The sequence below is a fragment of the Pseudophryne corroboree genome (genome assembly GCF_028390025.1).
Source record: "Pseudophryne corroboree isolate aPseCor3 chromosome 3 unlocalized genomic scaffold, aPseCor3.hap2 SUPER_3_unloc_22, whole genome shotgun sequence".
NCBI lineage: Eukaryota > Metazoa > Chordata > Amphibia > Anura > Myobatrachidae > Pseudophryne > Pseudophryne corroboree.
In genome coordinates this window covers 795,588-867,676 of record NW_026967511.1, presented here as the reverse complement: position 1 = coordinate 867,676, position 72,089 = coordinate 795,588, and the positions used below count along the sequence as shown (strand labels likewise).

Here is a 72,089-nt window from a genome sequence, read left to right as displayed (position 1 = left end):
ACCCAGGGTCAATAAAATGGTTTCCTTATCCTGCGTATCAATATCAGCAGATAAGGTATCTGTCAAGGCTGCAACAGCGCTACAAACCCAAGCCGACGCTATCGCCGGTCTGAGTAATGTACCAGTATGTTTGTAAATTGACTTCAAGGTAGTTTCCTGTCTGCGATCAGCAGGATCCTTGAGTGTTGCGGTTTCTTGAGACGGCAGCGCTACCTTCTTGGCTAAGCGTATCAATGCTTTGTCCACCCTTGAGGAGGATTCCCACCGTATCCTGTCCTTAGCCAGGAAAGGATACGCCATAAGAATCCTTTTGGGAATCTGCAGTTTTTTGTCTGGAGTTTCCCAAGCCCTTTCAAACAACTCGTTTAGCTCATGTGAAAGGGGAAAAGTAACCTCAGCCTTCTTTTCTTTAAACATGTGGACCCTCATGTCAGGTACAGAGGGGTCGTCTGTTATATGCAACACGTCTTTTATAGCAATAATCATAGAATGAATACTTTTTGCCAACCTTGGCTGCAACTTCGCATTATCGTAGTCGACACTGGAGTCAGAATCCGTGTCGGTATCAGTGTCTACTACTTGGGATAGTGGGCGCTTTTGAGACCCAGACGGTCCCTGTAACATAGTGAAAGTCAGGGCTAGACTCTCTGTACATTACCTGGACTCCGCTTTGTCCAGCCTTTTGTGTAATAAATTCACATTTGCATTTAAAACATTCCACATATCCAGCCAATCAGGTGTTGGCGTTGCCGACGGAGACACCACACTCATTTGATCCACCTCCTCCCTAGAAGAGCCTCCCGCATCAGACATGCCGACACACGCGTACAGACACCCCACACACTCGGATATATCTATGTGGAGACAGTTCCCCAACAAGGCCCTTTGGAGAGACAGAGAGAGAGTATGCCAGCACACACCCAGCGCCAATGACCCTGGAAAAAAAATCCCAGATATATAGAGCGCTTTATATGATATATCAACTGCGCCAAATTATGTGCCCCCCCCCTTCTTTAAAACCCTCTGTCACCGTGTTCAGCAGGGGAGAGTACGGGGAGCAGCTTCTCAGCGGTGTGCTGTGGAGAAAATGGCGCTGGTTAGTGCTGAGGGATCAAGCTCCGCCCCCTCAGCGGCGGGCTTCGGTCCCACTCGATTTCTTTAAAAACTGGCAGGGGTTTTCTATATACAGCCATCAGAGCCTATATATAATGTCTGGCCAGTCCTAGAGGTTTAAAATTGCTGCCCAGGGCGCCCCCCCTGCACCCATCAGTGCCTGCCTTGTGTATTGTGTGTGGGAGCAATGGCGCGCAGCGTTACCTCAGCAAAGATCTGAAGTCTTCTGCCGCCTCTGAAGTCTTCTATCTTCTTATACTCACCCGGCTTCTATCTTCCGGCTCTGTGAGGACGGCGGCGCGGCTCTGGGACGAACGGCGAGGAGAGACCTGCGTTCCGACTCCCTCTGGAGCTAATGGTGTCCAGTAGCCTAAGAAGCAGAGCCTAGCATTTAAGTAGGTCTGCTTCTCTCCCCTCAGTCCCACGATGCAGGGAGCCTGTTGCCAGCAGAGCTCCCTGAAAATAAAAAACCTAACAAAAGTCTTTTTTTCAGAGAAACTCAGGAGAGCTCCCTGTAATGCACCCAGTCTCCTCTGGGCACAGGATCCAACTGAGGTCTGGAGGAGCGGCATAGAGGGAGGAGCCAGTGCACACCCATTCTAAAGTTTCTTTATAGTGCCCATGTCTCCTGTGGAGCCCGTCTATTCCCCATGGTCCTTACGGAGTCCCCAGCATCCTCTAGGATGTAAGAGAAATATAGCGTAACTTGAGAAGATGGGTTAGAGCAGGTATCAACCAACGCATTTCGTTCTATCAGGCTTCATCAAGGGGTATTGTAGTGGTGGGACAGACCACATATATATATATATATATATATATATATACATATATACATATCCTAATTAGGAAGTGAGTGATTACATCACTTCCTGTACTTAGTTGATTAAAAATGAGCAGTCAGCATAAATAGGAAAAACAGTGTTCTATACAAATGGGGGCTGATGAGGAGGAGGAGGACCGCTGAGTAAATAATGTAAAATTAGTCATTACATTTTATATTACTAATCTTACATTATTTACTCAGCGTCCCTCCTCCTCCTCATCAGCCCCCATTTGTATAGAACACTGTTTTCTCCGTTTATTCTGACTCATTTTTAATCGACTGTCCCACCACTACAATACCCCTTGATGAAGTCTGATAGACGAAACGCGTTGGGTGATACCTGCTCTAACCCACCTTCTCAAGTTAAGCTACATGTATTCCTCTATACATTTGTTATGTCACATCTGTTTTGTAGTTTTTATGTATATATGATTTTATGTATACATGAAGTCCTAGGCGTATTTTAACTATGTGAAATTTATTTTAGTGCTATATATTTGTGAATTCAATTTTGAAACTATTTCTATACACTATGTACTGACTCCTCCTACTTTGTTATGACACCAATGGTCGCTTAGAAGTACCTAATCCCCCCTGAATGTGTGTGTGTGTGTGTGTGTGTGTGTATATATATATATGTATATATATATCCACTGCTCAAAAAAATAAAGGGAACACTTAAACAACACAATGTAACTCCAAGTCAATCACACTTCTGTGAAATCAAACTGTCCACTTAGGAAGCAGCACTGACTGACAATCAATTTCACTTGCTGTTGTGCAAATGGAATAGACAACAGGTGGGAATTATAGGCAATTAGCAAGACACCCCCAATAAAGGAGTTGTTCTGCAGGTGGTGACCACAGACCACTTCTCAGCTCCTATGCTTTCTGGCTGATGTTTTGGTAACTTTTGAAAGCTGGCGGTGCTTTCACTCTAGTGGTAGCATGAGACGGAGTCTACAACCCACACAAGTGGCTCAGGTAGTGCAGCTCATCCAGGATGGCACATCAATGCGAGCTGTGGCAAGAAGGTTTGCTGTGTCTGTCAGCGTAGTGTCCAGAGCATGGAGGCGCTACCAGGAGACAGGCCAGTACATCAGGAAACGTGGAGGAGGCCGTAGGAGGGCAACAACCCAGCAGCAGGACCGCTACCTCCGCCTTTGTGCAAGGAGGAACAGGAGGAGCACTGCCAGAGCCCTGCAAAATGACCGCCAGCAAGCCACAAATGTGCATGTGTCTACTCAAACGATCAGAAACAGACTCCATGAGGGTGGTATGAGGTCCCGATGTCCACAGGTGGGGGTTGTGCTTACAGCCCAACACCATGAAGGATGTTTGGCATTTGCCAGAGAACACCAAGATTGGCAAATTCGCCACTGGCGCCCTGTGCTCTTCACAGATGAAAGCAGGTTCTCACTGGGCACATGTGACAGACGTGACAGAGTCTGGAGATGCCAAAGAATACGTTCTGCTGCCTGCAACATCCTCCAGCATGACCGGTTTGGCAGTGGGTCAGTAATGGTGTGGGGTGGCATTTCTTTGGGGGGCCGCACAGCCCTCCATGTGCTCGCCAGAGGTAGCCTGACTGCCATTAGGTACTGAGATGAGATCCTCAGACCCCTTGTGAGACCATATGCTGATGCTGTTGGCCCTGGGTTCCTCCTAATGCAAGACAATGCTAGACCTCATGTGGCTGGAGTGTGTTAGTAGTTCCTGCAAGACGAAGGCATTGATGCTATAGACTGGCCCGCCCGTTCCCCAGACCTGAATCCAATTGAGCACATCTGGGACATCATGTCTCGCTCCATCCACCAACACCACGTTGCACCACAGACTCTCCAGAAGTTGGCAGATGCTTTAGTCCAGGTCTGGGAGGAGATCCCTCAGGAGACCATCCGCCACCTCATCAGGAGCATGCCCAGGCATTGTAGGGAGGCCATACAGGAACATGGAGGCAACACACACTACTGAGCCTCATTTTGACTTGTTTTAAGGACATTACATCAAAGTTGGATCAGCCTGTAGTGTGTTTTTCCACTTTTGAGTGTGACTCCAAATCCAGACCTCCATGGGTTAATAAATTTGATTTCCATTGATTATTTTTGTGTGATTTTGTTGTCAGCACATCCAACTATGTAATGAACAAAGTATTTAATAAAAATATTTCATTCATTCAGATCTAGGATGTGTTATTTTAGTGTTCCCTATATTTTTTTGAGCAGTGTGTGTGTGTGTGTGTATATATATATATATATATATAAACTCACTTTTGCAAAAGAAAAAAAGACCAGCACTCACGTTTTGATGATGAAAAGAAAAAAGGGGTTTATTCCTTACAGAAGAAACATCTGGACGAAACCACGGAGAGTTGAAATGGCCGTTGGGCTGTAGTACTAGGATCATGTCCAGATGTTTCTTCTGTAAGGAATAAACCCTTTTTTCTTTTCATCATCAAAACGTGAGTGCTGGTCTTTTTTTCTTTTCTTTTGCAAAATTGAGTGTCTGTATCAATTTCCAGGACCCTGCAACACCATGTCAATTTTATTTGATTTTTACTGAGTGCTGTTATTTTGCTATGTTATATATATATATATATATATATATATATATATATATATATATATGTGTGTGTGTATGTATATATATATATATATATATATATATATACATACATACAGTTGTTCTCATAAGTTTACATACCCTAGCAGAATTTGTGATTTTTCTGGCCATTTGTCAGAGAATATGAATGATAACTCACAAACTTTTCTTTCACTCATGGTTAGTGGTTGGGTGAAGCCATTTATTGTCAAACAACTGTTTACTCTTTTTAAATCATAATGACAACAGACTACCCAAATGACCCTGATCAAAAGTTTACATACCCCAGTTCTTAATACCGTGTATTGCCCCCTTTAACATCAATGACAGCTTGAAGTCTTTTGTGGTAGTTGTGGATGAGGCTCTTTATTTTCTCAGATGGTAAAGCTGCCCATTCTTCTTGGCAAAAAGCCTCCAGTTCCTGTAAATTCTTGGGCTGTCTTGCATGAACTGCACGTTTGAGATCTCCCCAGAGTGGCTCAATGATATTGAGGTCAGGAGACTGAGATGGCCACTCCAGAACCTTCACTTTATTCTGCTGTAGCCAATGACAGGTCGACTTGGCTTTGAGTTTTGGATCATTGTCATGTTGGAACGTCCAAGTACGTTCCATGCGCAGCTTCCGGGCTGATGAGTGCAAATTTTCCTCCAGTATTTTCTGATAACATGCTGCATTCATCTTGCCATCAATTTTGACCAAGTTTCCAGTGCTTTTGTAGCTCACACATCCCCAAAACATCAGCGATCCACCTCCGTGTTTCACAATAGGAATGGTGTACCTTTCATCATAGGCCTTGTTGACGCCTCTCCAAATGTAACGTTTATGGTTGTGGCCAAAAAGTTAAATTTTGGTCTCATCACTCCAAATGACTTTGTTCCAGAAGTTTTGAGGCTTGTCTCTGTGCTGTTTGGAGTATTGTAAGCGGGATGCTTTGTGGCATTTGCGTAGTAATGGCTTTCTTCTGGCGACTCGACTATGCAGCTCTTTTTTCTTCAAATGCCTCCTTATTGTGCATCTTGTAAAACCACACCACTTTTTTTCAGAGAGTCCTGTATTTCAGCTGAAGTTATTTGTGGATTTTTCTTTGCATCCCAAACAATTTTCCTGGCAGTTGTGGCTGAAATTTTTGTTGGTCTACCTGACCGTGATTTGGTTTCCACACAAATCCCTAATTTTCCACTTCTTAATTAGAGTTTGAACACTGCTGATTGGCATTCTCAATTGCTTGGAAATCTTTTTATATCCCTTTCCTGTTTTATACAGTTAAATTACCTTTTCCTGCAGATCCTTTGACAATTCTTTTGCTTTCCCCATGACTCATAATCCAGGCACGTCAGTGCAGCACTGGATGAAAGATGCAAGGGTCTTTCAGGAGTCCAGAAACTCACTGACCTTTTATACACGCACACTGATTACAAGCAAACTGATCACAGGTGAGGATGGTTACCTTTAGTAGCCATTCAAACCCGTTTGTGTCAACTTGTGTGCATGTTATCAGGCCAAAATCACCAGGGTATGTAAACTTTTGATCAGGGTCATTTGGGTAGTTTCTGTCGTCATTATGATTTAAAAAGAGTAAACACAGTTGTTTGACAATAAATGGCTTCACCCAACCACTAACCATGAGTGAAAGAAAAGTTTGTGAGTTATCATTCATATTCTCTGACAAATGGCCAGAAAATCACAAATTCTGCTAGGGTATGTAAACTTATGAGCACAACTGTGTGTGTGTATGTATATATATATATATATATATATATATATATTGTGACAAAAATACTGGAATAGTGTTTGAGGGCAGGTATGTTTGTCCCTGGTTCTCGTCTTACCTGTATTAGGTAAATGTTTTTGTTTTGTCAGAAGTTAAGAACCTTTTCAGTTATTTGGAAAAGCTGGATAAGGGCCCTGAAAGAAAGATAGGGCAAGTTCCAGACATTGGGCCCAGTTCGGGTCTTTGACCTCACAGAGGGCTAATCAGGGTTTCAGCTGTGTAAGTGGGTTATAGGGCTGCTAGCCTGATTAGTGTGGGCAGACTGCCTGGGAAGACTGCAGGATCTCTGTGAGAGAAATACGCTTCCTTATACATGTGAGCCATACAGTGTTGACTGGAAAACTCTGTGTTTTTTTGTTTAGAGACAGTTAGGAACGTCTTGTGTTTAGTTAGTGCCGGACAGGCAAGGTATTTTCTTTTGATGTTTGTTTTGTTTTCTGCCTAATAAAACTGGTCGTGGCCAGTTGCACCACACACTGGACTGGTATGATTCCTCAGCTGCTGCTTGCTAACATTTACCCCACGAAACGGCACCTTGTTCCCTTACAGTGTTACAATATATATATATATATCCAAAAGATCCTGGGTGCTTGTGCTACTTATCAAATCAACCGTTGTCACAAAAACTTGCAATATACACACCACTCCTGTAATAGTTTCAAACGGATGCTTTTTTATGGATTACAAATGGATAGCAACACAGGACAGTAACACACAGGGGGCACAGCAACACAGGACAGTAACACACAGGGGGCACAGCAACACAGCACAGTAATACACAGGGGGCACAGCAAAACAGGACACTAACACACAGGGGGCACAGCAACACAGAACAGTAACACACAGGGGGCATACCAACACAGGACAGTAATACACAGGGGGCACAGCAACACAGGACAGTAACACACAGGGGGCACAGCAACACAGGACAGTAACACACAGGGGGCACAGCAACACAAGACCGTAACACACAAGGGGGCACAGCAACACAGGACAGTAACATACAGGGGGCACAGCAACACAGGACAGTAACACACGGGGCACAGCAACACAGAACAGTAACACACAGGCGGCACATCAACACAGGACAGTAACACACAGGGGGCACAGCAACACAGGACAGTATCACACAGGGGGCACAGCAACACAGGACAGTAATACGCAGAGGGCACAGCAACACAGAACAGTAACACACAGGGGGCACAGCAACACAGGACAGTAACACACAAGGGGGCACAGCAACACAGGACAGTAACATACAGGGGGCACAGCAACACAGGACAGTAACACACAGGGGGCACAGCAACACAGAACAGTAACACACAGGCGGCACATCAACACAGGACAGTAACACACAGGGGGCACAGCAACACAGGATAATAACACACGGGGCACAGCAACACAGGACAGTAACACACAAGGGGGCACAGCAACACAGGACAGTAACATACAGGGGGCACAGCAACACATAACAGTAATACACAGGGGGCACAGCAATACAGGACAGTAACACACAGGAGACACATCAACACAGGACAGTAACACACAGGAGACACATCAACACAGGACAGTAATACACGGGGGCACAGCAACACAGGACAGTATCACACAGGGGGCACAGCAACACAGGACAGTAATACACAGAGGGCACAGCAACACAGAACAGTAACACACAGGGGGCACAGCAACACAGGACAGTAACACACAAGGGGGCACAGCAACACAGGACAGTAACATACAGGGGGCACAGCAACACAGGACAGTAACACACAGGGGGCACAGCAACACAGAACAGTAACACACAGGCGGCACATCAACACAGGACAGTAACACACAGGGGGCACAGCAACACAGGATAATAACACACGGAGCACAGCAACACAGGACAGTAACACACAGGGGGCACAGCAACACAGGACAGTAATACACAGGGGGCACAGCAAAACAGGACACTAACACACAGGGGGCACAGCAACACAGGACAGTAATACACAGTGGGACACAGCAACACAGGACAGTAACACATAGGGGACACAGCAACACAAGACAGTAACACACAGGGGGCACATCCGCACATGACAGTTAGACAAAGGGGGCACAGCAACACAGGACAGTAACACACAGGGGGCATACCAACACAGGACAGTAATACACAGGGGGCACAGCAACACAGGACAGTAACACACAGGGGGCACAGCAACACAGGACAGTAACACACAGGGGGCACAGCAACACAAGACAGTAACACACAAGGGGGCACAGCAACACAGGACAGTAACATACAGGGGGCACAGCAACACAGGACAGTAACACACGGGGCACAGCAACACAGAACAGTAACACACAGGCGGCACATCAACACAGGACAGTAACACACAGGGGGCACAGCAACACAGGATAGTAACACACAGGGGGCACAGCAACACAGGACAGTAACACAGGGGGCACAGCAACACAGGACAGTAATACACAGGGGGCACAGCAACACAGGACAGTAACACACAGGGGGCACAGCAACACAGGACAGTAACACACAAGGGGGCACAGCAACACAGGACAGTAACATACAGGGGGCACAGCAACACAGAACAGTAATACACAGGGGGCACAGCAATACAGGACAGTAACACACAGGAGGCACATCAACACAGGACAGTAACACACAGGAGACACATCAACACAGGACAGTAATACACAGGGGGCACAGCAACACAGGACAGTATCACACAGGGGGCACAGCAACACAGGACAGTAATACACAGAGGGCACAGCAACACAGAACAGTAACACACAGGGGGCACAGCAACACAGGACAGTAACACACAAGGGGGCACAGCAACACAGGACAGTAACATACAGGGGGCACAGCAACACAGGACAGTAACACACAGGGGGCACAGCAACACAGAACAGTAACACACAGGCGGCACATCAACACAGGACAGTAACACACAGGGGGCACAGCAACACAGGATAGTAACACACAGGGGGCACAGCAACACAGGACAGTAACACACAGGGGGCACAGCAACACAGGACAGTAATACACAGGGGGCACAGCAACACAGGACAGTAACACACAGGGGGCACAGCAACACAGGACAGTAACACACAAGGGGGCACAGCAACACAGGACAGTAACATACAGGGGGCACAGCAACACAGAACAGTAATACACAGGGGGCACAGCAATACAGGACAGTAACACAGGAGACACATCAACACAGGACAGTAACACACAGGAGACACATCAACACAGGACAGTAATACACAGGGGGCACAGCAACACAGGACAGTATCACACAGGGGGCACAGCAACACAGGACAGTAATACACAGAGGGCACAGCAACACAGAACAGTAACACACAGGGGGCACAGCAACACAGGACAGTAATACACAGGGGGCACAGCAACACAGGACAGTAACACACAGGTGAAATATCAACACAGGACAGTAACACACAGGGGGCACATCAACACAGGACAGTAATACACAGTGGGACACAGCAACACAGGACAGTAACACATAGGGGACACAGCAACACAAGACAGTAACACACAGGGGGCACATCCGCACATGACAGTTAGACAAAGGGGGCACAGCAACACAGGACAGTAACACACAGTGGGCACATCGGCACTGGACAGTAAAACACAGGGGTACAGCAACACAGGACAGTAACACACAGGGGGCACATCAGCACAGGACAGTAACACACAGGTAGGCACATCAGCACAGGACAGTAACACACAGGGGGCACATCAACACAGGACAGTAACACACAGGGGGCACAGCAACACAGGACAGTAACACACAGGCGGCACATCAGCACAGGACAGTAACACACAGGGGTGCACATCAGCACAGGACAGTAACACACAGGGGTGCACACCACCAGAGGACAGTAACACACAAGGGGCACAGCAACACAGGACAGCAACACACAGGGGGCACAGCAACACAGGACAGTAACACACAGGGGGCACAGCAACACAGGACAGTAATACACAGGGGGCACAGCCACACAGGACAGTAACACACAGGGGGCACAGCAACACAGGACAGTAACACACAAGGGGGCACAGCAACACAGGACAGTAACATACAGGGGGCACAGCAACACAGAACAGTAATACACAGGGGGCACAGCAATACAGGACAGTAACACACAGGAGACACATCAACACAGGACAGTAATACACAGGGGGCACAGCAACACAGGACAGTATCACACAGGGGGCACAGCAACACAGGACAGTAATACACAGAGGGCATAGCAACACAGAACAGTAACACTCAGGGGGCACAGCAACACAGGACAGTAATACACAGGGGGCACAGCAACACAGGACAGTAACACACAGGTGAAATATCAACACAGGACAGTAACACACAGGGGGCACATCAACACAGGACAGTAATACACAGGGGGACACAGCAACACAGGACAGTAACACATAGGGGACACAGCAACACAGGACAGTAAATCACAGGGGGACACAGCAACACAGGACAGTAACACACAGGGGGCACAGCAACACAGGACAGTAACACACATTGGGCACAGCAACACAGGACAGTAACACACAGGGGGCACAGCAACACAAGACAGTAATAAATAGGAGGCACAGCAACACAGGACAGCAACACACAGGGGGCACAGCAAAACAGGACAGTAACACACAGGGGGACACAGCAACACAAGACAGTAACACACAGGGGGCACATCCGCACATGACAGTTAGACAAAGGGGGCACAGCAACACAGGACAGTAACACACAGTGGGCACATCGGCACTGGACAGTAAAACACAGGTGTGACAGGACGGTACCGTACGGAAGCACTCACCGCTTGCCGGGTCCCGTCGACTGCGCACAGAATGGAAGGTCAAGCCGCACGAGGCCTGACCACATAGGGGATTCCCGCTTACCGTCAGTAACCGCCTGTTACTGACTCCACCCACTGCGCTGTGGGCGGGTTCTTGCTGCCATCACCAAACTCCTAACCTGCCGTGGCGTTTGGAACCACGGTTCTGCTCCGTATGTGCCGACGCACTGCTTTACCACACCTGTGTGGTGTCGACGAATCCCCACTAGCCACTTGCTAGGCCTCTACTGGTAGCTGGCGAAAGGCGGAGCTTGGAGACGCTAGGTGCTTCCCTGGACAGCCGGAGAACGGGGCTAGGTTTGGCCTAACCCTGTTGGTCACAAGATGAAGCAGTCTTGAGGCAAAGATGTTTATTGCTCAAATAACCTTTAAAAAGGCTCCTCCCTATTGCTAGGGGCAACAGCATACAATCAAGATGTTTTCAGCAGAAGAAGATGTTACAACTACAACTCTGGAGGTACGCAGGTCTCCTTTTTATGTCAGTTTTCCACACAGTACCACAGGGGGGTAAGCCCTCCCTGTCTTCTCCAACCAATCAGGTTATTTTACAAAATACCAATAAATTACATTTTACAAGGATATAAGTGCAATAAAACAATATCCTCCTTCCTCTGACACAGGCGTTTGGTATCAGATTAACATTCACTATTGATAAATTTATCACATATCTTCAAAATACAGATGTTTCTGGTCATTCACATCTCCAGGCAATCCCAGTGTTTAAGATTACAACAGGAATGGCTACAATACAAACAAACAGTCTTCCTTCCTTTATCTTCCATTCACGGATCGTATATCAAATCGCCTACATGAAACAAGTTCCAAGCCCATAAACCCAGTGATTAGCATCTCTCTCTAAGGAACTTACACATCAAAAGGTATTGTCCTTCACACCTCACTGAGAGGACAGGGCCCTTAGCATGCCCCCTCTTATTTCCAGAGGATAAGAGTTGCTTATTCAGACAGCTATAGTAACTGCATTTTTCCTTTAAATATACACCAAGCCTGTCTTGAATATAAAATAGATACAGTTAAACATGTCTTCCTGCAATGGTGCACAGAGCACTACATATGACACGTTAAAAGTAAAACACATCATTAAACAAACTTTTAAACAGTCCGTAACATGGCGCCGGGCACGAGGGTTAACCCCTTCAGTGCCGCAGACGCCATTACACGTGTGGCTGGCTAGTCTCTCCGGCCACATTCCTCCCCCCCATTCAAGCGGGTCAACCAGGGACCCATGTCTTAACGATTTGGGTCCTGGTCCCGCAGTCCGTTGGGGTGAAGGGGACGCTACCTGGGGGGTGTAGGCTCTGGCCTAGACAGTTCATCCATAGTGCAGTGGGCCTCTCTTCGTGGGTGCACAATGTTCAAATAGTCCACCTGAAGTCCAAGTTCAAGGCTCCACCACAAAAGTCTGTCCAATTCCCCCAAGGTAGGTTGCAGCCACCTAACAGGTAGGTGGTAAGTCACCACGGTGGGGGGCCGGTTACAAACAAGTGCCACCCACGGTGTCCCAACTGTGGCATACCCCACCTCCCACAATAGCAGTATACTGCTCAACCAGGCCACAGGGTGCTCCTGCCCATATGGCTCTTTCTGGCTCAGTACTGCTCCCAGTCCGTGCAGTGGCGCAATAGTTCGTAACACACAGTCCTGGTCAAGAATGTGCGCCATCAGCACTGGAGCGGGTACCCGAGCCTCCTTCAATGACTGGAATGCCAACTCGCAAGCGGGTGCAAAGTCCACTGACTTGGGAATGCCCTTCCTAGCCATCTCTGTAAAGGGGTTCACTACAGGACTAAAGTCAATGACAACATGTCCATAGGGCCTTACAGGTTCTAAGGTCAGTACCGGTCTGGGTGATGTGGGTCGGGGACAGCCTCTGGTTGCCTCCACCCCCTCTGGGTTGGGCCTACCCCTGTCTCCTCCCACATGGTGCCCCAGGCACTGCACCTTCGTCATACCTATCTGGCAACTGTCTGCCCTAACCGTCAGACCTGCCCTCCAATCCTCTTCTGTCGACCTATGACTCGGGAAACCTACCCTGTCACCTAGGCCTACTCCTTCCTCCTCGTCCGCTACCTGTGCCACAGTGATGGCGGCCAGACCACCAGCCACTGGATCCTGTGTGGCATTCACTACAGGGAGGCTGCGTGTCTTCCCCGATCTACTGCGCACAGGCAAGGGACCTGCTATGTCCACAGCAACTTGCTGCAAGGGTTCTCCTATGGGCAGAGGCCCAGAGACAACACAACCGCTGGAGTGCCCCGGCTGCCAACGCATGGCACCAGCCTTACAGTTGGTCTGGGCGTCATCCGACATTCCAGACCAGGGTAAGCTCTGTGTCAGGCACTTCAGGGTACGGTCTGTCCCCGGGTTACTGTCCAAAGGGGTTTCACTGGCAACCGACACCGGTTGCGCAGGAACGTTCCCTGAGGGGACCAGTTGGACACATTCCCTATCTGGTCTATCCCCTCCCACTTTCCTGGCTACCCTGTACCTTAACCCTTCCCGCCAGGTCAAACTTCCTGCCCCAACCTTGTCAAGGCCGCTGCCAGAGTGGCGCCTCATGCCTTTCGGGGATGGGTCAGAGAGTTGAGCCTCCCTAAACTCCTGCCTGTGGCCCTCAATCTCTCCTAAATTGGGACACTCTACAGGGGGATCTAGGTGGGGACTACTAGGGTCAGTCTGGTAGGGGTCAGTCATGGAAAAATCAGTGTGGTTTCTCATACTCACCGCCGGAGTTGGCAAACCACTTGGGTCAGGAGCATCATTGGGCACCCCCACAGGATCAAACGAGCTGGAACCGACATCCTCTGCGTTGCTAGTGGACGTGGGCATACCAGAGGCAAAAGGCATGCGGGGTCGATGTGCTGATCTAGCCGCTGTAATCTTTTCCTCTGGGCTGGTTGATGCTGTGGTTGGCTGTGCTGGCAGTTGTCTAGCAGCTGTAGTCTTTTCCTCTGGGCTGGGCTGTGCTGGAGTAGCTGATGTCAACGGTGGGTTTGGAACTTGACTCCGGGGAATGGCGCCAACAAACGTAGTGACGATCCCACCACCCAGGTCATTTCCTAGGACCACATCAGTTGGGAGACCATCCATGACGGCAACTTCTCGCAACTCTGGTCCAGTTCCCCAGTCCAGGTAGACTCTTGCCATGGGAACCGCTTTTTCTGTTCCTTCTGCCAGGGTGACCGTGGCAGTGCGACCCTGCAATACTGCAGCAGGATCTATAAGGTGGGGGCTCACCACAGTGATTGAGGCCCCAGAGTCTCTTAGGCCTTCCCCCTGCAGGGGTCCCACGTGGACCGGCTGCAGGTGCCTCCACATGTTGTGTAGGGGCTGTTTGGCCATGCAGGTGACTCTCTCCGCAGAGTGCACCTGTCTCTTGCCACACTCCATCGGACTGACTGGAGGGGGAACAGTCTCTGTAGGCTCATCTCCTCTCGTCAAACAAGCGATCCGGGCTCCAGCACTCGGATTTGGGGCACGAGTCTGGGGTGCTTGGGATGCAGGACAGTTCATCCTCAGATGTCCGATTTTCCCACAGCCGTAGCACTTCTTCTCCAGTCGTGGCACCGATGATCTCTGATCAGTTGCAGGGACGCTGCGGTGCGGATGCTGGCCAAGAGCACCCGGGTTGGAAGATGCTTGTCTTTGGGGTTGATGAGCTGAAGAGGGGGGTCCCCTTGGTGGTACAGTCTGTTGGAGCTGGCTGCTGGCGGGGCGCTTCTGCCCCCGTGGCCGAATTGCCACATACTTGTCTGCTAACTGTGCAGCCATTTTTAAGCTGGGTGGCTCCCGATCTAGCACCCACTCCTTCACTTCTTGGGCGCACCTGCGGTAGAACTGCTCCCTGCAGATCAGGTCGATCAGTGCGTCCCATGTAGTGGCTTCCGAATCCTTCACCCACTTCACCACGTACTGCCGCAGCTGGGTGGCGAACTGCTCATGGGTGCTGCTAGGATTCTTGGGCAAGTCTCTGAACTTCTTCCTGTAAGACTCTGGAGTGATGAAGAATCGCTGGAGGAGGGCCTTCACGACTTCGTCGTAGTTCCCACAGTCCTCCGTCGCCACTCCTCGATAGGCCTCCAAGGCCTCTCCATGCAGAGTGGGCACAAGGTGTCTCACCCACTCTGACTTGGGTAGATCGAGTAGTTTACAAGTCCTTTCAAAAACTTGCAAATGTCCATCAATGTCCCCATCACTGTCTGCAAACTTGGCAAACTGAATACGTCCTGATCTGTGTACAACAGCTGACAACGGCTCCCGGAGTACCACGGCCTGTGGTGCCCGCTCATCACGCCACATCTGGATGATGATCAATCGCTCTTGCTCCGTTGCCCTTTCCCCCAATTCCGCTAGCCGATCTGCTAGGCTATCCGTACTGCCCCCGCTGGGACGTTGGGATCCTGGCCCTGCTAGGGATTGCTGGGAAACATTGCTGCTGTGAGAGAGGGCGGGGCTTGTGGTTCTCACCGGTTCCTTACGAAGGTCCACGCCGTCAGTGCTTTCCACCTCCGCCCGATGAGACTCCTCCACGCTCCTGAGCGCCGCCTTCATGACGCTTCTGGACGCGTTGGAAGGGATATCCACACCCTTCCCCTGGCATACGATCTCCAGATCCTCCTTGGACATTCCGCTGAATTCCGCCATCTTGTGCGTTCTCCTGCGCTGCAGTTACTCCTCTCCTGAGTAACTCGGCTTCTCCAATCGGGTGATGAAAAGCCGCCTGGGAATATCCCACCACTATGCCACCAATTTCTGTGACAGGACGGTACCGTACGGAAGCACTCACCGCTTGCCGCGTCCCGTCGACTGCGCACAGAATGGAAGGTCAAGCCGCACGAGGCCTGACCACATAGGGGATTCCCGCTTACCGTCAGTAACCGCCTGTTACTGACTCCACCCACTGCGCTGTGGGCGGGTTCTTGCTGCCACCACCAAACTCCTAACCTGCCGTGGCGTTTGGAACCACGGTTCTGCTCTGTATGTGCCGACGCACTGCTTTACCACACCTGTGTGGTGTCGACGAATCCCCACTAGCCACTTGCTAGGCCTCTACTGGTAGCTGGCGAAAGGCGGAGCTTGGAGACGCTAGGTGCTTCCCTGGACAGCCGGAGAACGGGGCTAGGTTTGGCCTAACCCTGTTGGTCACAAGATGAAGCAGTCTTGAGGCAAAGATGTTTATTGCTCAAATAACCTTTAAAAAGGCTCCTCCCTATTGCTAGGGGCAACAGCATACAATCAAGATGTTTTCAGCAGAAGAAGATGTTACAACTACAACTCTGGAGGCACGCAGGTCTCCTTTTTATGTCAGTTTTCCACACAGTACCACAGGGGGGTAAGCCCTCCCTGTCTTCTCCAACCAATCAGGTTATTTTACAAAATACCAATAAATTACATTTTACAAGGATATAAGTGCAATAAAACAATATCCTCCTTCCTGTCACCCAGACAACGTTTGGTATCAGATTAACATTCACTATTGATAAATTTATCACATATCTTCAAAATACAGATGTTTCTGGTCATTCACATCTCCAGGCAATCCCAGTGTTTAAGATTACAACAGGAATGGCTACAATACAAACAAACAGTCTTCCTTCCTTTATCTTCCATTCACGGATCGTATATCAAATCGCCTACATGAAACAAGTTCCAAGCCCATAAACCCAGTGATTAGCATCTCTCTCTAAGGAACTTACACATCAAAAGGTATTGTCCTTCACACCTCTCTGATAGAACAGGGCCATTAGCATGCCACTTCCTATTTCCAGAGGATAAGAGTTGCTTATTCAGACAGCTATAGTAACTGCATTTTTCCTTTAAATATACACCAAGCCTGTCTTGAATATAAAATAGATAGTTAAACATGTCTTCCTGCAATGGTGCACAGAGCACTACATATGACACGTTAAAAGTAAAACACATCATTAAACAAACTTTTAAACAGTCCGTAACATGGCGTTGGGCACGAGGGTTAACCCCTTCAGTGCCGCAGACGCCATTACACGTGTGGCTGGCTAGTCTCTCCGGCCACAACAGGGGTACAGCAACACAGGACAGTAACACACAGGGGGCACATCAGCACAGGACAGTAACACACAGGGGGGCACATCAGCACAGGACAGTAACACACAGGGGGGCACATCAACACAGGACAGTAACACACAGGGGGCACAGCAACACAGGACAGTAACACACAGGCGGCAAATCAGCACAGGACAGTAACACACAGGGGGGCACATCAGCACAGGACAGTAACACACAGGGGTGCACACCACCAGAGGACAGTAACACACAAGGGGGCACAGCAACACAGGACAGCAACACACAGGGGGCACAGCAATACAGGACAGTAACACACAAGGGGGCACAGCAACACAGGACAGCAACACACAGGGGGCACAGCAATACAGGACAGCAACACACAGGGGGCACAGCAACACAGGACAGCAACACACAAGGAGGCAAAGCAACACAGGACAGCAACACACAGCGGAGCAAAGCAGTATAAAATAGTACCACACAGGGGGCACAGCGGCAAAGAACAATAACACACAAGGGACCACAACTGCACGTTAGTAACACAGGTGGCACAGCGGCACAGGACAGTAATACACAGGCAGCACAGCAACACAGGACAGTAACATACGGGGCACAGCAACACAGGATAGTGACACACAGGGGGCACAGCAACACAGGACAGTAACACACGGGGCACAGCAACACAGGATAGTGACACAGGGGGAAGAGCAACACAGGATAGTAACACACGGGGCACAGCAACACAAGACAGTAACACAAAGGGGAGGCACATCAGCACAGGACAGTAACACACAAGGGGCACAGCAACACAGGACAGTAACACACAGGGGGCACATCAACACAGGACAGTAACACACAGGGGGCACAGCAACACAGGACAGTAACACACAAGGGGCACAGCAAAACAGGACAGTAACACACAGGGGGCACATCAACACAGGACAGTAACACACAGGGGGGCACATCAGCACAGGACAATAACACACAGGGGGCACAGCAACACAGGACAGTAAAACACAGGGGTGCACACCACCAGAGGACAGTAACACACAAGGGGGCACAGCAACACAGGACAGTAACACACAAGGGGGCACAGCAACACAGGACAGTAACACACAGGGGGCACAACAGTGCAGGACAGTATCACACAGGGGGCACAGCAACACAGGACAATAACACACAAGAGGGCACAGCAACACAGAACAGTAACACACAGGGGGCACAGCAACACAGGACAGTAACACACAAGAGGGCACAGCAACACAGGACAGTAACACACAGGGGGCACAGCAACACAGGACAGTAACACACAAGAGGGCACAGCAACACAGGACAGTAACACACAGGGGGCACAACAGTGCAGGACATTAACACACAAGGGTACAGCAGCACAGGACAGTAACACAGTGGGGCACAGGATAGTAACACACAGGAGGCACAGGACTGTAACACACGGGGTACAGGAACATAAAGGGGGCACAGGATAGTAACACAGGTGGGTACAGCAGCACAGGACAGTAACACACAGGGGGCACAACAGTGCAGGACAGTATCACACAGGGGGCACAGCAACACAGGACAATAACACACAAGAGGGCACAGCAACACAGGACAGTAACACACAGGGGGCACAGCAACACAGGACAGTAACACACAAGAGGGCACAGCAACACAGGACAGTAACACACAGGGGGCACAGCAACACAGGACAGTAACACACAAGAGGGCACAGCAACACAGGACAGTAACACACAGGGGGCACAACAGTGCAGGACATTAACACACAAGGGTACAGCAGCACAGGACAGTAACACAGTGGGGCACAGGATAGTAACACACAGGAGGCACAGGACTGTAACACACGGGGTACAGGAACATAAAGGGGGCACAGGATAGTAACACAGGTGGGTACAGCAGCACAGGACAGTAACACACAGGGGCCACAGGACAGTAACACACAGGGGGCACGGGACAGTAACACACAGGGGGGGCATGGGACAGTAACACACAGGGGGGGCACGGGACAGTAACACACGGGGACAAAGGACCGTAACAGGTGGGTACAGCAGCACAGGAAAGTAACACACAGGAGGGCACAGGATAGTAACACACATTGGACAAAGGACAGTAACACACAAGGGGCCACAACGGAACAGGTTAGTAACACACAGGGGGCACAGTGGCAGTGGACAGTAACACACTGGGGGGCACAGGACAGTAACACAGATGGGTAAAGCAGAACAGGACAAACACACAGGGGGCACAGGATAGTAACACACAGGGGGCACAGGATAGTAACACAGGTGGGGACAGCAGCAGAGGACAGTAACACACACGGGGGCACAGGACAGTAACACAGGATAGTAACAGGTGGGTACAGGACAGGAACACACAGGGGGCACAGGGCAGTAACACACAGGGGCACAGGACAGTAACACACAGGGAGGCACAGGCCAGTAACACACAGGGGGGCACAGGACAGTAACACAGATGGGTACAGCAGCACAGGACAGTAACAGGTGGGCACAGGACAGTAACACACAGGGGGGCACAGGACACATAGCGGGCACAGGACAGTAACGCACAGGGGGCACAGGACAGTAACACAGGTGGGTACAGCAGCACAGGATAGTAACACACAGGGGACACAGGACAGTAACAAATGGGGGCACAGGACAGTAACAAACAGGGAGCCACAGGACAGTAACACACAGGGGGCCACAGGACAGTAACACATAGGTGGGCACAGGACAGTAACACACAGGGGGCACAGGACAGTAACACAGGTGGGTACAGCAGCACAGGATAGTAACACACAGGGGACACAGGACAGTAACAAATGGGGGCACAGGACAGTAACAAACAGGGGGGCACAGGACAGTAACAAACAGGGGGGCACAGGACAGTAACACAGGGGGGCACAGGACAGTAACACTCAGGGGACACAGGACAGTAACACACAGGGGACACAGGACAGTAACAAATGGGGGCACAGGACAGTAACAGACAGGGAGCCACAGGACAGTAACACACAGGGGGCCACAGGACAGTAACACATAGGTGGGCACAGGACAGTAACACACAGGGGGCACAGGACAGTAACACAGGTGGGTACAGCAGCACAGGATAGTAACGCACAGGGGACACAGGACAGTAACAAATGGGGGCACAGGACAGTAACAAACAGGGGGGCACAGGACAGTAACACAGGGGGGCACAGGACAGTAACACTCAGGGGACACAGGACAGTAACAAACAGGGGACACAGGACAGTAACACACAGGGGGCACAGGACAGTAACACACGGGGCACAGGATAGTAACAGGTGGGTACAGCAGCACAGGACAGTAGCACACAGGGAGCACGGGACAGTAACACACAGGGGGCACAGGATAGTAACACACAGGGGGCATAGGAACATAAAGGGGGCACAGGATAGTAACAGGTGGGTACAGCAGCACAGGACAGTAGCACACAGGGGGCACAGGACAGTAACACACAGGGGGGGGCACAGGACAGTAACACATAGGTAAGCACAGGACAGTAACACTCAGGGGACACAGGACAGTAACAGTGGGGGTACGGGACAGTAACACACAGGGGGGCACGGGACAGTAACATACGGGGGCACGGGACAGTAACACACAGGGAGCACGGGAAAGTAACACACAGGGGGCACGGGACAGTAACACACAGGGGGCACGGGACAGTAACACACAGGGGGGCACAGGACAGTAACACACAGGGGGCACAGGACAGAAACACACAGGGGGCACAGGACAGTAAAAAACAGGGGGGGCACAAGACAGTAACACACAGGGGAAGCACAGTACTGGAACATAAAGGCATAAAGGGGGGCACAGGATAGTAACAGGTGGGTACAGCAGCACAGGACAGTAGCAAACAGGGGGCACAGGACAGTAACACACAGGGGGGCACAGGACAGTAACACACAGGGGGCACAGGACAGTAACACACAGGGGGGCACAGGACAGTAACACACAGTGGGGCACAGGGCAGTAACACACAGTGGGGCACAGGGCAGTAACACACAGTGGGGCACAGGGCAGTAACACACAGGGGGGCACAGGACAGTAACACACTGGGGGGGCACAGGACACACAGGGGGGCACAGGAAAGTAACACACAGGGGGGCACAGGACAGTAACACACAGGGGGAACAGGACAGTAACACACAGGGGGAACAGGGCAGTAACACACAGGAGGCACAGGTCAGTAACACACGGGGCACAGGACAGTAGCACACAGGGGGGCACAGGACAGTAGCACACAGGGGGGCACAGGGCAGTAACACAGAGGGGGGCACAGGACAGTAACACACAGTGGGGCACAGGGCAGTTACACACATGGGGGCACAGGACACACAGGGGGGCACAGGACAGTAACACACAGGGGGCACAGGACAGTAACACACAGGGGGGCACAGGACAGTAGCACACAGGGGGGCACAGGGCAGTAACACACAGGGGGGCACAGGACAGTAACACACAGTGGGGCACAGGGCAGTTACACACATGGGGGCACAGGACACACAGGGGGGCACAGGACAGTAACACACAGGGGGCACAGGACAGTAACACACAGGGGGGCACAGGGCAGTAACACACAGGGGGCACAGGACAGAAACACACTGTGGGACACAGGGCAGTAACACACAGTGGGGCACAGGGCAGTAACACACAGTGGGGCACAGGACAGTAACACACAGGGGGCACAGGACAGTAACACACAGGGGGCACAGGGCAGTAACACACAGTGGGGCACAGGGCAGTAACACATAGGTGGGCACAGGACAGTAACACACAGGGGGCACAGGGCAGTAACACACAGTGGGGCACAGGACAGTAACACATAGGTGGGCACAGGACAGTAACACACAGGGGGCACAGGACAGTAACACAGGTGGGTACAGCAGCACAGGATAGTAACACACAGGGGACACAGGACAGTAACAAATGGGGGCACAGGACAGTAACAAACAGGGGGGCACAGGACAGTAACACAGGGGGGCACAGGACAGTAACACTCAGGGGACACAGGACAGTAACAAACAGGGGACACAGGACAGTAACACACAGGGGGCACAGGACAGTAACACACGGGGCACAGGATAGTAACAGGTGGGTACAGCAGCACAGGACAGTAGCACACAGGGAGCACGGGACAGTAACACACAGGGGGCACAGGATAGTAACACACAGGGGGCACAGGATAGCAACAGGTGGGTACAGCAGCACAGGACAGTAGCACACAGGGGGCACAGGACAGTAACACACAGGGGGGGGCACAGGACAGTAACACATAGGTAAGCACAGGACAGTAACACTCAGGGGACACAGGACAGTAACAGTGGGGGTACGGGACAGTAACACACAGGGGGGTACGGGACAGAAACACACAGGGGGCACAGGACAGTAACACAGGGGGCACAGGGCAGTAAAAAACAGGGGGGGCACAAGACAGTAACACACAGGGGAAGCACAGTACTGGAACATAAAGGGGGGCACAGGATAGTAACAGGTGGGTACAGCAGCACAGGACAGTAGCAAACAGGGGGCACAGGACAGTAACACACAGGGGGGCACAGGACAGTAACACACAGGGGGCACAGGACAGTAACACACAGGGGGGCACAGGACAGTAACACACAGTGGGGCACAGGGCAGTAACACACAGTGGGGCACAGGGCAGTAACACACAGTGGGGCACAGGGCAGTAACACACAGGGGACACAGGACAGTAACACACTGGGGGGGCACAGGACACACAGGGGGGCACAGGACAGTAACACACAGGGGGGCACAGGATAGTAACACACAGGGGGCACAGGATAGCAACAGGTGGGTACAGCAGCACAGGACAGTAGCACACAGGGGGCACAGGACAGTAACACACAGGGGGGGGCACAGGACAGTAACACATAGGTAAGCACAGGACAGTAACACTCAGGGGACACAGGACAGTAACAGTGGGGGTACGGGACAGTAACACACAGGGGGGTACGGGACAGAAACACACAGGGGGCACAGGACAGTAACACAGGGGGCACAGGGCAGTAAAAAACAGGGGGGGCACAAGACAGTAACACACAGGGGAAGCACAGTACTGGAACATAAAGGGGGGCACAGGATAGTAACAGGTGGGTACAGCAGCACAGGACAGTAGCAAACAGGGGGCACAGGACAGTAACACACAGGGGGGCACAGGACAGTAACACACAGGGGGCACAGGACAGTAACACACAGGGGGGCACAGGACAGTAACACACAGTGGGGCACAGGGCAGTAACACACAGTGGGGCACAGGGCAGTAACACACAGTGGGGCACAGGGCAGTAACACACAGGGGACACAGGACAGTAACACACTGGGGGGGCACAGGACACACAGGGGGGCACAGGACAGTAACACACAGGGGGGCACAGGACAGTAACACACGGGGAACAGGACAGTAACACACAGGGGGAACAGGGCAGTAACACACGGGGGCACAGGGCAGTAACACACAGGGGGCACAGGACAGTAACACACAGGAGGCACAGGTCAGTAACACACAGGGGGCACAGGACAGTAGCACACAGGGGGGCACAGGACAGTAGCACACAGGGGGGCACAGGGCAGTAACACACCGGGGGGCACAGGACAGTAACACACAGTGGGGCACAGGGCAGTTACACACATGGGGGCACAGGACACACAGGGGGGCACAGGACAGTAACACACAGGGGGCACAGGACAGTAACACACAGGGGGGCACAGGGCAGTAACACACAGGGGGCACAGGACAGAAACACACAGTGGGACACAGGGCAGTAACACACAGTGGGGCACAGGGCAGTAACACACAGTGGGGAACAGGACAGTAACACACAGGGGGCACAGGACAGTAACACACAGGGGGCACAGGGCAGTAACACACAGTGGGGCACAGGACAGTAACACACAGGAGGACACAGGACAGTAACACACAGTGGGGCACAGGGCAGTAACACACAGGGGGTCACGGGACAGTAATACACAGGAGGCACAGGACACACAGGGGGCACAGGACAGTAACACACAGTGGGACACAGGGCAGTAACACACAGGTGGGCACAAGGCAGTAACACCCAGTGGGGCACAGGGCAGTAACACACGGGGGGGGGGGGGGGGCACAGGGCAGTAACACACAGGGGGGCAGAGGACAGTAACACACTGGGGGGGCAGAGGACAGTAACACACTGGGGGGGCACAGGACAGTAACACACTGGGGGGGCAGACGACAGTAACACACTGGGGGGGCACAGGACAGTAACACACTGGGGGGGCACAGGACACACAGGGGGGCACAGGACAGTAACACACAGGGGGGCACAGGGCAGTAACACACGGTGGCACAGGACAGTAACACACAGTGGGGCACAGGACAGTAACACACAGGGGGGCACAGGGCAGTAGCACACAGGGGGCACAGGACAGTAACACAGGTGGGTACAGCAGCACAGGATAGTAACACACAGGGGACACAGGACAGTAACAAATGGGGGCACAGGACAGTAACAAACAGGGGGGCACAGGACAGTAACACATGGGGGCACAGGACAGTAACACTCAGGGGACACAGGACAGTAACACACAGGGGACACAGGACAGTAACAAATGGGGGCACAGGACAGTAACAAACAGGGGGGAACAGGACAGTAACACATAGGTGGGCACAGGACAGTAACACACAGGGGGGCACAGGACAGTAACACAGGTGGGTACAGCAGCACATGATAGTAACACACAGGGGACACAGGACAGTAACAAATGGGGGCACAGGACAGTAACAGACAGGGAGCAACAGGACAGTAACACACAGGGGGCCACAGGACAGTAACACATAGGTGGGCACAGGACAGTAACACACAGGGGGCACAGGACAGTAACACAGGTGGGTACAGCAGCATAGGATAGTAACACACAGGGGACACAGGACAGTAACAAATGGGGGCACAGGACAGTAACACACAGGGGGGCACAGGACAGTAACACACAGGGGGCACAGGACAGTAACACACAGGGGGGCACAGGACAGTAACACACAGTGGGGCACAGGGCAGTAACACACAGTGGGGCACAGGGCAGTAACACACAGTGGGGCACAGGGCAGTAACACACAGGGGGGCACAGGACAGTAACACACTGGGGGGGCACAGGACACACAGGGGGGCACAGGAAAGTAACACACAGGGGGGCACAGGACAGTAACACACAGGGGGAACAGGGCAGTAACACACAGGGGGAACAGGGCAGTAACACACAGGGGGGCACAGGGCAGTAACACACAGGGGGTACAGGACAGTAACACACAGGAGGCACAGGTCAGTAACACACGGGGCACAGGACAGTAGCACACAGGGGGCACAGGACAGTAGCACACAGGGGGGCACAGGGCAGTAACACAGAGGGGGGCACAGGACAGTAACACACAGTGGGGCACAGGGCAGTTACACACATGGGGGAACAGGACACACAGGGGGGCACAGGACAGTAACACACAGGGGGCACAGGACAGTAACACACAGGGGGGCACAGGACAGTAGCACACAGGGGGGCACAGGGCAGTAACACACAGGGGGGCACAGGACAGTAACACACAGTGGGGCATAGGCCAGTTACACACATGGGGGCACAGGACACACAGGGGGGCACAGGACAGTAACACACAGGGGGCACAGGACAGTAACACACAGGGGGGCACAGGGCAGTAACACACAGGGGGCACAGGACAGAAACACACTGTGGGACACAGGGCAGTAACACACAGTGGGGCACAGGGCAGTAACACACAGTGGGGCACAGGACAGTAACACACAGGGGGCACAGGACAGTAACACACAGGGGGAACAGGGCAGTAACACACAGTGGGGCACAGGGCAGTAACACATAGGTGGGCACAGGACAGTAACACACAGGGGGCACAGGGCAGTAACACACAGTGGGGCACAGGACAGTAACACATAGGTGGGCACAGGACAGTAACACACAGGGGGCACAGGACAGTAACACAGGTGGGTACAGCAGCATAGGATAGTAACACACAGGGGACACAGGACAGTAACAAATGGGGGCACAGGACAGTAACAAACAGGGGGGCACAGGACAGTAACACAGGGGGGCACAGGACAGTAACACTCAGGGGACACAGAACAGTAACAAACAGGGGACACAGGACAGTAACACACAGGGGGCACAGGACAGTAACACACGGGGCACAGGATAGTAACAGGTGGGTACAGCAGCACAGGACAGTAGCACACAGGGAGCACGGGACAGTAACACACAGGGGGCACAGGATAGTAACACACAGGGGGCACAGGATAGCAACAGGTGGGTACAGCAGCACAGGACAGTAGCACACAGGGGGCACAGGACAGTAACACACAGGGGGGGGGCACAGGACAGTAACACATAGGTAAGCACAGGACAGTAACACTCAGGGGACACAGGACAGTAACAGTGGGGGTACGGGACAGTAACACACAGGGGGGTACGGGACAGTAACATACGGGGGCACGGGATAGTAACACACAGGGGGCACAGGACAGTAACACACAGGGGGCACAGGACAGAAACACACAGGGGGCACAGGACAGTAACACAGGGGGCACAGGGCAGTAAAAAACAGGGGGGGCACAGTACTGGAACATAAAGGGGGGCACAGGATAGTAACAGGTGGGTACAGCAGCACAGGACAGTAGCAAACAGGGGGCACAGGACAGTAACACACAGGGGGGCACAGGACAGTAACACACAGGGGGCACAGGACAGTAACACACAGGGGGGCACAGGACAGTAACACACAGTGGGGCACAGGGCAGTAACACACAGTGGGGCACAGGGCAGTAACACACAGGGGGGCACAGGACAGTAACACACAGGGGGGCACAGGACAGTAACACACGGGGAACAGGACAGTAACACACAGGGGGAACAGGGCAGTAACACACGGGGGCACAGGGCAGTAACACACAGGGGGCACAGGACAGTAACACACAGGAGGCACAGGTCAGTAACACACGGGGCACAGGACAGTAGCACACAGGGGGGCACAGGACAGTAGCACACAGGGGGGCACAGGGCAGTAACACACCGGGGGGCATAGGACAGTAACACACAGTGGGGCACAGGGCAGTTACACACATGGGGGCACAGGACACACAGGGGGGCACAGGACAGTAACACACAGGGGGCACAGGACAGTAACACACAGGGGGGCACAGGGCAGTAACACACAGGGGGGCACAGGACAGAAACACACAGTGGGACACAGGGCAGTAACACACAGTGGGGCACAGGGCAGTAACACACAGTGGGGAACAGGACAGTAACACACAGGGGGCACAGGACAGTAACACACAGGGGGCACAGGGCAGTAACACACAGTGGGGCACAGGACAGTAACACACAGGGGGGCACAGGACAGTAACACACAGTGGGGCACAGGGCAGTAACACACAGGGGGTCACGGGACAGTAATACACAGGAGGCACAGGACACACAGGGGGCACAGGACAGTAACACACAGTGGGACACAGGGCAGTAACACACAGGTGGGCACAAGGCAGTAACACCCAGTGGGGCACAGGGCAGTAACACACGGGGGGGGGGGGCACAGGGCAGTAACACACAGGGGGGCAGAGGACAGTAACACACTGGGGGGGCAGAGGACAGTAACACACTGGGGGGGCAGAGGACAGTAACACACTGGGGGGGCAGACGACAGTAACACACTGGGGGGCACAGGACACACAGGGGGTCACAGGACAGTAACACACAGGGGGGCACAGGGCAGTAACACACGGTGGCACAGGACAGTAACACACAGTGGGGCACAGGACAGTAACACACAGGGGGGCACAGGGCAGTAGCACACAGGGGGCACAGGACAGTAACACAGGTGGGTACAGCAGCACAGGATAGTAACACACAGGGGACACAGGACAGTAACAAATGGGGGCACAGGACAGTAACAAACAGGGGGGCACAGGACAGTAACAAACAGGGGGGCACAGGACAGTAACACATGGGGGCACAGGACAGTAACACTCAGGGGACACAGGACAGTAACACACAGGGGACACAGGACAGTAACAAATGGGGGCACAGGACAGTAACAAACAGGGGGGAACAGGACAGTAACACATAGGTGGGCACAGGACAGTAACACACAGGGGGGCACAGGACAGTAACACAGGTGGGTACAGCAGCACAGGATAGTAACACACAGGGGACACAGGACAGTAACAAATGGGGGCACAGGACAGTAACAGACAGGGAGCAACAGGACAGTAACACACAGGGGGCCACAGGACAGTAACACATAGGTGGGCACAGGACAGTAACACACAGGGGGCACAGGACAGTAACACAGGTGGGTACAGCAGCATAGGATAGTAACACACAGGGGACACAGGACAGTAACAAATGGGGGCACAGGACAGTAACAAACAGGGGGGCACAGGACAGTAACACAGGGGGGCACAGGACAGTAACACTCAGGGGACACAGGACAGTAACAAACAGGGGACACAGGACAGTAACACACAGGGGGCACAGGACAGTAACACACGGGGCACAGGATAGTAACAGGTGGGTACAGCAGCACAGGACAGTAGCACACAGGGAGCACGGGACAGTAACACACAGGGGGCCACAGGACAGTTACACATAGGTGGGCACAGGACAGTAACACACAGGGGGCACAGGACAGTAACACAGGTGGGTACAGCAGCATAGGATAGTAACACACAGGGGACACAGGACAGTAACAAATGGGGGCACAGGACAGTAACACAGGGGGGCACAGGACAGTAACACTCAGGGGACACAGGACAGTAACAAACAGGGGACACAGGACAGTAACACACAGGGGGCACAGGACAGTAACACACGGGGCACAGGATAGTAACAGGTGGGTACAGCAGCACAGGACAGTAGCACACAGGGAGCACGGGACAGTAACACACAGGGGGCACAGGATAGTAACACACAGGGGGCATAGGAACATAAAGGGGGCACAGGATAGTAACAGGTGGGTACAGCAGCACAGGACAGTAGCACACAGGGGGCACAGGACAGTAACACACAGGGGGGGGCACAGGACAGTAACACATAGGTAAGCACAGGACAGTAACACTCAGGGGACACAGGACAGTAACAGTGGGGGTACGGGACAGTAACACACAGGGGGGCACGGGACAGTAACATACGGGGGCACGGGACAGTAACACACAGGGAGCACGGGAAAGTAACACACAGGGGGCACGGGACAGTAACACACAGGGGGCACAGGACAGTAACACACAGGGGGCACAGGACAGTAACACACAGGGGGCACAGGACAGAAACACACAGGGGGCACAGGACAGTAACACAGGGGGCACAGGGCAGTAAAAAACAGAGGGGCACAAGACAGTAACACACAGGGGAAGCACAGTACTGGAACATAAAGGGGGGCACAGGATAGTAACAGGTGGGTACAGCAGCACAGGACAGTAGCAAACAGGGGGCACAGGACAGTAACACACAGGGGGGCACAGGACAGTAACACACAGGGGGCACAGGACAGTAACACACAGGGGGCACAGGACAGTAACACACAGGGGGGCACAGGACAGTAACACACAGTGGGGCACAGGGCAGTAACACACAGTGGGGCACAGGGCAGTAACACACAGTGGGGCACAGGGCAGTAACACACAGGGGGGCACAGGACAGTAACACACTGGGGGGGCACAGGACACACAGGGGGGCACAGGACAGTAACACACAGGGGGGCACAGGACAGTAACACACAGGGGGAACAGGACAGTAACACACAGGGGGGCACAGGGCAGTAACACACAGGGGGCACAGGACAGTAACACACAGGAGGCACAGGTCAGTAACACACGGGGCACAGGACAGTAGCACACAGGGGGCACAGGGCAGTAACACACAGGGGGGCACAGGACAGTAACACACAGTGGGGCACAGGGCAGTTACACACATGGGGGCACAGGACACAGGGGGGCACAGGATAGTAACACACAGGGGGCACAGGACAGTAACACACAGGGGGGCACAGGGCAGTAACACACAGGGGGCACAGGACAGAAACACACAGTGGGACACAGGGCAGTAACACACAGTGGGGCACAGGGCAGTAACACACAGTGGGGCACAGGACAGTAACACACAGGGGGCACAGGGCAGTAACACACAGGGGGGCACAGGGCAGTAACACACGGTGGCACAGGACAGTAACACACAGTGGGGCACAGGACAGTAACACACAGGGGGGCACAGGGCAGTAGCACACAGGGGGGCACAGGGGCAATGAGCACATCACACAGACAGAACAGGGGTATCACCACCAGTCAGGGGACATCACCAGCTGTACCCAATGTAGATGGCTGCACAGTGCCACCATAGGCCTCCCAGCATACACACACTATGGGGGACACTCACTACCATGGTAACAGGGAGTCCTGCTCTCATATACCCCCCCTATATCACTAATCATCCCCCACACACACAGCTGGGAACCCCAGGCCGGAGCCCTCTGCAGCGGTACACCTCCGGAGCCCGGACACGCCACTTCCGCTCTGTGCGTTCCACCCTACTTCCGCCTTTCCAATCACTTCCGGTCCGTGCGTTCCATCACTCATTCACATTGTGCGCTCCACCGTACTTCCGCGTTTACACTCACTTCCGGTCCGTGCGTTCCACCATTCATTCATCTTGTGCGCTCCACCATACTTCCGAGTAACACCTTACATCCGGCCTTTTCCCCGCCCCCTGTGCTCCATAACTCAATCCGGGTCTGTAGGTGGGAAGGAGCAGAGAGGAAACATCAGGTAATGAATGGTGCTGTTATTATACAGGAGGAGCAGCCTGTGGTGTCCTTTTGTTATTATTATTATACAGGAGGAGCAGCCTGTGGTGTCCTGTTATTATTGTTATACAGGGGGAGCAGCTTGTGGTGTCCTGTTAATAATAATAATAATAATAATAATATTATTATTATTATTATTATTATACAGGAGGAGGAGCCTGTGGTGTCCTGTTGTTATTATTATTATTATAATACAGGAGGAGCAGCCTGCGGTGTCCTGTTATTATTATTATACAGGAATAGCAGCCTGTGGTGTCCTGTTATTATTATTATACAGGAGGAGCAGACTGTGGTGTCCTGTTATTATTATTATACAGGGGGAGCAGCCTGTGGTGTCCTGTTATTATTATTATTATTATTATTATACAGGGGGAGCAGCCTGTGGTGTCCTTTTATTATTATTATTATTATTATTATTATACAGGGGAAGCTGCCTGTGGTGTCCTGTTATTATTGTTATACAGGGGGAGCAGCTTGTGGTGTCCTGTTATTATTATTATACAGGGGAAGCTGCCTGTGGTGTCCTGTTATTATTGTTATACAGGGGGAGCAGCTTGTGGTGTCCTGTTACTATTATTATTATTATTATTATTATTATTATTATTATTATTATTATTATTATTATACAGGAGGAGGAGCCTTTGGTGTCCTGTTATTATTATTATTATTATTATTATTATTATAATACAGGAGGAGCAGCCTGCGGTGTCCTGTTATTATTATTATTATACAGGAAGAGCAGCCTGTGGTGTCCTGTTGTTATTATTATACAGGAGGAGCAGCCTGTGGTGTCCTGTTATTATTATTATACAGGGGGAGCAGCCTGTGGTGTCCTGTTGTTATTATTATTATTATTATTATTATTATACAGGGGGAGCAGCGTGTGGTGTCCTTTTATTATTATTATTATTATTATTATTATTATTATACAGGGGAAGCAGCCTGTGGTGTCCTGTTATTATTGTTATACAGGGGGAGCAGCTTGTGGTGTCCTGTTATTATTATTATTATTATTATTATTATTATACAGGAGGAGGAGCATGTGGTGTCCTGTTATTATTATTATACAGGGGGAGCAGCCTGTGGTGTCCTTTTATTATTATTATTATTATTATACAGGGGAAGCAGCCTGTGGTGTCCTGTTATTATTGTTATACAGGGGGAGCAGCTTGTGGTGTCCTGTTATTATTATTATTATTATTATTATTATTATTATTATACAGGAGGAGGAGCATGTGGTGTCCTGTTATTATTATTATTATAATACAGGAGGAGCAGCCTGTGGTGTCCTGTTATTATTAATATTATTATTATTATTATTATTACACAGGAAGAGCAGCCTGTGGTGTCCTGTTATTATTATTATTTTACAGGGAGAGCAGCCTGTGGTGTCCTGTTGTTGTTATTATTATTATTATTATTATTATTATTATTATACAGAGGGAGCAGCCTGTGGTGTCCTATTATTATTATTATACAGGAGGAGCAGCCTGTGGTGTCCTGTTGTTATTATTATTATTATTATTATACAGGAGGAGCAGCCTGTGGTGTCCTGTTTTTATTATTATTATTATTATTATTATTATTAATGCACTGTGAAGCGTGGGGGTGGAAACATCATGCTTTGGGGCTGCTTTTCTGCAAAGGGGACAGGACGACTGATCCGTATTAAGGAGAGGATGAATGGGGCCATGTATCGTGAGATTTTGGGCAAAAACCTCCTTCCCTCAGTAAGAGCATTGAAGATGGAACGTGGCTGGGTCTTCCAGCATGACAATTACCCCAAACACACCACCCGGGCAACTAAGGAGTGGCTCCGTAAGAAGCATTTCAAGGTCCTGGAGTGGCCTAGCCAGTCTCCAGACCTCAACCCAATAGAAAATCTGTGGAGGGAGTTGAAAGTCTGTGTTGCCCGGCAACAGCCCCAAAACATGACAGATCTAGAGAAGATCTGCATGGAAGAGGGGGTCAAAATACCTGCTACAGTGTGTGCAAACCTGGTCAAGATCTACAGGAAACGTTTGACCTCTGTAATAGCCAACCGAGGTTATATTACAAAGTATTGAGTTCAACTTTCTGATTGTACAAATATTTATTTTCCACAAGAATAAACAAATAAATAGTGTAACAATTATACAATGTGATCTCCAGATTCTGTCTCTCACAGGTGAAGTCTATGATGGAAATTACAGACCTCTCTCATCTTTATAAGTGGGTCACCTTGCACAATCGCTGGCTGTCCAAATACTTTTTTGCCCCACTGTCTATATATATATATTTACTAGTCCAGTGCAGTTTTATTGTCTGGCTTTAATAATTATCTGCATTGTCACTGTGACTGTGTGTGCCTGTATCTGCTGTGTGGATTTCTCTTTCAGTGTATCCCAGCTATAGCTATCACTAAGGGAGTAGGTGCGTCAGGGTCCAGTATATAGAGCTGCTCAGTATTTACAGTTAAGTGTACTCTACTGTGTACTCAGTCACCTAATACCGCATTTATTCTCTGTGTACTGTGTACGCTGTCACATGAATAGGGGATTTATTTGCAGGTATTGTACTCTGGCTGTATACGCTCTATGGTTACAGTCACTGAATATGTCTAACACACAGGACGGGAAATCCGCGGACGCTCCTGTATCATGCAGTGCATGCACCAAGGATTTGCCTGAGGGAACGTTTCAAATGATGGTCTATGTAATATGTGCCATACATCTCCAAGTCAGCTCCAGCTCCTGCAGCCAATCAGGAGCCACCTTGGGCGGCGTTCTCTACTATGCTTAATATGCTTGTGACACGTCTTACACCCCCTATGGGACCTCCTGTGCCATTGCAGCCACATATTGTCCCTGTGGTAAATCTGCCCTGGGCGGATAATTTTTCTACCCAGTTACAGCAATGGAGTCACTCCTTGGTTAGACAACAATCTACCCCACATCCCTCTGGTGCCAAGGGGTCATCTAAGCAGGCCGCTTCCTCCTCACAATCCACTAATCTCTCAGATGATTCGTCTGATGAGGATGGAGAATATACTGACCCGACAAACACTGATACAGCTGCTTCTGACGAGGAATCTACAACTCAGGTTGATGTCCCTGACCTAGTGGAGGCTATTAAGCAGATTCTACAAATCACTGTTGATGTAGATCCCACTACTGTGTCTAAGAAACCTGATCAATTCAAACGTCAGAAGGTAGCTAAAATAGTATTACTGCATTCTATTTAGTAGACATACGTCAGGAACCCTGGTCTAGTCCAGGGAAGAGATTCTCCCTGTCTAAAAAGATGCTCTAGATCGTTATCCCCTCTCTGCTGAGTTGTGTAACAAGTGGGAAAATTCACCATCAGTGGATTCTCATGTCACCCGTCTTGTGGTGTCATCTACTCTGCCGGTCACCACTGTCACCTCACTAAAGAAACCGACAGATAAGCGTGTGGAGGGATGTCTGAATTCTATTTACCCCTTACAGGTGCTGTACATAGACCCACTATAGCAGCCTCCTGGGCCGCAAAAGGAATTAAGTCATGGGTTCAGGCAATAGAGGAAGAGCTGCCTCAGGATATATCTGACACTGCCAGACAATATCTGTCTCATATTACCACAGCCTCCCAATATATTCAGGAGGCGTCCTCTGAGGCAGGTGTGTTGGCGGCCAAGGCGTCGACTACGTCCATCCTGGCTCGCCGTATTCTGTGGTTGAGGTCATGGAAGGTGGACCTGGACTATAAAAAGACCTTGGAGGTACTCCCATTTAAGGGAGACATCCTATTTGGGGAAGATCTGAATAAGATTGTGACTGACTTAGCGGCTGCTAAGACTGCATTTCTCCCGAATACTAATCCTTCTTCACCGAAGGCAAGAGGTACCACTTTTCGTTCCTTTCGACCTCAAGGGAAAGCAAAAGGTCAGGCATACCCGAGACAGTCTCGTGCTCCCAAATCCACTAAGCCCAAAGCAAAACAATCCTGGGCTGCCCGTCAGCCTGCTTCTAAACAAGACAAGCCTGCTGCATGATGGGGCGGGCCCCCCGCTGAGGGATCCCAGGGTGCGAGGCCGACTTCTGCAGTTCACCCAGGTCTGGTTAAGGACCACTTCAGACGCATGGGTGCGAGAAGTTGTCTTTCATGGGTACGCAGTTTCTTTCAAGAGACGTCCCTCTCGCCAGTTCTGCACAACGGTTATTCCTTCGGACCCGTTGAAGGCGGAAGCTCTGCAGCAGGTTGTGAGTTCTCTCCTGGATACAGGAGTGGTAGTGCCAGTGAAGCAGTGGTTACTTCTCGACCCTGCTTCTAGTTCCGAAACCCAATGTGTCTTTCCGGCCTATACTCAACCTCAAATCACTGAAAAAATTTGTGAGAGTGTCCAAGTTCCGTATGGAAACGCTGCGCTCGATTGTACTGGCCATGGAACCCGGAGATTATATGGTATCCCTGGATATACAAGATGCTTATCTGCATATACCTATTGCCATATCGCATCAACAATATCTGCAGTTTGCTATTGGCAACCTTCACTATCAATTCCAGGCTCTGCCGTTTGGACTGGCCACAGCTCCTCAGATATTCACTGAGGTTTTGGCCTTGATGACGGCTTATCTCCGTCCTCAGGAAATCAGGATCCTGCCGTATCTGGACTACTTGCTGATCCTAGCGAACTCCCACGATGTCCTCCTCAGTCACCTGCAGCTGACAGTAAACTTCCTACAAGCCCACGGACAACACCCTACAAGCCCACGGACAACACCACCACGGTGGCTACATAAACCATCAAGGCGGCACTCTAAGCCACATGGCAATGATGGAAGTGTCAACATTTTTCGTTGGGCGGAACGCCATCTACCAGCAATATCAGCAGTGTTCATTCCGGGGGTCCTCAACTGGGAAGTGGACTTCCTCAGTCGTCAGGACGTACACGCCGGAGAGTGGAGTCTTCATCTAGAAGTCTTTCAACTACTAGTGGACACGTGGGGCCTACTAGATCACAAGGTTCCGGTCTTCGGATCAAGGATCAGGAAGTCGTTCAGCTCCAAGTGGACAAGTGGGGTCTACCAGATGGCGTCTCGACACAATCACAAAGTTGCCACAAGGGTATTGGACTTAGGCGCTTTGTCCTGTCGCCCACCCTTTTTGATATTTCATTGTGACCGAGCAGTTCTCCGAACTCGCCCTGGTTATTTACGTAAGGTGGTGTCATCGTTTCACCTTAACCAAGAGATTGTGGTTCCAGCCTTCATCTCTTCTGACTTATCCTCCAAAGAGCGGTCTTTGGATGTGGTAAGGGATATATATATATATATATATATATATATATCTGCCTTTATTAGGAGGTCAGATGCCCTTTTTGTACTATTTGGTTTCCGCAAACGTGGCTGGCCAGCGAATTAGCTAACCTTGGCCAGATGGATTAGAATGGTGATTGCACAAGACTATGCACAGGCTTGGCTCCAAGCTCCTGCTGTTATTAAATACCCATTCTACTCAGTCTGTTGGACCTTCTTGGGCGGCCTGCCGTGGCGCGTCCGCAGAACAATTGTGCAAGGCGGCTACGTGGTCCTTAGTGAACATGTTCATTAGGTTCTATACCTTTGATATTTCCATCTCCCAGGATGCTTCCTTTGGATGCCGGGTTCTCGTACCCACTAAGGCACGTCCCCTCCCTTGAGGAACTGCTTTGGGACATCCCCGATGTATTCCCTGTGGAGCACAGAGTAGCCCATACAGAAAAGGATATTTATGGTAGACTTACCATGGTTAAATCTCTTTCTGCGAGGAGCACTGGGTTCCACAGGGCGCCCACCATGACACACTTAGCTTCTTTGGGTTTGTATGGCATTAGCCGCTAGTCCCTTCTCCTGTCATGAGAATGTGGTTCTATGTGACTAACATCTGCCTTCTCTTTTACCTGCTTCTGCATTGGACTGGTTAACTAAACTGAGCTCACAGTGCCTGGAGGCGGGGTTATAGAGGAGGCCCCGCAATGCATCCTGGGGCAGTCTAAAGCTTTAGCCTGTTGGTGCCTCTGGATCAAGATCCATCTCTACACCCCGATGTATTCCCTGTGAAACCCAGTGTACCTCTCAGAAAGAGATTTAACCATGGTAAGTCTACCACAAATTTTCTTATTATTATACAGGAGGTGCAGCCAGTAATGTCCTGTTGTTATTATTATACAGGGGGAGCAGCCTGTGGTGTGTTGTTGTTGTTATTGTTATTATTATTATTATTATACAGGGGGGGCAGCCTGTAGGGTCCTGTTGTTATTATTATACAGGGGAAGCAGCCTGTGGTGTCTTGTTGTTGTTGTTATTATTATTGTTATCATTATTATTAAGGTGGAGGCAGTCTGTGGTGTCCTCTTATTTATTATTATCATCATCATCATCATCATCATCATCATCATCACAGTGACATCAGTTATATCTATAGTAATAATACAGGGACATGACTGGGGAGGCGAGGGGATCTGGGAGTGTCACTGTGACATCACTTTTATCTATAGTAATAATACAGGGACATGACTGGGGAAGTGAGGGGATCTGGGAGTGTCACAGTGACATCACTTATAGCTATAGTAATAATACAGGGACATGACTGGGGAGGTGAGGGGATCTGGAAGTGTCACAGTGACATCACTTATAGCTATAGTAATAATATAGGGACATGCCTGGGGGGGTGAAGGTATTTGGGGGTGTCACAGTGACATCACTTATATCTATAATAATAATACAGGGACATGACTGGGGAGGTGAGGGGGTCTGGGAGCATCACAGTGACATCAGTTATATCTATAGTAATAACACAGGGACATGACTGCTGGAGGTGAGGGGATCTGGGAGTCTCACAGTGACATAACTAATATCTATAGTAATAATACTGGGAAATGACTAGGGAGGTGAGGGGATTTGCGAGTGTCACAGTGACATCACTTATATCTATAGTAATAATACAGGGACATTACTGGGGAGGTGAGAGGATCTGGGAGTGTCACAGTGACGTCACTTATATCTATAGTAATAATACAGGTACATGACACGGGAGGTGAGGGGATCTGGGAGTGTCACAGTGACATCACTTATATCTATAGTAATAATACAGGCACATGACTGGGGAGGTGAGGGGATCTGGGAGTGTCACAGTGACATCACTTATATCTATAGTAATAATACAGGGACATGACTGGGGGGGTGAGGGGATCTGGGACTGTCCTAGTGACATCACTTATATCTATAATAATAATACATGGACATGAGTGGGGAGGTGAGGGGATCTGGGAGTGTCACAGTGACATCACTTATATCTATAGTAATAACACAGGGACATGACTGCTGGAGGTGAGGGGATCTGGGAGTGTCACAGTGACATAACTAATATCTATAGTAATAATACAGGGACATGACTTGGGAGGTGAGGGGATCTGGGAGTATCACTGTGATGTTACTTATATCTATAATAATAATACATGGACATGACTGGGGAGGTGAGGTGATCTGGGAGCATCACAGTGACATCACTTCTATCTATAGTAATAATACAGGGACATGACTGGGGAGGTGAGGGGATCTGGGAGCGTCACAGTGACATAACTAATATCTATAGTAATAATACAGGGACATGACTGGGGAGGTGAGGGGATCTGGGAGTATCACTGTGATGTTACTTTTATCTATAATAATAATAATAATAATACAGGGACATGACTGGGGAGGTGAGGGGATCTGGGAGTGTCACAGTGACATCACTTATATCTATAGTAATAATACAGGGACATGACTGGGGAGGTGAGGGGATCTGGGAGCTTCACAGTGACATCACTTATATCTATAGTAATAATACAGGGACATGACTGGGGAGGTGAGGGGATCTGGGAGTGTCACAGTGACATCACTTATATCTATAGTAATAATACAGGGACATGACTGGGGAGGTGAGGGGATCTGGGAGTGTCACTGTGATATCACTTATATCTATAGTAATAATACAGGGACATGACTGGGGAGGTGACATCGCTTATATCTATAGTAATAATACAGGGATATGACTGGGGAGGTGAGGGGATCTGGGAGTATCACTGTGATGTTACTTATATCTATAATAATAATAATAATACAGGGACATGATTGGGGAGGTGAGGGGATCTGGGAGTGTCACAGTGACATCACTTATATCTATAGTAATAATACAGGGACATGACTGAGGAGGTGAGGGGATCTGTGAGCTTCACAGTGACATCACTTATATCTATAGTAATAATACAGGGACAGGACTGGGGAGCTGAGGGGATCTGGAAGTGTCACAGTGACATCACTTATATCTATAGTAATAATACAGGGACATGACTGGGGAGGTGAGGGGATCTGGGAGTGTCACAGTGACATCACTTATATCTATAGTAATAATACAGGGACATGACTGGGGAGGTAAGGGGATCAGGGAGCGTCACAGTGACATCACTTATATCTATAGTAATAATACAGGGACATGACTGGGGAGGTGACATCGCTTATATCTATAGTAATAATACAGGGATAAGACTGGGGAGGTGAGGGGATCTGGGAGTATTTACAGTGATATTGATGTCTCCAACATTTCGCAGGGTTACACAGTAGTGAAGAAGATATCTAGTGAGTGTGAGAAACCCAACATCCACCCACATGTGTCAGGAGGATTGAGCAGGTCCCAGAGCCCCATCACGGGCCTCCACCTCACTCACTCATACATGAGAGACAAAATGACCAGAAGATCCTGCAACTCAGCAACAAGATCATTCAGCTGCTGACTGGAGAGGTGACTGCTGGGAATGGGACATTATACAGTAACACCAGGGGATGTGTCTGGGTGATGACTGGAAAGGTGACTGCTGGGAATGGGACATTATACAGTAACACCAGGGGATGTGTCTGGGTGATGACTGCTGGGAATGGGGCATTATACGGTAACACCAGGGGACGTGTCTGGGTGATGACTGGAGAGTTGACTGCTGGGAATAAGACATTATACAGTAACACCAGGGGATGTGTCTGGGTGATAACTGGAGAGGTGACTGCTGGGAATGGGACATTATACAATAACACCAGGGGATGTGTCTGGGTGATGACTGGAAAGGTGACTGCTGGGAATGGGACATTATACAGTAACATCAGGGGACGTGTCTGGGTGATGACTGGAGAGGTGACTGCTGGGAATGGGACATTATACAGTAACACCAGGGGATGTGTCTGGGTGATGACTGAAGAGGTGACTGATGGGAATAGGGCATTATATAGTAACACCAGGGGATGTGTCTGGGTGATGACTGGAGAGGTGACTGCTGGGAATGGGACATTATACAGTAACACCAGGGGATGTGTCCGGGTGATGACTGGAGATGTGACTGCCGGGAATGGGACATTATACAGTAACACCGGGGGACGTGTCCGGGTGACGACTGGTTAGGTGACTGGCGGGAATGGGACATTATATAGTATTCCCCCTAGGATGAGGCAGGGGCAGGGCGCCGGAGTTCGGGGGCACATTGGCACGCGCCCAAAATGGCGGCACGGCCATGCAAATTAGGGGGCGTGGCCATTCCACCGTCATTTTAGTGGGCGGTGCGGCCCACAGATGCTACTATAGAGGGCGTCGTTGGCCGGCGACGTAACTTTTGGGGGCATGCCCAGCACCTCTGTCGGTGCTGGGCTTCCCCCAACGCGTGAATGGATGCCGCGCGCATGCGCACGGCATCTTTATACGCTGGGGGCAGGAAGCGGGCGGCTTTTCTATCAGGGCGCCGCAAAAGGGGCAGGGCAGGTTTTGCCTTCTAAAAATCGGGGAGGGCGCGGCGCCCTGCTAAAACAGCCTAGAGTGAACACTATTCTACAGTAACACCAGGGGACGTGTCTAGGTGAAGACTGGAGAGGTGACTGCTGGGAATGGGACAATATACAGTAACACCAGGGGACGTGTCTGGGTGATGACTGGAGAGGTGACTGCTGGGAATGGGACATTATACAGTAACACCAGGGGACGTGTCTGGGTGATGACTGGAGAGGTGACTGCTGGGAATGGGACATTATACAGTAACACCAGGGGACGTGTCTGGGTGATGACTGGAGAGGTGACTGCTGGGAATGGGACATTATACAGTAACACCAGGGGACGTGTCTGGGTGATGACTGGAGAGGTGACTGCTGGGAATGGGAGATTATACAGTAACACCGGGGGACGTGTCTGGGTGATGACTGGAGAGGTAACTCCTGGGAATGGGACATTATACAGTAACACCAGGGGGAATGTGTTTGGGTGACTGCTGGGAATGGGACATTATACAGTAACATCAGGGGATGTGTCTGGGTGATGACTGAGAGGTGACTCCTGGGAATGGGACATTATACAGTTAAACCGGGGGACGTGCCTGGGTGAAGACTGGAGAGGTGACTGCTGGGATTGGGACATTATACAGTAACACCAGGGGATGTGTCTGGGTGATGACTGGAGAGGTGACTGCTGGGAATGGGACATTGTACAGTAACACCGGGGGATGTGTCTGGGTGAAGACTGGAGAGGTGACCGCTGGGATTGGGACATTATACAGTAACACCAGGGGATGTGTCTGGGTGATGACTGAGAGGTGACTGCTGGGAATGGGACATTATACAGTAACACAAGGGAATGTGTCTGGGTGGTGACTGGAGAGGTGACTGCTGGGAATGGGACATTATACAGTAACACAAGGGAATGTGTCTGGGTGATGACTGGAGAGGTGACTGCTGGGAATGGGACATTATACAGTAACACCAGGGGATGTGTCTGGGTGATGACTGGAGAGGTGACTGCTGGGAATGGGACATTATACAGTAACACAAGGGAATGTGTCTGGGTGGTGACTGGAGAGGTGACTGCTGGGAATGGGGCATTATACAGTAACACCAGGGGACGTGTCTGGGTGATGACTGGAGAGGTGACTGCTGGGAAAGGGACATTATACAGTAACACAAGGGAATGTGTCTGGGTGGTGACTGGAGAGGTGACTGCTGGGAATGGGACATTATACAGTAACATCAGGGGATGTGTCTGGGTGATGACTGGAGAGGTGACTGCTGGGAATGGGGCATTATACAGTAACACCAGGGGACGTGTCTGGGTGATGACTGGAGAGGTGACTGCTGGGAATGGGACATTATACAGTAACACAAGGGAATGTGTCTGGGTGGTGACTGGAGAGGTGACTGCTGGGAATGGGACATTATACAGTAACATCAGGGGATGTGTCTGGGTGATGACTGGAGAGGTGACTGCTGGGAATAGGACATTATACAGTAACACCAGGGGACGTGTCTGGTTGATGACTGGAGAGGTGACTGCTGGGAATGGGACATTATACAGTAACACCAGGGGATGTGTCTGGGTGATGACTGGAGAGGTGACTGCCGGGAATGGGACATTATACAGTAACACCAGGGGATGTGTCTGGGTGATGACTGGAGAGGTGACTGCTGGGAATGGGACATTATACAGTAACACCAGGGGACGTGTCTGGGTAAAGACTGGAGAGGTGACTGCTGGGAATGGGACATTATACAGTAACACCAGGGGGAATGTGTCTGGGTGACTGCTGGGAATGGGACATTATACAGTAACATCAGGGGATGTGTCTGGGTGATGACTGGAGAGGTGACTGCCGGGAATGGGACATTATATAGTAACACAAGGGAATGTGTCTGGGTGATGACTGGAGAGGTGACTGCCGGGAATGGGACATTATATAGTAACACAAGGGAATGTGTCTGGGTGGTGACTGGAGAGGTGACTGCTGGGAATGGGACATTATATAGTAACACAAGGGAATGTGTCTGGGTGGTGACTGGAGAGGTGACTGCTGGGAATGGGACATTATACAGTAACACAAGGGAATGTGTCTGGGTGGTGACTGGAGAGGTGACTGCTGGGAATGGGACATTATACAGTAACATCAGGGGATGTGTCTGGGTGATGACTGGAGAGGTGACTGCTGGGAATGGGACATTATACAGTAACACCAGGGGATGTGTCTAGGTGATGACTGGAGAGGTGACTGCTGGGAATGGGACATTATACAGTAACACCAGGGGATGTGTCTGGGTGATGACTGGAGAGGTGACTGCCGGGAATGGGACATTATATAGTAACACAAGGGAATGTGTCTGGGTGGTGACTGGAGAGGTGACTGCTGGGAATGGGACATTATACAGTAACACAAGGGAATGTGTCTGGGTGATGACTGGAGAGGTGACTGCTGGGAATGGGACATTATACAGTAACACAAGGGAATGTGTCTGGGTGGTGACTGGAGAGGTGACTGCTGGGAATGGGACATTATACAGTAACATCAGGGGATGTGTCTGGGTGATGACTGGAGAGGTGACTGCTGGGAATGGGGCATTATACAGTAACACCAGGGGACGTGTCTGGGTGATGACTGGAGAGGTGACTGCTGGGAATGGGACATTATACAGTAACACAAGGGAATGTGTCTGGGTGGTGACTGGAGAGGTGACTGCTGGGAATGGGACATTATACAGTAACACCAGGGGATGTGTCTGGGTGATGACTGGAGAGGTGACTGCTGGTAATGGGTCATTATACAGTAACACCGGGGGACGTGTCTGGGTGATGACTGGAGAGGTGACTGCTGGGAATGGGACATTATACAGTAACACCAGGGGACGTGTCTGGGTGATGACTGGAGAGGTGACTGCTGGGAATGGGACATTATACAGTAACACAGGGGACGTGTCTGGGTGATGACTGGAGAGGCAACTGCTGGGAATGGGACATTATACAGTAACACCAGGGGATGTGTCTGGGTGATGACTGGAGAGGTGACTGCCGGGAATGGGACATTATACAGTAACACCAGGGGACGTGTCTGGGTGATGACTGGAGAGGTGACTGCTGGGAATGAGACATTATACAATAACACCAGGGGATGTGTCTGGGTGATGACTGGAGAGGTGACTGCTGGGAATGGGACATTATACAGTAACACCAGGGGATGTGTCTGGGTGATGACTGGAGAGGTGACTGCTGGGAATGGGACATTATACAGTAACACCAGGGGATGTGTCTGGGTGATGACTGGAGAGGTGACTGCTGGGAATGGGACATTATACAGTAACACCAGGGGACGTGTCTGGGTGATGACTGGAGAGGTGACTGCTGGGAATGGGACATTATACAGTAACACAAGGGAATGTGTCTGGGTGGTGACTGGAGAGGTGACTGCTGGGAATGGGACATTATACAGTAACACCAGGGGATGTGTCTGGGTGATGACTGGAGAGGTGACTGCTGGTAATGGGTCATTATACAGTAACACGGGGGACGTGTCTGGGTGATGACTGGAGAGGCAACTGCTGGGAATGGGACATTATACAGTAACACCAGGGGATGTGTCTGGGTGATGACTGGAGAGGTGACTGCCGGGAATGGGACATTATACAGTAACACCAGGGGACGTGTCTGGGTGATGACTGGAGAGGTGACTGCTGGGAATGAGACATTATACAATAACACCAGGGGATGTGTCTGGGTGATGACTGGAGAGGTGACTGCTGGGAATGGGACATTATACAGTAACACCAGGGGATGTGTCTGGGTGATGACTGGAGAGGTGACTGCTGGGAATGGGACATTATACAGTAACACCAGGGGATGTGTCTGGGTGATGACTGGAGAGGTGACTGCTGGGAATGGGACATTATACAGTAACACAAGGGAATGTGTCTGGGTGGTGACTGGAGAGGTGACTGCTGGGAATGGGACATTATACAGTAACATCAGGGGATGTGTCTGGGTGATGACTGGAGAGGTGACTGCTGGGAATGGGGCATTATACAGTAACACCAGGGGATGTGTCTGGGTGATGACTGGAGAGGTGACTGCTGGGAATGGGACATTATACAGTAACACCAGGGGATGTGTCTGGGTGATGACTGGAGAGGTGACTGCTGGGAATGGGACATTATACAGTAACACAAGGGAATGTGTCTGGGTGGTGACTGGAGAGGTGACTGCTGGGAATGGGACATTATACAGTAACATCAGGGGATGTGTCTGGGTGATGACTGGAGAGGTGACTGCTGGGAATGGGACATTATACAGTAACACAAGGGAATGTGTCTGGGTGGTGACTGGAGAGGTGACTGCTGGGAATGGGACATTATACAGTAACACAAGGGAATGTGTCTGGGTGATGACTGGAGAGGTGACTGCTGGGAATGGGACATTATACAGTAACACCAGGGGATGTGTCTGGGTGATGACTGGAGAGGTGACTGCTGGGAATGGGACATTATACAGTAACACAAGGGAATGTGTCTGGGTGGTGACTGGAGAGGTGACTGCTGGGAATGGGGCATTATACAGTAACACCAGGGGACGTGTCTGGGTGATGACTGGAGAGGTGACTGCTGGGAAAGGGACATTATACAGTAACACAAGGGAATGTGTCTGGGTGGTGACTGGAGAGGTGACTGCTGGGAATGGGACATTATACAGTAACATCAGGGGATGTGTCTGGGTAATGACTGGAGAGGTGACTGCTGGGAATGGGGCATTATACAGTAACACCAGGGGACGTGTCTGGGTGATGACTGGAGAGGTGACTGCTGGGAATGGGACATTATACAGTAACACAAGGGAATGTGTCTGGGTGGTGACTGGAGAGGTGACTGCTGGGAATGGGACATTATACAGTAACATCAGGGGATGTGTCTGGGTGATGACTGGAGAGGTGACTGCTGGGAATAGGACATTATACAGTAACACCAGGGGACGTGTCTGGTTGATGACTGGAGAGGTGACTGCTGGGAATGGGACATTATACAGTAACACCAGGGGATGTGTCTGGGTGATGACTGGAGAGGTGACTGCCGGGAATGGGACATTATACAGTAACACCAGGGGATGTGTCTGGGTGATGACTGGAGAGGTGACTGCTGGGAATGGGACATTATACAGTAACACCAGGGGACGTGTCTGGTTGATGACTGGAGAGGTGACTGCTGGGAATGGGACATTATACAGTAACACCAGGGGATGTGTCTGGGTGATGACTGGAGAGGTGACTGCTGGGAATGGGACATTATACAGTAACACCAGGGGACGTGTCTGGGTGATGACTGGAGAGGTGACTGCTGGGAATGAGGCATTATACAGTAACAGCAGGGGATGTGTCTGGGTGATGACTGTATCACTGTGTGTGTCAGGTTCCTATAAGGTGTCAGGATGTCACTGTCTATGTCTCCATGCAGGAGGGGGACTATATAGAGGAACACAGGGGTCTGTACAAAGACGTGATGATGGAGAATCACCGGCCCCTCACATCACTGGGTAAGAGGAGACTGTCATGTATTGTACAGGGGAGAGCAGGTATGGGTGCCCCTATATACACACATCATCTGATAATCACATAAATACACTGTACTCAGTCACTGTGTGTCTCCTACAGATGGGCCGAGTAACAGAGATACCCCAGGGAGATGTCCCCGTCCTCTGTATTCCCAGGATTGTACAGAGGAGAATCACAGGATCCCACAGGAGGATCAGGTAGGTGGGAATTTGGGGTCTCGCCAATATACCAAATTGACTGTCACTGTATGATCTGTAGAGAAGCTGTGTGTCTTATACACTGATATTATACTGTTTCACCTCTGTTTAATCTGACACTATGCAAATGTCAATATAGTGTTTTTGTTTTTTTAGGTTGAATGTCTGACTGATATTAAAAAAGAAGATATAGATGAAGAAGAAGAGACGTATGTGACTGATATAAAGGCAGAAGATATAGAGGGAGAAGAAGAGACGTATGTGACTGATATAAAACCAGAAGATATAGAGGGAGAAGAAGAGACGTATGTGACTGATATAAAGGCAGAAGATATAGAGGGAGAAGAAGAGACGTATGTGACTGATATAAAGGCAGAAGATATAGAGGGAGAAGAAGAGACGTATGTGACTGATATAAAGGCAGAAGATATAGAGGAAGAAGAAGAGACGTATGTGACTGATATAAAGACAGAAGATATAGAGGGAGAAGAAGAGACATATGTGACATATATAAAGGCGGGAGATATAGAGGAAGAAGAAGAGACGTATGTGACTGATATAAAGGCAGAAGATATAGAGGGAGAAGAAGAGACGTATGTGACTGATATAAAAGCAGAAGATATAGAGGGAGAAGAAGAGACGTATGTGACTGATATGAAGGCAGAAGATATAGAGGAAGAAGAAGAGACGTATGTGACTGATATAAAGACAGAAGATATAGAGGGAGGAGAAGAGACGTATGTGACTGATATAAAGACAGAAGATATAGAGGGAGAAGAAGAGACGTATGTGACTGATATAAAGACAGAAGATATAGAGGGAGAAGAAGAGACATATGTGACTGATATAAAGGCAGAAGATATAGAGGGAGAAGAAGAGACGTATGTGACTGATATAAAGGCAGAAGATATAGAGGGAGAAGAAGAGACATATGTGACTGATATAAAGGCAGAAGATATAGAGGGAGAAGAAGAGACGTATGTGACTGATATAAAGGCAGAGGATATAGAGGGAGAAGAAGAGACGTATGTGACTGATATAAAGGCAGAAGATATAGAGGGAGAAGAAGAGACGTATGTGACTGATATAAAGGCAGAAGATATAGAGGGAGAAGAAGAGACGTATGTGAGGGGTGATCAGCAGTGTAAAGAGGAGGAGATCCCTACAGATATCAGCATAGGTGAGTAATAAACACTTATTACAGAAGAGAGTCACATGTTCTCCTTGCTCAGTCACTACAGCAATCTATAATCCTACACCCTCCTCTGTCAGTACAGACTAATGAGGAAAATGTATCTGCCCACTGCTGGAGTAAGAAGCCATCAGCCCCTATTATACTCCTGCTCCCCCCTCACATCATGTCACTGTGTGTTACCAGCCCAGAGATCTGACCAGTCTCCTCCCCACACTCTCTGGTGTATATCATACATCAGGAGCCATCAGCCCCTATTATACTCCTGCTCTCCCCCTCACATCATGTCATTGTGTTACCAGCCCAGAGATCTGACCAGTCTCCTCCCCACACTCTCTGGTGTATCTCATACATCAGGAGCCATCAGCCCCTATTATACTCCTGCTCTCCCCCTCACATCATGTCATTGTGTTACCAGCCCAGAGATCTGACCAGTCTCCTCCCCACAATCTCTGGTGTATCTCATACATCAGGAGCCATCAGCCCCTATTATACTCCTGCTCTCCCCCTCACATCATGTCACTGTGTGTTACCAGCCCAGAGATCTGACCAGTCTCCTCCCCACACTCTCTGGTGTATCCCATACATCAGGAGACATCAGCCCCTATTATACTGCTGCTCTCCCCCTCACATCATGTCACTGTGTTACCAGCCCAGAGATCTGACCAGTCTCCTCCCCACACCCTCTGGTGTATCTCATACATCAGCCATCATCCCTATTATACTCCTGCTCTCCCCATCACATCATGTCACTGTGTTACCAGCCCAGAGATCTGACCAGTCTCCTCCCCACACTCTCTGGTGTATCTCATACATCAGGAGACATCAGCCCCTATTATACTCCTGCTCTCCCCCTCACATCATGTCACTGTGTGTTACCAGCCCAGAGATCTGACCAGTCTCCTCCCCACACTGTCTGGTGTATCTCATACATCAGGATCCATCAGCCCCTATTATACTCCTTCTCTCCTCCTCACATCATGTCACTGTGTGTCACCAGCCCAGAGATCTGACCAGTCTCCTCCCCACACTCTCTGGTGTATCTCATACATCAGGAACCATCAGCTCCTATTATACTCCTGCTCTCCTCCTCACATCATGTCACTGTGTGTTACCAGCCCAGAGAACTAACCAGTCTCCTCCCCACACTCTCTGGTGTATCTCATACATCAGGAACCATCAGCTCCTATTATACTCCTGCTCTCCTCCTCACATCATGTCACTGTGTGTTACCAGCCCGGAGATCTGACCAGTCTCCTCCCACACTCTCTGGTGTATCTCATTCATCAGGAGACATCAGCCCCTATTATACTCCTGCTCTCCCCCTCACATCATGTCACTGTGTGTTACCAGCCCAGAGATCTGACCAGTCTCCTCCCCACACTCTCTGGTGTATCTCATACATCAGGAGCCATCAGCCCCTATTATACTCCTGCTCTCCCCCTCACATCATGTCACTGTGTGTTACCAGCCCAGAGATCTGACCAGTCTCCTCCCCACACTCTCTGGTGTATCTCATACATCAGGAGCCATCAGCCCCTATTATACACCTGCTCTCCCCCTCACATCATGTCACTGTGTGTTACCAGCCCAGAGATCTGACCAGTCTCCTCCCCACACTCTCTGGTGTATCTCATACATCAGGAGCCATCAGCCCCTATTATACTTCTGCTCTCCTCACATCATGTCACTGTGTGTTACCAGCCCAGAGATCTGACCAGTCTCCTCCCCACACTCTCTGGTGTATCTCATACATCAGGAGCCATCAACCCCTATTATACTCCTGCTCTCCCCTCACATCATGTCACTATTTTACCAGCCCAGAGATCTGACCAGTCTCCTCCCCACACTCTCTGGTGTATTTCATACATCAGGAGCCATCAGCCCCTATTATACTCCTGCTCTCCCCCTCACATCATGTCACTGTGTGTTACCAGCCCAGAGATCTGACCAGTCTCCTCCCTGCACTCTCTGGTGTATTTCATTCATCAGGAGCCATCAGTTCCTATTATACTCCTGCTCTCCCCCTCACATCATGTCACTGTGTGTTACCAGCCCAGAGATCTGACCAGTCTCCTCCCCGCACTCTCTGGTGTATCTCATACATCAGGAGCCATCAGCCCCTATTATACTCCTGCTCTCCCCCTCACATCATGTCACTGTGTGTTACCAGCCCAGAGATCTGACCAGTCTCATCCCCACACTCTCTGGTGTATCTCATACATCAGGAACCATCAGCTCCTATTCACCTGCTCTCCCCTCACATCATGTCACTGTGTGTTACCAGCCCAGAGATCTGACCAGTCTCCTCCCCACACTCTCTGGTGTATCTCATTCATCAGGAGACATCAGCCCCTATTATACTCCTGCTCTCCCCCTCACATCATGTCACTGTGTGTTACCAGCCCAGAGATCTGACCAGTGTCCTCCCTACACTCTCTGGTGTATCTCGTACATCAGGAGCCATCAGCCCCTATTATACACCTGGTCTCCCCCTCACATCATGTCACTGTGTGTTACCAGCCCAGAGATCTGACCAGTCTCCTCCCCACACTCTCTGGTGTATCTCATACATCAGGAGCCATCAACCCCTATTATACTCCTGCTCTCCCCTCACATCATGTCACTATTTTACCAGCCCAGAGATCTGACCAGTCTCCTCCCCACACTCTCTGGTGTATCTCATACATCAGGAGCCATCAGCCCCTATTATACTCCTGCTCTCCCCCTCACATCATGTCACTGTGTGTTACCAGCCCAGAGATCTGACCAGTCTCCTCCCCACACTCTCTGGTGTATCTCATACATCAGTAGCCATCAGCCCCTATTATACTCCTGCTCTCCCCTCACATCATGTCACTGTGTTACCAGCCCAGAGATCTGACCAGTCTCCTCCCCACACTCTCTGGTGTATCTCATACATCAGGAGCCATCAGCCCCTATTATACTCCTGCTCTCCCCTCACATCATGTCACTGTGTGTTACCAGCCCAGAGATCTGACCAGTCTCCTCCCCACACTCTCTGGTGTATCTAATACATCAGGAGACATCAGCACCTATTATACTCCTGCTCTCCCCTCACATCATGTCACTGTGTGTTACCAGCCCAGAGATCTGACCAGTCTCCTTCCCGCACTCTCTGGTGTATCTCATACATCAGGAGCAATCAGCCCCTATTATGCTCCTGGTCTCCCCTCACATCATGCTACTGTGTGCCACTATACAGTGGGGGTTAAAATTTTGCCCCCGCCCCCCCCTTGCAAAAATTCATTTTAATGTGCAAAAAGAAGCCAAGGAAAGATGGAAAAATCTCCAAAAGGCATCAAATTACAGATTAGACATTCTTATAACATGTCAAAAAAAACTTTGATTTTATTTCCATCATGTACACTTTCAAAAGAACAGAAAACAAAAAATGGCGTCTGCAAAAGTTTGGGCACTTTTTGGCCATTTTTGGTTTTCTGTTCTTTTGAAAGTGTAAATGATGGAAATAAAATCAAAGTTTTTTTTGACATGTTATAAGAATGTCTAATCTGTAATTTGATGCCTTTTGGAGATTTTTCCATCTTTCCTTGGCTTCTTTTTGCACATTAAAATGAATTTTTGCCTGGGGTGCCCAAACTTTCGATCCCCACTGTGTATATATAATATATATATATATATATATATATATATACACTGCTCAAAAAAATGAAGGGAACACTAAAATAACACATCCTAGATCTGAATGAATGAAATATTCTTATTAAATACTTTTGTTCTTTACATAGTTGAATGTGCTGACAACAATATCACACAAAAATTATCAATGGAAATCAAATTTATTAACCCATGGAGGTCTGGATTTGGAGTCACCCTCAAAATTAAAGTAGAAAACACACTACAGGCTCATATATATGAGAAAGGAGGGGATGAGGGATAAGTAGCGACCACGGTGTCAATAAATAAAGTAAAAATTGCCAATTATAATTAAAACAACTATTTATTACTATGAAATTAAACATAAAAGAGACACATAAAAAATGGAATAACAATATATACACAGCTGAACTAAAAGCACTAAATGAATATAAGAACAAAATTAAAAAAAAATTCTTATCTTAGAGTGAGGTAGGTATAGGTCACCCAATGCGTCTGAAGAAGTCTCATCAGACGAAACTATCTTACTATAGTGGCTACAAAATACAAAATAGTGTATTAACAGTAGCGTTCTCCAACCACCAAGTTTTAATTTCAACACCAGGAGTGAAAAATATTGAGAAAACTGATTCACCCTGAGGGAAATGGAGGGATTCTTCACCCTCCCTTTGCTTAGGTCTGTGTAAACGGCAGCAAACACTTCTCTCTCTCGATCACAGACCAACTAAGGAAATTCTCCAAAGCCTCAGAGAAAATCCGTAACGGATGGCGATATATTTACTTCTTAACAAGCATCCTGAAACACTTTAAAGAGAGAGATACATAGTGTAGCAGTCCTTTAAGATAAAAAGTTGTTTTATTCCACAGACCGCACTTACAGGAAAATGATTAAAAAGAGGCACATAAAATCAACTCCTATGGACATATCACCAAGATGACATCTCTCCTCCTCGGGAAAACTCCTGCAACACCAGCTGGACACTGTGTATGGGGAAGCCTGGTTCCGGATCCACAGCTTCCACCAGAACCAAGAGAATCCTTCAGAGTGAATGGAGAAAAGTCCACGGGTTGTACCAACAAGCAAAGCTCAACGCGTATCGGACATACCGTCCTTAATCAGGAGCATACATTCACTTGTTTCGAAACCATACTTATACCCTATACACAGCTGGAGACGATTACCGCTAACCGGCAATTTCCAGTATCTTCATTTCCGTTTTGGTCACCTGACCGGAAACGGAAACTACGTTTGCGGTTCACATGGGTTCCACGCGGCAATTTACATCGCAACTGCTAGTGGCTACAAGTCTCCCATCTTGTGGAGGGTCGAAGTTTCAATACCCAGTCTTGGACTCTGTTAACAACGGATGCCAGCCTCCGTGGTCCTTCTCCCTTGGGTGTTTCAGCAACTTATTCACTGCTGGGGCTGTCCACAAATAGACCTGATGGCTTCTCGTCTCAACAAGTAGCTCCGTCATTACTGTTCCAGAACGAGGGACCCGCAGGCGATAACGGTAGATGCTCTGATGACGCTGTGGACTTACCAGTTCGTTTACCTTTTTCCTCCAATTACTCTCATCCCATGAGTTCTAAAAACACTCAAAAAGGAAAGAGTTCAGGCAATTCTCATAGCCCTGGATTGCCCTCGACGGGCCTGGTATGTGGATGGACCTCCTGACCTTGTCTCTGGAGGAACCCTGGCCTCTGCCACTTCTCAAGGACCTTCTTCAACAAGACCATTTGTCTATCCAGACTTACAGCGGCTACGTTTGATGGCTTGGAAGTTGAGAGGGAGATTCTAACCAGAAAGGGTCTTCCATCCAAGGTTGTTTTAACTATGATCCAGTTGTGGTTACAGTGTTATCTGACACTTCTGTTGCTCCAAAATCACTGGATGTAGTGAGGGCTTTGAGGATTTACATCAGAAGGACTGCTCGTCACAGGAAGTCCGACTCACTTTTTGTCCTTTCTGATCCTACTAAAATTGGTCGCCCTGCCTCCAAGCAATCCATTGTTCGTTGGCTCAAATTGACTATTCAACAAGCCTATACTTCGGCAGCTCTGCTGCTGCCGAGTTCTGTTCAGGCCCACTCCGCAAGGTCGGTGAGTTCTTCCTGGGTGGCTGCCTGGGGCGTCTCGGCCTTACAGTTGTGCGGTGCAGCTCCTTGGTCAGGTTTGAACACGTTTGTAAAGTTTTATAGGTTCGACACCTTGGCCAAGGATGACCATCAGTTTGGTCAGGTGGTTTTGCATGGGTCACGGCACTCTCCCTCCCTTTCTGGGAACTTTGGGACGTCTCCATGGTAATCTACTATTCCCCAGTATCCACTAGGACATTTAGAGAAAAGGGGAATTTAATACCTACCGGTAATTCCTTTTCTCATAGTCCGTAGTGGATACTGGGCGCCCGCCTCAGTGCTTCGTATTCCTGCTTATCTGGTCGTAAGTTTTCTTGGTGGGGTCTGCTGTTGCTTTCCCTGTTCCATGTTTGATTAGCGTTGCTATCCTCTGAATGGTTAGCTCTGCTATCTTGTTATTGTTGTGTGTTGTTTCGTTACCTCACCACTTTATGGGCGGGATGTATTAACATACATCGCCGCCCCTCGCCGGTTACCGCAGCGATGTTGATCGCGTATGTACTAACATATGCGATCAACATCGCGATGCGGTGACGGAGGCCCCCCGCGATACCTGTTAGGTGGTCTTCGGGGGGTCTCCGTCACCTCCCCGGGGTCCCCACACTGGCTAGATGCCGGGAAGCAGCAGCAGGCTGCCCCCGGCACCTCCTCCTCCCCCCTGCAGCCGGAAGGACGTCCGGCTGCGTTGCTAGGGGGAGGAGGACACTACCTTCCGGGTCCAGGGCAGCCTGGAGGAAGGTAAGCCAGGGGGAAGGGGGGTCGGCGTCTGCGGCGGGGGTCGACGGTGTCGGCGGGTTGCGGCGGTCGGCGAAAAGAAGCCCATAGGCTTCTATAGGGTTTCGCCATCCAGAGATGGCGAAACCCTGGACGCCGAAAACGCCTAAGGGCGGGATGTACTAAAGCAAAAATGCGGTAAAACCCCCGAAAACGGGGGTTTTACCGCATTTTCATATTTACTAAGACCCTACCGCAGCGTTTTCGGCGTCCAGGGTTTCGCCATCTCTGGATGGCGAAACCCTATAGAAGCCTATGGGCTTCTTTTCGCCGACCGCCGCAACCCGCCGACACCGTCGACCCCCGCCGCAGACGCCGACCCCCCTTCCCCCTGGCTTACCTTCCTCCAGGCTGCCCTGGACCCGGAAGGTAGTGTCCTCCTCCCCCTAGCAACGCAGCCGGACGTCCTTCCGGCTGCAGGGGGGAGGAGGAGGTGCCGGGGGCAGCCTGCTGCTGCTTCCCGGCATCTAGCCAGTGTGGGGACCCCTGGGAGGTGACGGAGACCCCCCGCAGACCACCTAACAGGTATCGCGGGGGGCCTCCGTCACCGCATCGCGATGTTGATCGCATATGTTAGTACATACGCGATCAACATCGCTGCGGTAACCGGCGAGGGGCGGCGATGTATGTTAATACATCCCGCCCTAAGTGTTATATCCTTCTCTCAAAGTATGTCCGTCTCCTTGGGCACAGTTTTCCTAGGCTGAGTCTGCTAGGTGGGGCATAGATGGGAGGAGCCAGCACACACTATTAATATTTTAAACTGCTAGGCTCCAATGGACCCGATCTATACCCCATGCTAATCTTCAATTCTCTGTATCCACTACAGACTGCGAGAAAAGGAATTACTGGTAGGTATTAAATTCCCCTTTTCCACTGGCCAATAGTCGGTATCAACCTGATATCTCCATAACTGTTGAAAACTCGACTACCCTACCCTACCCCACAAGCTCACTGCCTAGGTGTCATCCCTGACTCTGATCTGTCCTTTGTTCCCCACATTCAATCTGTCTCAAGATCATGTTACATGCATCTAAAAAACATATCCAAAATACGCCCATATCTTACAGAAGACACAGCAAACACTCTAATCCACGCTCTCATTATCTCCCGCATTGATTATTGTAATAGTTTCCTGACCGGTCTTCCCAAACATAGGCTCTCACCACTACAATCCATTCTGAATGCAGCTGCGAGGCTAATCTTCCTCGCTAGACGTTCATCGTCTGCAGATCCGCTCTGTCACCTGTTGGTTACCTGTATTCTACTGTATTCAATATAAAATACTTTTACTCACATACAAGGCCATTAACCAAGCTACATCAACGCACATCACTTCGCTTATCTCAAAATATCTCCCAACCTGACCTCTTCGCTCTTCACAAGATCTGCAGCTCTCATCCACACTCATTACTCGCTCCCACTCACGATTGCAGGACTTTCTTCGGGCTGCCCCCACTCTGTGGAATGACCTACCACGCACAATAAGACTCTGCTCTAGTCTCCAAACCTTCAAGCGTTCCCTGAAAACTCACCTCTTTAGGCAAGCCTATCACATTCCAGAACCGCCCACATAACTTTCATAAACTTTCCTATCAAATTGCATCCACTCTGCACAGTCCACACATATCCTCACATGTCTTCTCATTCTTCACTTTCCCTTCCTCTAGACCCCGGTTCATCATTGCTGTATGACCGTATCATACAGCCCACCAAGAACCTGTGCAATCTGGTGGACAACTATGCAATAGATAGCACCTTTCCTTGTGTATACATGCCTATTTCCCGATAGATTGTAAGCTTGCGAGCAGGGCCCTCCTACCTCTATGACTGTTTGTTATTACCCAGTTTTGTTATATCATTGTTATTTCCAACAGAATTTGCTGCGCTATATAAGAAACTTAATAAACAAATAATAGATGGCTGTGTGACTGGTGTGTCAGTATTCACTTGGGCGTCTGTGTTCACTATAGGTTCACTGGGTGGTTGTGTACACTATTTGCGTCTAGATCCACTCAGCGTTCACTAACGTATTGATCGATCCGGGAAGCGGGGTGAGTCTCCCTCTAGTCTACTCTCCTGAGTCAGGTGATACAGCACTAACTCTCTACCATCGGATTCGATTGGTGCAAAAACCTACATTGCCTCTGCCTTCAACATCATTAAATGATGTTACAGATAGAAAAATAGATGTTTTTTTTTTTTTTTTAAACATTTTCTCCTTGTCTGGGGCAATTGTAAGACCAGCCATGACTGCAGCCTGGATGGAAAGAGCTGTGGCGGCCTGGGCTGATGCATTGGAGGATGATCTTTCATTGGCTTCTAGAGAGCAGAAATCCCATATTGCACATATTAAACAGGCGGCTATTTTTATGGAAGAAGCATCCTTGGACATGGGTACAGTAGCCTCAAGCCTCAGCAGTAGCAGCTCACAGAGCAGTTTGGCTACGAACATGGAAGGCTGACTCAGAGTCCAAGAAGGTTCTAGATTCTTTGCCTTTTACTGGAGATATTCTTTTTGGTAAAGAGTTAAAAAATATTCTGGTGTCATAAGCAGACTCTAAGAAAGTTAAGTTTCCTTCAACCCACAAATCCAAACCTAGGTTTCCAGCTTTTCAGTCCTTTCAGACCCAAGGAAAAGCAAAAGGAAAAGGTTACGGCAAACAGTTTTGATCGGATAAGTCTGGAAAGACTAAAAAGCATTAGGCTACCAGATGATCGACTTCCAAACCAGAAGATAAGCCATTAGCCTGATGGCACGGACCTCCACTGGGGGACCCCAGGGTGGGAGGTAGACTTCTACTTGCACAGATCTGGCAGCAGTCCACCACAGATGCCTGGGTGCAAGAAGCGGTATCTCACAGTTATGCTTTTTCCTTCAAGAAACACCCTCCACAAAGGTTTTTTAGTACCAGCGCATCTCAGTGGAAACGAAGGCCAGGGCAACTTTAGAGGCAGTTCAGAAGTTGTTACAATCAGGGGTGATAGTACGGGTTCCTCCTGCACAGCAAGGACAAGGTTTCTATTCCAACCTGTTTCTAGTACAGAAACCGAATAGGTCATACTGGCTCATTCTCAATCTCAAAGCTCCGAACAAATACATTTGAGTGCCTTGTTTTCATATGGATACTTTATGTTCCATTATCTTGGCCATGAAGCCAGGGGATTTTATGGTATCCCTGGATATCCAGGATGCTTACCTGCATGTTCCTATAGCACAGTCTCATCGGTACTATCTCAGGTTTGCTATCATCCGGCAACATTTTCAGTTTCAGGCTCTACCATTTGGAGTGGCTACAGCTCCAAGAGTGTTTACCAAAATGATGGTGGTGATGGCGGCTTATCTCCGTCGTCAGGGGATATAAATTTTGCCATACCTGGACGACCTGTTAATCCTGGATCATTCCCAGTAAACTCTCCAGGGCCATCTGCAACTGACAGTAGCCTGTTTACAACGCCATGGCTGGCTCATAAATTGGACACAGTCATCCCTGGTTCTGTCTCAACGCATGACGCACTTGGGGGCTGTATTGGATTCCAGGCTTCAGAGAGTTTTTCTACCTCTGAACAAAATATCCACAATACAGACAAGGATTCAGAAGCTACTACACAATCGAAGAGTATCCATTCATGCAGTAATGCGAGTGATGGGATCTGTGGTGTCAACATTCGTGGAGTATGCTCAATTCCACTCAAGGCCCCTTCAGCGTCTGATTCTTTCCAGATGGCATGGACTACATCAGATGATAAAAACTCAGACTATGGACCTTCCTCAGGATGTATGGAGGTCGTTAGCCTGGTGGCTACAGGCATCCCATATGGACAAAGGGTGACCCTTTTGGATATCAGATTGGGAGGTTCTTAAAATGGATGCCAGTCTTCAGGGCTGGGTAGCCATTTGAGAAAAGTGCTGCTTCCAAGGGCAGTGGACCAAGGAAGAAAGTTGCCTGCCGATAAATATATTGGAACTTCGGGCCATATATATGGCACTCACTCAGGCAATGGACATACTTCAAGGAAAATCGGTTCAGATTTGCTTGAACAATGCGACGGCAGTAGCGTACCTCAATCATCAGGCCAAAAGGCAATGAAGAAGGTAAGCTGCACATTAAGGTGGGCAGAACTTCATCAACCCGCCTTGTCCGCATTTCTCGTTCCAGGAGTCCTAAACTGGGAAGCAGATTTTCCAAGTGTACACACCATTCCTGCAAAAGAATGTGGTTTACACCCAGAGGTCGGTCAGATTCTGGTAAACGAGTGGGGGCTGTCAGAGGTAGACCTCATGGCTTCTCGTCAGAACAACAAAGTTCCTGCATATGGGTCAAGGACAAAGGATCCAAAAGCGATCTTTGTGGATGCTCTGTCAGTGAAATGGGACTTTCATCTGGCCTATGTGTTTCCACCAATAGCCCTGTTGGCAAGGGTTATTTGGAAAGTCAAACAAGGAAAGGGCACCATGATACTAATAGCTCCAGCTTGGCCCAGAAGACATTGGTACACAGATCTGCAGAGGCTGTTGGTGGATACTCCATTTCTACTGCCTCAACGTCCAGATCTACTGTCTCAGGGTCCCTGTTATTACAATTACCTGGATCGGCTGTCTTTGACGGCGTGGCTCTTGAGACATCCATCCTGAAAGCAAAAGGATTTTCACAACAGGTAATTCAAACAATGCTTAGAGCAAGGAAACCGTCCTCGGCTCGCATTTATTACCGAGTATGACATGCTTATATTCAGTGGTGCAGTGCCAGGAAGCTTGACCCTAGGTCTTTCAGAGGTTCTAGAGTCCAAGCATTCCTTCAGGGAGCAATGGACAAAGAGCTCCGGGTGGCTTTCTTGAGAGTTCAGGTGTCAGCATTGACTGTATGGTTTCAAAGGAAAATTGCTAACCTACAGGATGTTCGCACTTTTTTCCAAGGAATACTTCACATCCAACTTCCTTTTGTTCCTCCTACAGCTCCTTGGGATCTAAATTTAGTCTTAAAGGCGTTTTAAGTTGCCCCATTTGAACCACTGAGTAAAGTGGATCTTAAATGGTTGACAGCTGAGGTTCTCTTTCTACTGGCTATTGCTCCAGCTAGAAGAGTTTCAGATTTAGGGGCATTGTTTTTTTGTCATCCTTTTCTGATTTTTCATCCAGATCGAGCAGTTCTCAGAATCAAATCTGGATTTCTTCCTAAGCTGGGCTCTGAGTTCCACCTTAACAAAGAAATTGTAGTTCTGGCTTTCCAAGGGCCAGACCTTTATGTGGAAGATGCATCTTTAGACGTAGTCCGGGCTTAAGGATCTACCTGGATCGTACCAGTACCATCAGAAAGACGGACACTCTCTTGTGGAACCCATAGAGAATGAAGAGAGTATGGCCTGCTAACAAGCAAACACTGTCGAGATGGCTTCGGATGACTATCTCGGAAGCTTACTCTCAAGCTGATCTCCCTGTTCTGGCTAATGTCTCTGCTCATTCTACTCGTAAGGTAGGTCCTTCATAGGCAGCATGCTGGGGTGCCTCTGCGGAACAGATATGCAAGGCATCCATATGGTCTTCCATTAATAAATTCATTAGAAATTATGCCGTGGATACCTTTTGCCTCTCAGGATGCTGCATTCGGGCAAAGGATTCTGTCCAATGAGGAGCGTCCCTTCCACTAATATTGCTTTGGAACATCCCAATGTTTATCCTGTGGATAATCTGTGGACCCTGCAGAAAGCACATCTGGATGGACTCAGGCCACGCCCCTCTTATTTATTATTTTATATACTTACAGGAGTGACAGGTGTGGTACATCCCTGCAAAGGCAGATCCAATCTCTTTCTCATCAGACTCTGCTGTCTTCCCTGCACTCTCACTCAGATGTTCACTGCTGCCAGTAGCACACGTATGAGAAGCAGAAGTATGGAGTCAGCTGTATAGATCCTGATATGTAATTATCTGTATCATACTTACTGTACACACATCATCCTTATTACTATTGATAGAATAGAGGTAAGACACTGATGATGGGGGTGTAAAGGTGGATTATAACCTAGCAGATGATGACGATTGCAGTGTATAATATGGTGTATTGCATGTAAAATATCTTGTTACACACCTACTCTGCTGAGTGTGAGTAACACATGTATAGGGCTACCAGCATATGAGAACACACATAAAGGAATGCTACCTTACCAATGCTTCCAGGAGTAAAGTTAGGAGACATTTCTCTGATCCATCAGCTCATATGACTGATGTTATTGTTCATCTAGAATCTCCAGTGCATACAATATGTTCCCCATCCATTGTTTTACATTGGTGCTGACTTAGGACTTGGAGAGTGACTACATCTCCATTTATACTTCATGGTTAGTTACCAGTACAAGAAAGAGATATATCTAAGTCTTATTATAATATTACATTTGTTATTGTGAGTGTTCTCAGGAGGGTGGACACAATGATAGTCTGAGACACAGTATTATAAATCCTTCATTAAAAGTTATGTTTTATTACACACATTTACAATTAAGTGTCCCAGAGAGTCGTCTTCTCCTATTGTTTACAAGATTAATGTTGTTACAGAAAATGTCACATTTCCATAATGTATTTTATTTCCAGCAGATGGACACACAAGCAGGAACATCTCAGAAGGACATCTAATGTTATCCCTGGATTGTGACATAAAAGATAATGACAGTAGACAGGATTCTCCAGGAGATAACCCCATTACCCCAATTATACATCCAGCTCTATCAGCTGGTCCCTCTGATCCTGGGAAATGTTCTCCTGATCACTCTGATATTGGTGCATCTGTTACAGCACTGAGAGTAGATACAGTGTTTCCCTGTTCTATAGGTGCCAAATGTTTTACACAGAACACAAAGCCTATTACCCATGAGCCAACTAAGGCATGTGAGAGGCCATTTCCATGTTCTGAGTGTGGGAAATGTTTTACACGGAAATCACATCTTGTTAAACATCAGCAAAGTCACACAGGTGAGAGGCCATTTCCATGTACTGAGTGTGGGAAATGTTTTGCATGGAAATCGGATGTTGTAGTACATCAGAGAAGTCACACAGGTGAGAAGCCATTTTCTTGTTCTGAGTGTGGGAAATGTTTTACCCAAAAATCACATCTTGTTAAACATCAGAGAAGTCACACAGGTGAGAATCCATTTCCATGTTCTGAGTGTGGGAAATGTTTTGCACACAATTCAGATCTTGTTATACATCAGAGAAGTCACACAGGTGAGAAGCCATTTTCTTGTTCTGAGTGTGGGAAATGTTTTACCCAGAAATCACATCTTGTTACACATCAGAGAAGTCATACAGGTGAGAATCCATTTCCATGTTCTGAGTGTGGGAAAAGTTTTGCACACAAATCAGCTCTTGTTAGACATAACAGAAGTCACACAGGTGAGAAGCCATTTTCTTGCTCTGAGTGTGGGAAATGTTGTTTAAGTAAATCACATCTTGTTATACATCACAGAAGTCACACAGGTGTGAAGCCATTTCCTTGTTCTGAGTGTGGAAAATGTTTTACACGAAAATCACATCTTGTTACACATCAGCGAAGTCACACAGGTGAGAAGCCATTTCCATGTTCTGAGTGTGGGAAATGTTTTGCACACAAATCAGATCTTATTAAACATGAGAGAAGTCACACAGGTAAGAATCTAATTTCTTGCTCTGAGTGTGGGAAATGTTTTACACAGAAATCAAATCTTATTACACATCAGAGAAGTCACACAGGTGAGAAGCCATTTCCATGTTCTGAGTGTGGGAAATGTTTTGCACATAAATCTGATCTTATTAAACATAAGAGAAGTCACACAGGTGAGAAGCCGTTTTCTTGCTCTGAGTGCGGGAAATGTTTTACACAGAAATCACATCTTGTTACACATCAGCGAAGTCACAGATGAGACGCCATTTCCATACTCTGAGAAATAAATCAGCTCTTGTTGAACACAATAGACATCACTCAGGTGAGAAACCATTTTATTCTTTTGGAGTATACTTATTGCCATGCGTTGTTCTTCAAGGTTCTTATCCTATCTCCTAGGCTTTTTGCAATATACACTGCTAAGCAGATGACCTGTCTTTTGCTCTGGGCACTGAGAACTGAGTAACAATCCTAAATGGTTGTCTAGCTGAGCTCCAGGGGTGGGTGATGCCAGTTGGCTGTGACTCGGTACTGGTGAAACAGGTCCTTATGATAGAAGCTCACCAACAAAGGGCAGGGCTACAGCTCAGCTTTACCTACCAACCAGACTAACGCTTGTGGGTAAAGAGTTACAAAATGCTGATCATGTGCGGAATCTTGGTGTCCTGGATGGTGGAGTGACACCATTAGACATCCGGTATCAGCCAGAATCAGATCCTCATATGTGGACCATAGCCAGACTCCAGCACTTATTTCCCTCAGAAGATCTACCTACAGTCATACATGCACTTGTATCATCACACATAGACTACTGCAATGTCCTCTACCTGGGTCTCCCAGCAAAAGAATTGCACCGCTTGTACAGAATGCAGCAGCCAGGCTGTTACCTAACCAACCCGTTCCTGCCACATAACAGCCATTCTCTGCTCCCTGCACCGGCTGCCTGTAAGATGGTGACTCTATTATATAATCTTACTGACTCCCAATCCTACATGACCAGGGTCCATGGTACCAGAAGACACTACTGTGTCCTTACTGCCCCGTTACTTCCATCTGCAGATGAAGGACTGTTACCATCAGTACCAAGAATCCCCAAGTAGTGCTGAGATGTCAGGGGGGAGACAGGGAGGGGGGGAGACAGGGCGGTGGCAGCAGTGGGGGGGAGACAGGGTGGGTGACAGTAGTGAGGGGAGACAGGGCAGTAACTAGTGGGGGAGACAGGGTAGGTGGCAGTAGTGGGCGGAGACAGGGTAGGTGGCAGTAGTGGGGGGGAATCAGGGCGGGTGGCAGTAGGGGGGAGACAGGGTGGGAGGCAGTAGTAGAGGGAGACAGGGTGGGTGGCAGTACTGGGGGGGAGACAGGGCGGGTGACAGTAGTGGGGGGGAGACAGGGTAGGTGGCAGTAGTGGGGAGACAGGGTGGGTGGCAGTAGTGGGGGGAGACAGGCCAGGTGGCAGTAGTAAGGGGGAGACAGGGTAGATGGCAGTAGTGGGTGGGAGACAGGGCGGGTGGCAGTAGTGAGGGGGAGTGGCAGTAGCAGGGGGAGATGGGGCAGGTGGCAGTAGTGGGAGGAGACAGGGCAGGTGACCATAGTGGGGGGAGACAGGGCGGATAGCCGTAGTTGGGGAGACATGGCAGGTGGCAGTAGTGAGGGGGAGGTAGGGTGAGTGACAGTAGTGGTGGGAGACAGGGTGGTGGCAGTAGTGGGGGGAGACAGGGCGGGTGGCAGTAATGGGGGGAGAAATGTTGGTGGCAGTAGTGGGGGAGACAGGGCGGGTGGCAGTAGTGGACACGGGGCAGGTGGCAGTAGTGGGAGGAGACAGGGCGGTGTCAGTAGTGAGGGGAGACAGGGTGGATGGCAGTAGTAGGAGGAGACGGGGCAGGTGGCAGTAGTGGGGGGAGACAGGGTGGTGGTAGTAGTGGGGGGGGACAGGGCGGGTGGCAGTAGTGTGGAGAGACAGGGTGGGTGGCAGTAGTGGAAGGAGACGGGGCGGGTGGTAGTATTGCAGGGAGACAGGGTGGGTGGCAGTAGTGGAAGGAGACAGGGCAGATGGCAGCAGTGGGGGGAGGAGACAGGGCGGGTGGCTGCAGTGCAGTACCAGGGGCTGCTGGAGGCAATAAAGAGGTGTATGTGTCCCACACAGAACCAGTTGATAATTAGACTTAATGCTGATTATGCTTCCTTATTTCTAATTAATCCCTTGTATGTGTTACTGTTATTTGCTGTGTCAGCCTTTATGTGTGTTCTGTGTAATAATCCTGAAAGTAGTGCTGCTACCGATCTCATATCATTTGTAGTAACTTGGAAAAGATGAGATATGAGGTGCACTCTGGAAGCTTATAGGGGGGTAATCAGATGTGACATCACACAGCCCCCCGGAAGATGGTCCCAGCCCGTGTTAGCCTCTCAGGGATGTGACCACAATGTGTATGTCTGCACGTCCGCTGCACATGTGCATTTTGCCACCACCAGCAAACTGCTGCGGGACGCTATTGTGGCTGGGCCTGAATGACCCCCATACGCTGTTGTGCAGAGTAATGTATTTATGTGTTTATTAAAGATATGAAATAAAGTAGTTTAAAAGCAAATGATTTCTGGTGCCACTTTGACTATGTCTGATTTTGACAGCTCATTTGAATAGTGGGATCATATTACAGGGGGGGGGGGGTCTCTTTCTGTGTAACTAGTTTTATCATTTGTTGATTTTAAATAAATTATGTCTGTTCAAAGGTTGTTGTTTCTTTATTATTTGTTGGTGAATTAGGGTTTTTGTATTTAAATAATAATCTTACCTGAACCATGTCTGGAAATATCCATGTATGAAGGTATGGGAGATACCTGCTGCAGTCCCTTATACGTACATTTGGGAGGTACGGTTGTTTTGGGGGAATTAGCAGTAAATATTAAATGATTGGCTCCATAATGTCTCACTGACCCTCTGATTTTTATAACAATATGTTACACAAAATTACATTTGCATTAACAACCATTAATAAAGAAAAACACAACACAATTTAAAAAAAAACCTTAGATAGATAGATAGATTTTTTTTTTTTAAACAGAAGAAAATTGCCAATTCTGGCCTGGACTCATTGACTCTATCCGGAGAACAAGAGCCTTTTTAGCAAGGACTATGACAACAGTAACCAGTAGAGGAACAGGCGTATCCCACAGAATATCAGTGCTGCCACCATACACTGGGGAGAGAAGATAAGGTGCAGATTTCCCAACAGTGCTCTTAGAAGGAACACAAGAAGTGCATAGATCACAATCAGGGGTTAAAGTGTGGGGGGACGACGAGGTGGAACTGAGTTTCACCACCTGTAATGGTAGGGGGAACTAGTTCCACCTCCTCCATTGCCCTGCACAGTAATTCCAACAGAAAAGCCCAACCCATCATCTGCGTCAATCAATGATACAGGCGGCACTAGTGTTGCTAATGACCTGCAGCCACCTACTCCTTCCTCAGGTCCTGGTGCCTCCATGGTCCTCCTCCAAGAGTTCCACCACCTCACCAGGACCACTTTAAGCCCTGATCACAGTGATCAGAAGTCCGGGACAATGAGGTGAAGAAACCAACGCTGTGGTAGTAATGACCTCAATACAGGTCACTTGGAGCAAGAGACTAGGGTAAGGGCAACAACTAAAAAAACGGTTTGAAAAAAATCTAATTATAAATTGAAAAAACAAGGATGGTCCAGTACAGAGGACTGTGTACTCAGCATGTCTAAGTACAGTCACTGGACTATGCACTGGAATGGAAGGAGGGGTGGGCTGTATGGGTCCCGGCGGACAACAGCTCATCTGTTGAGGGTTTTCCAGCACATAATGCATAGGTTGGTGATGTGGGTAGGTGGATGGGGGCACATTTGGGAGACGCCGCCTGGCAGGTGGTGTTATCTCACACGCCTCCACAAGAGATTCATTGTGCATGAGGTAGCACCAAGAACCAGACGCTTGTAGATTTTTTTTGATCCTCCATCAGTCGCATCTCTGCCACGATGTAATTGCCAAACATTTGCTCCAAGTCCAGGGGCCTATTAAGAACCTCCGCGTGAGTAAAAACTGTTGTGAGATGGGCGGGGCAGAAGTAAGTTTCCGGACGACCTCCGTTGTTACAGGGGCGGTGGCTGTGGGGTTGGGTCATCTACTTCAGTTAGCTCACTCATGGAAGGCTCCACTTCCAGCTTCGGTGTAATATCCTGCAATATAACACAAAAATGAACTCCATGTAAAAATGTGTGGGTACAATACAATACAAATGTGTGTACTTACCAGATCCAGACTCTCCGGTGCCTCCTCTTCCACAAGAGTGGGAGAATCCGGATCCAGATTACACTGTGACCTTATCCTTGGCTCTTGCTCCAAAGTGAATTTCATGAGGTCATAATATCACAGCGCTGGCTTGTAAACCTCATCCGTCCCGGCTCCTGAACGTTGCGATTCCATGTACTTATTGTGTTCCTACAAAAACAATGTTCAGAAATTTGTGATCTTCTTTACCCAATCTAGATCTGCAGCACTGTTCCTGGCTCTACTGTATCTGATCAGCTGGTCATAGGCCCAATTCCTCTGTGTCCTGTTGGCATAGTCCACACTTTTTACGTACTACAGGTACTCGTTCTCGTGATACAGTTCAATGAACCCAGACCAGAATTTGCGATTTTCCTCTGCTGACATTGTGGAAAAAACACAATTTAACTACAAAGTACAAGTGTAATGTACACACCTATGTCATACAACCTGTATAGTAACGCACAAACAGCAACTTCATTTATGAGCACCCAGCTAAAAATAGAAACCCATCTGCAACGCCGTTACACATTACTACACACTGTAATGCCCATTACACATTATTACACACCGTAATGCCCATTACACATTATTACACACCGTAATGCCCATTACACATTATTACACACTGTAATGCCCATTACACATTATCACACACCGTAATGCACATTACACATTATTACACACCGTAATGCCCATTACACATTATTACACACCGTAATACCCATTACACATTATTACACACCGTAATGCCCATTACACATTATTACACACCGTAATGCCCATTACACATTATTACACACCGTAATGCCCATTATACATTATTACACACCGTAATGTCCATTATACATTATTACACTCCGTAATGCCCATTACACATTATTACACACCGTAATGCCCATTACACATTATTACACACCGTAATGCCAAATAACTCATTATTATACATCCGTAATACCCATTACACATTATTACACACCGTAATGACCATTACACATTATTACACACCGTAATGCCCATTACACATTATTACACACCGTAATGCCCATTACACATTATTACACACCGTAATGCCCATTATACATTATTACACACCGTAATGTCCATTATACATTATTACACTCCGTAATGCCCATTACACATTATTACACACCGTAATGCCCATTACACATTATTACACACCGTAATGCCAAATAACTCATTATTAAACATCCGAAATGCCTGTTTCATATTATTACACACTGTAATACCCATTACACCTTATTATACATCCGTAATGCCCATTACACATTGTTACACATCCGTAATGCCCATTACACATTATTATACATCCGTAATGCCCATTACACATTATTACACACCGTAATGCCCATTACACATTATTACACACCGTAATACCCATTACACATTACTACACACTGTAATGCCCATTACACATTATTACACACCGTAATGCCCATTACACATTATTACACACCGTAATGCACATTACACATTATTACACACCGTAATGCCCATTACACATTATGACACACTGTTATGCCCATTACATTTAATTACACATCCGTAATGCCCATTACACATTATTACACACCGTTATGACCATTACACATTATGCTGCACACTGTAATGCCCATTACACATTATTACACAACATAATGCCCATTACACATTATTACACAGCGTTATGCCCATTACACATTATTACACAGCGTTATGCCCATTCCACGTTATTACACATCCGTAATGCCCATTATACATTATTACACATCCGTAATGCCCATTATACATTATTACACAGCGTTATGCCCATTCCACATAATACTGCACACCGTAATGCCCATTACACATTACTACACACCCGTAATGCCCATTACACATAATTGCAAACTGTTATACCCATTCCGAATTATTATACATCCGCATTACACATTATTACACAGCGTTATGCCCATTGCACATTATTACACATCAGTAATGCCCAATACACATTATTATACATCTGTAATGCCCATTACACATAATGCTGCACACCGTTATGCCCATTACACATTATTACACATCTGTAATGCCCATTACACATTATTACACACCATAATGCCCATTACACATTACTACTGTTAAAGTCAAATTACTTTCTCTGACGTCCTAGTGGATGCTGGGGACTCCGTAAGGTCCATGGGGAATAGACGGGCTCCGCAGGAGACTGGGCACTCTATAGAAAGCTTTAGAACTACCTGGTGTGCACTGGCTCCTCCCCCTATGACCCTCCTCCAAGCCTCAGTTAGATCTCTGTGCCCGAACGAGAAGGGTGCACACTAGGGGCTCTCCTGAGCTTCTTAGTGAAAGTTTTAGTTTAGTTTTTTTATTTTCAGTGAGACCTGCTGGCAACAGGCTCACTGCAACGAGGGACTAAGGGGAGAAGAAGCGAACCTACCTAAGTGGTGGTAGCTTGGGCTTCTTAAGCTACTGGACACCATTAGCTCCAGAGGGATCGCACACAGGACCCGACCTCGTTGTCCGTTCCCGGAGCCGCGCCGCCGTCCCCCTTACAGAGCCAGAAGCAAGAAGGTCCGGAAAATCGGCGGCTGAAGACTTCTGTCTTCTCCAAGGTAGCGCACAGCACTGCAGCTGTGCGCCATTGCTCCTCATGCACACCTCACACTGCGGTCACTGATGGGTGCAGGGCGCTGGGGGGGGTGCCCTGAGCAGCAATATTAACACCTTGGCTGGCAAAACTAACACCATATATAGCCTCAGAGGCTATATAGGTGTATATTAACCCCTGCCAGAAATGATAAAATAGCGGGAGAAAGCCCGCAGAAAAAGGGGCGGAGCCAACTCCCTCAGCACACTGGCGCCATTTTTCCCTCACAGCTCCGCTGGAAGGAAGCTCCCTGACTCTCCCCTGTAGTCCTGCACTACAGAAAGGGTAAAAAAGAGAGGGGGGGGGCACAATTTAGGCGCAGTATATATATATTATAGGCAGCTATAGGGGAAAACACTCTGTATAGTGATATCCCTGTGTTATATAGCGCCCTGGTGTGTGCTGGCATACTCTCCCTCTGTCTCCCCAAAGGGCTTTGTGGGGTCCTGTCCTCTGTAAGAGCATTCCCTGTGTGTCTGCTGTGTGTCGGTACTGCTGTGTCGACATGTATGATGAGGATAATGATGTGGAGGCGGAGCGAATGCCTGTGAATGTGATGTCACCCCCTGCGGGGTCGACACCAGTGTGGATGGATTTATGGAAGGAATTACGTGACAGTGTCAGCTCCTTACATAAAAGGTTTGACGACATAGGACAGCCGGCTACTCAGCTTGTGCCTGTCCAAGCGTCTCAAATGTTATCAGGGGCTATGAAACGCCCGCTACCTCAGATGACAGATACAGATGTCGACACGGATACCGACTCCAGTGTCGATGATGATGAGACGAGTGTACCCTCCAATAGATCCACCCGTTATATGATTGAGGCAATGAAAAATATATTACACATTTCTGATGATACCCCAGGTACCACAAAAAAGGGTATTATGTTTGGTGAGAAAAAACTACCAGTAGTTTTTCCTGCATCTGACGAATTAAATGAGGTGTGTGAGGAAGCGTGGACTTCCCCAGATAAGAAATTGATCATTTCTAAACGGTTAATGGCTGCGTACCCTTTCCCGCCAGAGGATAGGTCACGCTGGGAAACACCCCCTAGGGTAGATAAAGCGCTGACACGCTTATCAAAGAAGGTGGCACGGATACGGCCGCCCTAAAAGAACCTGTTGATAGAAAGCAGGAAAGTACCCTAAAAGCTATATACACACACACTGGCATTATATTGAGACCCGCTATTGCATCAGCTTGGATGTGCAGTGCTGCTGCTGCGTGGTCAGACTCCCTGTCGGAAAACATTGATACCATGGATAGGGACAATATTTTGCTAACGATTGACCATATAAAAGACGCGGTCTTATACATGCGTGATGCACAGAGGGATATTTGCCGGCTGGCATCAAAAATAAGCGCTATGTCCATTGCCGCCAGACGGGGGTTATGGACTAGGCAATGGTCAGGTGATGCCGACTCCAAGCGGCAAATGGAAGTTTTACCCTATAAAGGGGTGGAACTTTTTGGGGAAGGTCTTTCAGACCTCGTTTCCACAGCTACTGCTGGGAAATCGACTTTTTTGCCACAGGCTACCCCACAGCAAAAGAAAGCACCGTATTATCAAGTACAGTCCTTTCGGCCCCAAAAAAGCAAGAGGGCTAGAGGCTCATCCTTTCTGCCGAGAGGCAGAGGTAGAGGGAAAAAGCTGCAACACACAGCTAGTTCCCAAGAGCAGAAGTCCTCCCCTGCGTCCGGTAAGTCCACAGCATGACGCTGGGGCTGCCCAGGCGGACCCGGGTAGAGTGGGGGCCCGTCTCAGAAAATTCAGCGCACAGTGGGCTCTCTCACAGGTGGATCCCTGGATCCTTCAAGTAGTATCTCAGGGGTACAGGCTGGAATTCGAGACATCTCCCCACCGCCGTTTCCTAAAATCTGCCTTACCGGCAACTCCCTCTGCCAGGGAGGCAGTGTTGGTGGCTATTCAAAAACTGTATTCACAGCAAGTGATTGTCAAGGTACCCCTCCTTCAGCAAGGAAAGGGTTACTACTCCACAATGTTTGTGGTACCGAAACTGGACGGTTCGGTGAGATCCATCTTAAATTTAAAAGCCTTGAACACTTATATCAAAAGGTTCAAGTTCAAGAAGGAATCGCTCAGGTCGGTTATTGCGAGCCTGGAGGAGGGGGATTACATGGTATCCCTGGACATCAAGGATGCGTACCTGCATGTCCCCATTTACCCTCCGCACCAGGAGTACCTCAGATTTGTGGTACAGGACTGTCACTATCAGTTCCAGATGCTGCCGTTTGGGTTATCCTCGGCACAGAGGGTCTTTACCAAGGTTGTGGCTGAAATGCTGATACTCCTTCGCAAGAAGGGAATTTTAATTATCCCGTACTTGGATGATCTCCTGATAAAGGCGAGGTCCAAAGAACAGTTGATAGTGGGAGTGGCACTTTCTCAGGAAGTGCTACAACAGCACGGCTGGATTCTCAATATTCCAAAGTCACAGCTGGTCCCGACGACACGTCTTCTGTTCCTGGGAATGATTCTGGACACAGACCAGAAAAGAGTGTTTCTTCCACTGGAAAAAGCCGAGGAATTGTCATCTCTGGTCAGAGACATCCTAAAACCAGGAAAAGTGTTGGTACATCAATGCACACGAGTCCTGGGAAAAATGGTAGCTTCGTACGAAGCAATTCCATTCGGAAGGTTCCACGCAAGGACGTTCCAGTGGGACCTGTTAGACAAGTGGTCCGGGTCCCATCTCCAGATGCAACAGCGGATAACCCTGTCGGCCAGAACCAGGGTGTCGCTGCTGTGGTGGCTGCAGAGGGCTCATCTACTAGAGGGCCGCAGATTCGGAATACAGGACTGGGTCCTGGTGACCACGGATGCCAGCCTTCGGGGCTGGGGGGCAGTCACAAAGGGAAGAAATTTCCAAGGACTGTGGTCAAATCAGGAGATTTCTCTTCACATAAATATCCTGGAGCTAAGGGCCATTTACAATGCCCTAAGCCAGGCAAGACCCCTGCTTCAAAACCAGCCGGTACTGATCCAGTCAGACAACATCACGGTGGTCG

General features: G+C 49.2%; 1 protein-coding gene across 2 annotated transcripts; it reads left to right on the top strand.

The window, feature by feature from the left end:
• The first annotated feature begins 31,082 nt into the window (after positions 1 to 31,082).
• Positions 31,083 to 63,165, top strand: LOC134983732 (zinc finger protein ZFP2-like). 2 transcript variants are annotated; one of them, XM_063949379.1, is made up of 6 exons: positions 31,083 to 31,141; positions 39,770 to 39,960; positions 46,446 to 46,524; positions 46,643 to 46,740; positions 46,897 to 47,920; positions 61,076 to 63,165. In XM_063949379.1, the coding sequence occupies exons 3-6, from the start codon at positions 46,491 to 46,493 to the stop codon at positions 62,374 to 62,376; spliced, it is 2,457 nt and encodes an 818-aa protein (XP_063805449.1). In that variant the 5' UTR covers positions 31,083 to 31,141; positions 39,770 to 39,960; positions 46,446 to 46,490; the 3' UTR covers positions 62,377 to 63,165. The 2 variants fall into 2 exon arrangements, with proteins under 2 accessions (XP_063805449.1, XP_063805448.1); XM_063949378.1 differs by having other exon boundaries at positions 61,073 to 63,165.
• Positions 63,166 to 72,089: the final 8,924 nt, after the last annotated feature.

Excerpts from the sequence above, each read along its gene's own strand:
- LOC134983732 (XM_063949378.1), top strand. The coding sequence starts at position 46,491 with ATGATGGAGAATCACCGGCCCCTCACATCACTGG. Across the intron at positions 46,741-46,896 it reads GGATCCCACAGGAGGATCAG|GTTGAATGTCTGACTGATAT; the intron begins GTAGGTGGGAAT and ends TTGTTTTTTTAG. Across the intron at positions 47,921-61,072 it reads CCCTACAGATATCAGCATAG|CAGATGGACACACAAGCAGG; the intron begins GTGAGTAATAAA and ends TTTTATTTCCAG.